Genomic DNA, 50,989 nt, shown 5'->3' on the forward strand with positions numbered 1-50,989 from the left:
GGGGTACATCCTGCAGTATAGACAGGCGAGGGTACATCCTGCAGTATATAGACAGGCGGGGGTACATCCTGCAGTATATAGACAGGCGGGGGGTACATCCTGCAGTATATAGACAGGCGGGGTTCCTTGCAGTATATAGACAGGCGGGGTACATCCTGCAGTATATAGACAGGCGGGGTACATCCTGCAGTATATAGACAGGCGGGGGTACATCCTGCAGTATATAGACAGGTGGGGGTACATCCTGCAGTATATAGACAGGCGGAGTACATCCTGCATATATAGGCAGGCGGAGTACATCCTGCAGTATATAGACAGGCGGGGTACATCCTGCAGCATATAGACAGGCGGGGTACATCCTGCAGCATATAGACAGGCGGGGTACATCCTGCAGTATATAGACAGGCGGGGGTACATCCTGCAGTATATAGGCAGGCGGGGGTACATCCTGCAGTATATAGACAGGCGGGGTACATCCTGCAGTATATAGACAGGCGGGGGTACATCCTGCAGTATATAGACAGGCGGGGGTACATCCTGCAGTATATAGACAGGCGGGTACATCCTGCAGTATATAGACAGGCGGAGTACATCCTGCAGTATATAGACAGGCGGGGTACATCCTGCAGTATATAGACAGGCGGGGTTCCTTGCAGTATATAAACAGGCGGGGTACATCCTGCAGTATATAGGCAGGCGGGGGTACATCCTGCAGTATATAGACAGGCGGGGTACATCCTGCAGTATATAGACAGGCGGGGTACATCCTGCAGTATATAGACAGGCGGGTACATCCTGCAGTATATAGACAGGCGGAGTACATCCTGCAGTATATAGGCAGGCGGGGGTACATCCTGCAGTATATAGACAGGCGGGGGTACATCCTGCAGTATATAGACAGGCGGGGTTCCTTGCAGTATATAGACAGGCGGAGTACATCCTGCAGTATATAGACAGGCGGAGTACATCCTGCAGTATATAGACAGGCGGGGTTCCTTGCAGTATATAGACAGGCGGAGTACATCCTGCAGTATATAGACAGGGGGGGTACATCCTGCAGTATATAGGCAGGCGGAGTACATCCTGCAGTATATAGGCAGGCGGAGTACATCCTGCAGTATATAGACAGGCGGAGTACATCCTGCAGTATATAGACAGGCGGAGTACATCCTGCAGTATATAGACAGGCGGGGTACATCCTGCAGGATATAGGCAGGCGGAGTACATCCTGCAGTATATAGACAGGCGGGGTACATCCTGCAGTATATAGACAGGCGGGGTACATCCTGCAGTATATAGACAGGCGGGGTACATCCTGCAGTATATAGACAGGCGGGTACATCCTGCAGTATATAGACAGGACGGGGGTACATCCTGCAGTATATAGGCAGGCGGGGTACATCCTGCAGTATATAGACAGGCGGGGTACATCCTGCAGTAAATAGGCAGGCGGAGTACATCCTGCAGTATATAGACAGGCGGGGTACATCCTGCAGTATATAGACAGGCGGGGTACATCCTGCAGTAAATAGGCAGGCGGAGTACATCCTGCAGTATATAGACAGGCGGAGTACATCCTGCAGTATATAGACAGGCGGAGTACATCCTGCAGTATATAGACAGGCGGGGTTCCTTGCAGTAAATAGGCAGGCGGAGTACATCCTGCAGTATATAGACAGGCGGGGTACATCCTGCAGTATATAGACAGGCGGGGTACATCCTGCAGTATATAGACAGGCGGGGGTACATCCTGCAGTATATAGACAGGCGGGGGTACATCCTGCAGTATATAGACAGGCGGGGTACATCCTGCAGTATATAGACAGGCGGGGTACATCCTGCAGTATATAGACAGGCGGAGTACATCCTGCAGTATATAGGCAGGCGGAGTACATCCTGCAGTATATAGGCAGGCGGAGTACATCCTGCAGTATATAGACAGGCGGGGTTCCTTGCAGTATATAGACAGGCGGAGTACATCCTGCAGTATATAGACAGGGGGGTTCCTTGCAGTATAGACAGGCGGGGTACATCCTGCAGTATATAGACAGGCGGAGTACATCCTGCAGTATATAGACAGGCGGGGTTCCTTGCAGTATATAGACAGGCGGAGTACATCCTGCAGTATATAGACAGGCGGGGTACATCCTGCAGTATATAGACAGGCGGGTACATCCTGCAGTATATAGACAGGCGGGGTCCTTGCAGTATATAGACAGGCGGGGTACATCCTGCAGTATATAGACAGGCGGAGTACATCTGCAGTATATAGACAGGCGGGGTACATCCTGCAGTGTATAGGCAGGTGGGGGTACATCCTGCAGTATATAGACAGGCGGGGTTCCTTGCAGTATATAGGCAGGCGGAGTACATCCTGCAGTATATAGACAGGCGGAGTACATTCTGCAGTATATAGACAGGCGGGGCTCCTTGCAGTATATAGACAGGCGGGGTACATCTGCAGTATATAGACAGGGGGGTTCCCGGCTCCTTGCAATATATAGACAGGCGGGAGTACATCCTGCAGTATATAGACAGGCGGGGTACATCCTGCAGTATATAGACAGGCGGGGTACATTCTGCAGTATATAGACAGGCGGGGTTCCTGCAGTATATAGACAGGCGGGGTACATTCTGCAGTATATAGACAGGCGGGGTACATCCTGCACTATATAGGCAGGCGGAGTACATCCTGCAGTATATAGGCAGGCGGGGTACATCCTGCAGTATATAGGCAGGCGGGGTACATCCTGCAGTATATAGGCAGGCGGGGTACATCCTGCAGTATATAGACAGGCGGGGGTACATCCTGCAGTATATAGGCAGGCGGGGGTACATCCTGCAGTATATAGACAGGCGGGAGTACATTCTGCAGTATATAGACAGGCGGGGTACATCCTGCAGTATATAGACAGGCGGGGGGTACATCCTGCAGTATATAGGCAGGCGGAGTACATCCTGCAGTATATGACAGGCGAGGGTACATCCTGCAGTATATAGACAGGCGGAGTACATCCTGCAGTATATAGACAGGCGGGGGTACATCCTGCAGTATATAGACAGGCGGAGTACATCCTGCAGTATATAGATAGGCGAGGGTACATCCTGCAGTATATAGACAGGCGGAGTACATCCTGCAGTATATAGACAGGCGGGGTACATCCTGCAGTATATAGACAGGCGGGGTACATCCTGCAGTATATAGACAGGCGGGGTACATCCTGCAGTATATAGGCAGGTGGAGTACATCCTGCAGTATATAGACAGGCGGGGGTACATCCTGCAGTATATAGGCAGGCGGGGTACATCCTGCAGTATATAGACAGGCGGAGTACATCCTGCAGTATATAGACAGGCGGGGGTACATCCTGCAGTATATAGACAGGCGGGGTACATCCTGCAGTATATAGGCAGGCGGAGTACATCCTGCAGTATATAGGCAGGCAGGGTACATCCTGCAGTATATAGACAGGCGGAGTACATCCTGCAGTATATAGACAGGCGGAGTACATCCTGCAGTATATAGACAGGCGGGGTACATCCTGCAGTATATAGACAGGCGGGGTACATCCTGCAGTATATAGACAGGGGGGGTTCCCGGCTCCTTGCAGTATATAGGCAGGCGGAGTACATTCTGCAGTATATAGACAGGCGGAGTACATCCTGCAGTATATAGACAGGCGGGGTACATCCTGCAGTATATAGGCAGGCGGGGTTCCTTGCAGTATATAGGCAGGCGGAGTACATCCTGCAGTATATAGGCAGGCGGGGTACATCCTGCAGTATATAGACAGGCGGGGTACATCCTGCAGTATATAGACAGGCGGGGTACATCCTGCAGTATATAGACAGGCGGGGTACATCCTGCAGTATATAGGCAGGCGGAGTACATCCTGCAGTATATAGACAGGCGGGGGTACATCCTGCAGTATATAGACAGGCTGGGTTCCTTGCAGTATATAGACAGGCGGAGTACATCCTGCAGTATATAGACAGGCGGGGTACATTCTGCAGTATATAGACAGGCGAGGTTCCTTGCAGTATATAGACAGGCGGGGGTACATCCTGCAGTATATAGACAGGCGGGGTTCCTTGCAGTATATAGGCAGGCGGGGGTACATCCTGCAGTATATAGACAGGCGGGGTTCCTTGCAGTATATAGACAGGCGGAGTACATCCTGCAGTATATAGGCAGGCGGGGTACATCCTGCAGTGTATAGACAGGCGGGGGTACATCCTGCAGTATATAGGCAGGCGGGGTACATCCTGCAGTATATAGACAGGTGGGGGTACATCCTGCAGTATATAGACAGGCGGGGTACATCCTGCAGTATATAGACAGGCGGGGTACATCCTGCAGTATATAGACAGGCGGGGTACATCCTGCAGTATATAGACAGGCGGGTACATCCTGCAGTATATAGGCAGGTGGAGTACATCCTGCAGTATATAGGCAGGCGGGGTACATCCTGCAGTATATAGACAGGCGGGGTACATCCTGCAGTATATAGACAGGCGGGGTACATCCTGCAGTATATAGACAGGCGGGGTACATCCTGCAGTATATAGGCAGGTGGAGTACATCCTGCAGTATATAGGCAGGCGGGGTACATCCTGCAGTATATAGGCAGGCGGAGTACATCCTGCAGTATATAGACAGGTGGGGTTCCTTGCAGTATATAGACAGGCGGGGTACATCCTGCAGTATATAGACAGGCGGGGTACATCCTGCAGTATATAGGCAGGTGGAGTACATCCTGCAGTATATAGGCAGGCGGGGTACATCCTGCAGTATATAGACAGGCGGGGTACATCCTGCAGTATATAGACAGGCGGGGTACATCCTGCAGTATATAGACAGGCGGGGTACATCCTGCAGTATATAGGCAGGTGGAGTACATCCTGCAGTATATAGGCAGGCGGGGTACATCCTGCAGTATATAGGCAGGCGGAGTACATCCTGCAGTATATAGACAGGTGGGGTTCCTTGCAGTATATAGACAGGCGGGGTACATCCTGCAGTATATAGACAGGCGGGGTACATCCTGCAGTATATAGGCAGGCGGGGTTCCTTGCAGTATATAGACAGGCGGGGTTCCTTGCAGTATATAGACAGGCGGGGTACATCCTGCAGTATATAGACAGGCGGGTACATCCTGCAGTATATAGGCAGGCGGGGTTCCTTGCAGTATATAGACAGGCGGAGTACATCCTGCAGTATATAGGCAGGCGGGGTACATCCTGCAGTGTATAGACAGGCGGGGGTACATCCTGCAGTATATAGGCAGGCGGGGTACATCCTGCAGTATATAGACAGGTGGGGGTACATCCTGCAGTATATAGACAGGCGGGGTACATCCTGCAGTATATAGACAGGCGGGGTACATCCTGCAGTATATAGACAGGCGGGGTACATCCTGCAGTATATAGGCAGGCGGGGTTCCTTGCAGTATATAGACAGGCGGGTACATCCTGCAGTATATAGACAGGCGGGTACATCCTGCAGTATATAGGCAGGCGGGGTTCCTTGCAGTATATAGACAGGCGGAGTACATCCTGCAGTATATAGACAGGCGGGGTACATCCTGCAGTATATAGACAGGCGGGGTACATCCTGCAGTATATAGACAGGCGGGGTACATCCTGCAGTATATAGGCAGGCGGGGTTCCTTGCAGTATATAGACAGGAGGGGTACATCCTGCAGTATATAGGCAGGCGGGGTACATCCTGCAGTATATAGGCAGGCGGAGTACATCCTGCAGTATATAGACAGGCGGGGTACATCCTGCAGTATATAGACAGGCGGGTACATCCTGCAGTATATAGACAGGAGGGGTACATCCTGCAGTATATAGACAGGCGGGGTACATCCTGCAGTATATAGACAGGCGGGGTACATCCTGCAGTATATAGACAGGCGGGGTACATCCTGCAGTATATAGACAGGCGGGGTACATCCTGCAGTATATAGGCAGGCGGGGGTACATCCTGCAGTATATAGACAGGCGGGGTTCCTGCAGTATATAGACAGGGCGGGTACATCCTGCAGTATATAGACAGGCGGGGTACATCCTGCAGTATATAGACAGGCGGGGTTCCTTGCAGTATATAGACAGGCGGGTACATCCTGCAGTATATAGACAGGCGGGGTACATCCTGCAGTATATAGACAGGCGGGGGTACATCCTGCAGTATATAGACAGGCGGGGTACATCCTGCAGTATATAGACAGGCGGGGTACATCCTGCAGTATATAGACAGGCGGGGGTACATCCTGCAGTATATAGACAGGCGGGGGTACATCCTGCAGTATATAGACAGGCGGGGTACATCCTGCAGTATATAGACAGGCGGGTACATCCTGCAGTATATAGACAGGCGGGGTACATCCTGCAGTATATAGACAGGCGGGGGTACATCCTGCAGTATATAGACAGGCGGAGTACATCCTGCAGTATATAGACAGGCGGGGGTACATCCTGCAGTATATAGACAGGCGGGGTACATCCTGCAGTATATAGACAGGCGGGTACATCCTGCAGTATATAGACAGGCGGGGGTACATCCTGCAGTATATAGACAGGCGGGGTTTCCTTGCAGTATATAGACAGGCGGAGTACATCCTGCAGTATATAGACAGGCGGGGTACATCCTGCAGTATATAGCAGGCGGGGTACATCCTGCAGTATATAGACAGGCGGGTACATCCTGCAGTATATAGACAGGCGGGGTTCCTTGCAGTATATAGGCAGGCGGGGTACATCCTGCAGTATATAGACAGGCGGGGGTACATCCTGCAGTATATAGACAGGCGGGGTTCCTTGCAGTATATAGACAGGCGGAGTACATCCTGCAGTATATAGACAGGCGGGGTACATCCTGCAGTATATAGACAGGCGGGGTACATCCTGCAGTGTATAGGCAGGCGGGTACATCCTGCAGTATATAGACAGGCGGGTACATCCTGCAGTATATAGACAGGCGGGGTTCCTTGCAGTATATAGGCAGGCGGGGTACATCCTGCAGTATATAGACAGGCGGGGGTACATCCTGCAGTATATAGACAGGCGGGATTCCTTGCAGTATATAGACAGGCGGAGTACATCCTGCAGTATATAGACAGGCGGGGTACATTCTGCAGTATATAGACAGGCGGGGTTTCTTGCAGTATATAGGCAGGCGGGGTACATCCTGCAGTATATAGACAGGCGGGGGTACATCCTGCAGTATATAGACAGGCTGGGTTCCTTGCAGTATATAGACAGGCGGAGTACATCCTGCAGTATATAGGCAGGCGGAGTACATCCTGCAGGATATAGGCAGGCGGGGTACATCCTGCAGTATATAGACAGGCGGGGGTACATCCTGCAGTATATAGACAGGCAGGGTTCCTTGCAGTATATAGACAGGCGGGGTACATCCTGCAGTATATAGACAGGCGGAGTACATTCTGCAGTATATAGACAGGCGGGGGTACATCCTGCAGTATATAGACAGGCGGAGTACATTCTGCAGTATATAGACAGGCGGGGGTACATCCTGCAGTATATAGGCAGGCGAGGTTCCTTGCAGTATATAGACAGGCGGGCTACATCCTGCAGTATATAGACAGGCGGGGTTCCTTGCAGTATATAGACAGGCGGGGGTACATCCTGCAGTATATAGGCAGGCGAGGTTCCTTGCAGTATATAGACAGGCGGGCTACATCCTGCAGTATATAGACAGGCGAGGTTCCTTGCAGTATATAGACAGGCGGGCTACATCCTGCAGTATATAGACAGGCGGGGTTCCTTGCAGTATATAGACAGGCGGGCTACATCCTGCAGTATATAGACAGGCGGGGTTGCAGTATATAGACAGGCGGGGTCCTTCGTCTCTGGCCCCAATAGGGATCACAACCAAAATGACAAACTATCTTATCTGAATATTTAAAATAAAACACAAAACATGCGGAGAACCTCCTGTAACTGCTGCTGTAGGGGTCTGAACCTATAGCAAACCAGCACCTCCACGTACCTATAGTATATGATATAGCACACATGGATGTATATATAGCACACATGGATGTATATATAGCACACATGGATGTATATATAGCACATATGGATGTATATATAGCACACATGGATGTATATATAGCACACATGATGTATATATATCACACATGGATGTATATATAGCACACATGATGTATATATAGCACACATGGATGTATATATAGCACACATGGATGTATATAATCACACATGGATGTATATATAGCACATGGATGTATATATAGCACAATGGATGTATATATAGACATATGGATGTATATATGGCACATTGGATGTATATATAGACATATATATAGCACACATGGATGTATATATAGCACACATGGATGTATATATATATCAATGGATGTATATATAGCACACATGGATGTATATATAGCACACATGGATTATATATAGCACACATGGATGTATATATAGCACACATGGATGTATATATAGCACACATGGATGTATATATACATATGGATGTATATATAGACAATACACATTATGTATATAGCACATGGATGTATATATAGCACATATGGATGTATATATAGCACATATGATGTATATATAGCACATATGATGTATATATAGCACACATGGATGTATATATAGCACACATGGATGTATATATAGCACACATATGGATGTATATGTATATACACATATGGATGTATATATAGCACATTGGATGTATATAAAGCACATATGGATGTGATATATATAAGACATATGGATGTATATATGGCACATTTGGATGTATATATAGCACATATGGATATATAGCACACATGGATGTATATAGCACACATGGATGTATATAAGCACATATGGATGTATATATAGCTATGGATGTATATATAGCACATTGGATGTATATAAAGCACATATGGATGTATATAGCACACATGGATGTATATATAGCACATTTGGATGTATATAAGCACATATGGATGTGTATATATATATATAAGACATATGGATGTACTGTATCTATAGCACATATGGATGAATCATACTGTACACACCATATAGTACTGATATGTAGGGCCCTCAGGATCTCCTGTACATGCCATACACTCACCTGGGCACACTGTAGCGCTGCCTGCAGACAGGGGGATGGGGGGTGCTTTCTGGCGTCCACTAATATCATCAGTCCCAGGTCCCTTATATCCTTTCTGTAAGAAGAACAATTCCATATAATTGTATCATATGTATAGTGGTGCAAATGGGGGTGTATACAGTGTGAATGGTGCATGAATCTAGTGTGTGCTATATGTGCCCCCTGTATATATAGTGCATGTGCTATATGTGTCCCCTGTATATATAGTGCATGTTATATGTGCCCCCTGTATATATAGTGCATGTGCCCCCTGTATATATAGTATATGTGCCCCCTGTATATATAGTATATGTGCTCCCTGTATATATAGTATATGTGCCCCCTGTATATATAGTAAATGTGCTATATGTGCCCCCTGTATATATAGTGCATGTGCTATATGTGTCCCCTGTATATATAGTGCATGTTATATGTGTCCCCTGTATATATAGTGCATGTGCTATATGTGCCCCCTGTATATATACTGCATGTTATATGTGCCCCCTGTATATATAGTGCATGTGTTATATGTGTCCTCTGTATATATAGTACATGTGCTATGTTATATATGTCCCCTGTATATATAGTGCATGTGCTATATGTGTCCCCTGTATATATAGTGCATGTGCTATATGTGTCCCCTGTATATATAGTGCAGTGCTATATGTGTCCCCTGTATATATAGTGCATGTGCTATATGTGTCCCCTGTATATATAGTGCATGTGCTATATGTGCCCCCTGTATATATAGTGCATGTTATATATGTCCCCTGTATATATAGTGCATGTGTTATATGTGTCCCCTGTATATATAGTGCTGTGTTATATGTGCCCCCTGTATATATAGTGCATGTGCTATATGTGCCCCCTGTATATATAGTGCATGTGCTATATGTGCCCCCTGTATATATAGTGCATGTGCTATATGTGCCCCCTGTATATATAGTGCATGTGCTATATGTGCCCCCTGTATATATAGTGCAGTGCTATATGTGCCCCTGTATATATAGTGCATGTGCTATATGTGCTCCCTGTATATATAGTATATGTGCCCCTGTATATATAGTGCATGTGCTATATGTGCTCCCTGTATATATAGTGCATGTGCTACCTGTATATATAGTGCATGTGCTATATGTGCCCCCTGTATATATAGTGCATGTGCTATATGTGTCCCCTGTATATATAGTGCATGTGCTATATGTGTCCCCTGTATATATAGTGCATGTGCTATATGTGTCCCCTGTATATATAGTGCATGTGCTATATGTGTCCCCTGTATATATAGTGCATGTGCTATATGTGTCCCCTGTATATATAGTGCATGTGCTATATGTGCCCCCTGTATATATAGTGCATGTGCTATATGTGCCCTGTATATATAGTGCATGTGCTATATGTGCCCCTGTATATATAGTGCATGTGCTATATGTGCTCCCTGTATATATAGTATGTGCCCCCTGTATATATAGTGCATGTGCTATATTGCTCCCTGTATATATAGTATATGTGCCCCCTGTATATATAGTACATGTGCTATATGTGCCCCCTGTATATATAGTGCATGTGCTATATGTGCCCCCTGTATATATAGTGCATGTTATATGTGCCCCCTGTATATATAGTGCATGTGCTACCTGTATATATAGTGCATGTGCTATATGTAACCCCTGTATATATAGTATATGTGCCCCCTGTATATATAGTATATGTGCCCTGTATATATAGTGCATGTGCTATATGTGTCCTCTGTATATATAGTGCATGTTCTACCTGTATATATAGTGCATGTTATATATGTTCCCTGTATATATAGTATATGTGCCCCTGTATATATAGTGCATGAGCTATATGTGCCCCCTGTATATATAGTGCATGTGCTATATGTGCCCCCTGTATATATAGTATATGTGCCCCCTGTATATATAGTATATGTGCCCCCTGTATATATAGTATATGTGCCCCCTGTATATATAGTGCATGTGCTATATGTGCCCCCTGTATATATAGTGCATGTGCTATATGTGCCCCCTGTATATATAGTATATGTGCCCCCTGTATATATAGTATATGTGCCCCCTGTATATATAGTGCATGTGCTATATGTGCCCCCTGTATATATAGTGCATGTGCTATATGTGCCCCCTGTATATATAGTATATGTGCCCCCTGTATATATAGTATATGTGCCCCCTGTATATATATAGTGCATGTGCTATATGTGTCCTCTGTATATATAGTGCATGTTCTACCTGTATATATAGTGCATGTTATATGTGCCCCCTGTATATATAGTATATGTGCCCCCTGTATATATAGTATATGTGCCCCCTGTATATATAGTGCATGTGCTATATGTGTCCTCTGTATATATAGTGCATGTTCTACCTGTATATATAGTGCATGTTATATGTGCCCCCTGTATATATAGTATATGTGCCCCCTGTATATATAGTATATGTGCCCCTGTATATATAGTGCATGTGCTATGTGTGCCCCCTGTATATATAGTATATGTGCCCCCTGTATATATAGTATATGTGCCCCCTGTATATATAGTATATGTGCCCCCTGTATATATAGTATATGTGCCCCCTGTATATATAGTGCATGTGCTATATGTGCCCCCTGTATATATAGTGCATGTGCTATATGTGCCCCCTGTATATATAGTGCATGTTCTACCTGTATATATAGTGCATGTTATATGTGCCCCCTGTATATATAGTGCATGTTATATGTGCCCAATGTATATATAGTATATGTGCCCCCTGTATATATAGTGCATGTTATATGTGCCCCCTGTATATATAGTGCATGTTATATGTGCCCCCTGTATATATAGTATATGTGCCCCCTGTATATATAGTATATGTGCCCCCTGTATATATAGTGCATGTTATATGTGCCCCCTGTATATATAGTATATGTGCCCCCTGTATATATAGTGCATGTTATATGTGTCCTCTGTATATATAGTATATGTGCCCCCTGTATATATAGTACATGTGCTATATGTGCCCCCTGTATATATAGTATATGTGCCCCCTGTATATATAGTATATGTGCCCCCTGTATATATAGTGCATGTTATATGTGCCCCTGTATATATAGTATATGTGCCCCTGTATATATAGTGCATGTTATATGTGTCCTCTGTATATATAGTATATGTTATATGTGCTCCCTGTATATATAGTGCATGTTATATATGTCCCCTGTATATATAGTGCATGTGCTATATGTGCCCCCTGTATATATAGTGCATGTGCTATATGTGCTCCCTGTATATATAGTGCATGTGCTATATGTGTCCCCTGTATATATAGTGCATGTGCTATATGTGCCCCCTGTATATATACTGCATGTTATATGTGCCCCCTGTATATATAGTATGCTATATGTCCCCTGTATATATAGTGCATGTGCTATATGTGCTCCCTGTATATATAGTGCATGTGCTATATATGTCCCCTGTAATATATAGTATATGTGCCCCTGTATATATAGTGCATGTGCTATATGTGCCCCCTGTATATATAGTGCATGTTATATATGTCCCCTGTATATATAGTGCATGTGCTATATGTGTCCCTGTATATATACTACATGTGCTATATGTGTCCCCTGTATATATAGTGCATGTTATATGTGCCCCCTGTATATATAGTACATGTGCTATATGTGCCCCCTGTATATATAGTGCATGTGCTATATGTGCCCCCTGTATATATAGTGCATGTTATGTGTACCTGTATATATAGTGCATGTTATATGTGCCCCCTGTATATATATGTATATGTGCCCCCTGTATATATAGTGCATGTGTCCCCTGTATATATACTGCGTTATATGTGCCCCCTGTATATATAGTATATGTGTCCCCTGTATATATAGTGCATGTTATGTGTCCCCTGTATATATAGTTATATGTGCCCCCTGTATATATAGTATATGTGCCCCCTGTATATATAGTGCATGTTATGTGTCCCCTGTATATATAGTATATGTGCCCCCTGTATATATAGTATATGTGCCCCCTGTATATATAGTGCATGTTATGTGTCCTCTGTATTATATAGTATATGTGCCCCCTGTATATATAGTATATGTGCCCCTGTATATATAGTGCATGTGCTATATGTGTCCTCTGTATATATAGTGCATGTGCTATATGTGCTCCCTGTATATATAGTGCATGTGCTATATGTGCCCCCTGTATATATAGTGCATGTTATGTGTCCCCTGTATATATAGTATATGTGCCCCCTGTATATATAGTATATGTGCCCCCTGTATATATAGTGCATGTTATGTGCCCCCTGTATATATAGTGCATGTGCCCCCTGTATATATAGTATATGTGCCCCCTGTATATATAGTATATGTGCCCCCTGTATATATAGTGCATGTGCCCCCTGTATATATAGTATATGTGCCCCCTGTATATATAGTGCATGTGCTATATGTGCCCCCTGTATATATAGTATATGTGCCCCCTGTATATATAGTGCATGTGCTATATGTGCCCCCTGTATATATAGTATATGTGCCCCCTGTATATATAGTGCATGTGCTATATGTGCCCCCTGTATATATAGTATATGTGCCCCCTGTATATATAGTATATGTGCCCCCTGTATATATAGTATATGTGCCCCCTGTATATATAGTATATGTGCCCCCTGTATATATAGTGCATGTGCTATATGTGCCCCCTGTATATATAGTGCATGTGCTATATGTGCCCCCTGTATATATAGTGCATGTTATATGTGCCCCCTGTATATATAGTATATGTGCCCCCTGTATATATAGTGCATGTGCTATATGTGTCCTCTGTATATATAGTGCATGTTATATGTGCCCCCTGTATATATAGTATATGTGCCCCCTGTATATATAGTGCATGTGCCCCCTGTATATATAGTGCGTTATATGTGCCCCCTGTATATATAGTATATGTGTCCCCTGTATATATAGTGCATGTTATGTGTCCCCTGTATATATAGTATATGTGCCCCCTGTATATATAGTATATGTGCCCCCTGTATATATAGTATATGTGCCCCCTGTATATATAGTATATGTGCCCCCTGTATATATAGTATATGTGCCCCCTGTATATATAGTGCATGTGCCCCCTGTATATATAGTATATGTGCCCCCTGTATATATAGTGCATGTTATATGTGCCCCCTGTATATATAGTATATGTGCCCCCTGTATATATAGTATATGTGCCCCCTGTATATATAGTGCATGTTATATGTGCCCCCTGTATATATAGTATATGTGCCCCCTGTATATATAGTATATGTGTCCCCTGTATATATAGTGCATGTTATGTGTCCCCTGTATATATAGTATATGTGCCCCCTGTATATATAGTATATGTGCCCCCTGTATATATAGTATATGTGCCCCCCTGTATATATAGTGCATGTGCCCCCTGTATATATAGTATATGTGCCCCCTGTATATATAGTATATGTGCCCCCTGTATATATAGTATATGTGCCCCCTGTATATATAGTATATGTGCCCCCTGTATATATAGTATATGTGCCCCCTGTATATATAGTGCATGTTATATGTGCCCCCTGTATATATAGTATATGTGCCCCCCTGTATATATAGTATATGTGTCCCCTGTATATATAGTGCATGTGCTATATGTGCCCCCTGTATATAGTATATGTGCCCCCTGTATATATAGTATATGTGCCCCCTGTATATATAGTGCATGTTATGTGTCCCCTGTATATATAGTATATGTGCCCCCTGTATATATAGTATATGTGCCCCCTGTATATATAGTATATGTGCCCCTGTATATATAGTATATGTGCCCCTGTATATATAGTATATGTGCCCCCTGTATATATAGTATATGTGCCCCCTGTATATATAGTGCATGTTATGTGTCCCCTGTATATATAGTATATGTGCCCCCTGTATATATAGTATATGTGCCCCCTGTATATATAGTATATGTGCCCCCTGTATATATAGTGCATGTGCTATATGTGCCCCCTGTATATATAGTATATGTGCCCCCTGTATATATAGTGCATGTGCCCCCTGTATATATAGTATATGTGCCCCCTGTATATATAGTATATGTGCCCCCTGTATATATAGTATATGTGCCCCCTGTATATATAGTGCATGTGCCCCCTGTATATATAGTATATGTGCCCCCTGTATATATAGTATACGTGTCCCCTGTATATATAGTATATGTGCCCCTGTATATATAGTATATGTGCCCCCTGTATATATAGTGCATGTTATATGTGCCCCCTGTATATATAGTATATGTGCCCCCTGTATATATAGCATATGTGCCCCCTGTATATATAGTGCATGTTATATATATCCCCGTATTTGTAGATGTCATATCCCACCTGGCCACTGAGAAAAGATAGAGGAAGAGCCGCGCCACTTCTCTTACAGAACACCAGGCCGCCTCCCATGCTGTGCTGTCCGTGGTCACCTGGATTATGGCTCTGCCCAGCTTATCGCGGCTTCCTGAAATCATTATTTATTAGGTTACTATATAGGAGCTATACCAGCAGGAATGTAATAGTGGTCATACAGAGCGGAGAGACATACAGTAATAGTGGTCATACAGAGCGGAGAGACATACAGTAATAGTGGTCATACAGAGCGGAGAGACGTACAGTAATACTGGTCATACAGAGCGGAGAGACATACAGTAATACTGGTCATACAGAGCGGAGAGACATACAGTAATAGTGGTCATACAGAGCGGAGAGACGTACAGTAATAGTGGTCATACAGAGCGGAGAGACATACAGTAATACTGGTCATACAGAGCGGAGAGACATACAGTAATAGTGGTCATACACAGCAGAGAGACGTACAGTAATACTGGTCATACAGAGCGGAGAGACGTACAGTAATACTGGTCATACAGAGCGGAGAGACATACAGTAATAGTGGTCATACAGAGCGGAGAGACGTACAGTAATAGTGGTCATACAGAGCGGAGAGACATACAGTAATAGTGGTCATACAGAGTGGAGAGACGTACGGTAATAGTCGTCATACAGAGCGGAGAGACATACAGTAATAGTGGTCATACAGAGCAGAGAGACATACAGTAATAGTGGTCATACAGAGTGGAGAGACGTACGGTAATAGTGGTTATACAGAGAGGAGAGACATACAGTAATAGTGGTCATACAGAGCAGAGAGACATACAGTAATAGTGGTAATACAGAGCGGAGAGACATACAGTAATAGTGGTCATACAGAGAGGAGAGACGTACAGTAATAGTGGTCATACAGAGCGGAGAGACATACAGTAATAGTGGTCATACACAGCAGAGAGACATACAGTAATAGTGGTCATACAGAGCGGAGAGGCATACAGTAATAGTGGTCATACAGAGCGAAATGACATACAGTAATAGTGGTCATACAGAGAGGAGAGACATACAGTAATAGTGGTCATACAGAGTGGAGAGACATACAGTAATAGTGGTCATACAGAGCAGAGAGACATACAGTAATAGTGGTCATACAGAGCGGAGAGACATACAGTAATAGTGGTCATTCATAGCAGAGAGACATACAGTAATAGTGGTCATACATAGCAGAGAGACATACAGTAATAGTGGTCATACAGAGTGGAGGCATACAGTAATAGTGGTCATACAGAGCGGAGAGACATACTGTAATAATGGTCATACAGAGCGAAGAGACGTACGGTAATAGTGGTCAAACATAGTGAAGAAATGTAGGGTAATAATGGTCATACAGAGCAAAGAGACGTACGGTAATAATAGTCATACACAGCAGAGAAACATACAGTAATAGTAGTCATACACAGCAGAGAGACATACAGTAATAGTGGTCATACAGAGCGAAATGACATACAGTAATAGTGGTCATACAGAGAGGAGAGACATACAGTAATAGTGGTCATACAGAGTGGAGAGACATACAGTAATAGTGGTCATACAGAGCAGAGAGACATACAGTAATAGTGGTCATACAGAGCGGAGAGACATACAGTAATAGTGGTCATACATAGCAGAGAGACATACAGTAATAGTGGTCATACATAGCAGAGAGACATACAGTAATAGTGGTCATACAGAGTGGAGAGGCATACAGTAATAGTGGTCATACAGAGCGGAGAGACATACTGTAATAATGGTCATACAGAGCAAAGAGACGTACGGTAATAATGGTCATACACAGCAGAGAGACATACAGTAATAGTAGTCATACACAGCAGAGAGACATACAGTAATAGTGGTCATACAGAGCGGAGAGACGTACGGTAATAGTGGTCATACAGAGCGGAGAGACATACAGTAATAGTGGTCATACACAGCAGAGAGACATACAGTAATAGTGGTCATACAGAGCGGAGAGGCATACAGTAATAGTGGTCATACAGAGCGAAATGACATACAGTAATAGTGGTCATACAGAGAGGAGAGACATACAGTAATAGTGGTCATACAGAGTGGAGAGACATACAGTAATAGTGGTCATACAGAGCAGAGAGACATACAGTAATAGTGGTCATACAGAGCGGAGAGACATACAGTAATAGTGGTCATACATAGCAGAGAGACATACAGTAATAGTGGTCATACATAGCAGAGAGACATACAGTAATAGTGGTCATACAGAGTGGAGAGGCATACAGTAATAGTGGTCATACAGAGCGGAGAGACGTACAGTAATACTGGTCATACAGAGCGAAGAGACGTACGGTAATAGTGGTCAAACATAGTGAAGAAATGTAGGGTAATAATGGTCATACAGAGCAAAGAGACATACAGTAATAGTGGTCATACAGAGCAAAGAGACGTACGGTAATAATGGTCATACACAGCAGAGAGACATACAGTAATAGTAGTCATACACAGCAGAGAGACATACAGTAATAGTGGTCATACAGAGCGGAGAGACGTACGGTAATAGTGGTCATACAGAGCGGAGAGACATACAGTAATAGTGGTCATACACAGCAGAGAGACATACAGTAATAGTGGTCATACACAGCAGAGAGACATACAGTAATAGTGGTCATACAGAGCGGAGAGACGTACAGTAATAGTGGTCATACAGAGCGGAGAGACGTACAGTAATAGTGGTCATACAGAGCGGAGAGACATACAGTAATAGTGGTCATACAGAGCGGAGAGGTATGGGAATGGACAGGACAAACTCAACCCCAGTATATAGTATATAGTATATAGTAGAGGTATGGGAATGGACAGGACATGCTCACCCCCAGTATATAGTATATAGTATATAGTAGAGGTATGGGAATGGACAGGACATGCTCACCCCCAGTATATAGTATATAGTATATAATAGAGGTATGGGAATGGACAGGACATGCTCACCCCCAGTATATAGTATATAGTAGAGGTATGGGAATGGACAGGACATGCTCACCCCCAGTATATAGTATATAGTATATAGTAGAGGTATGGGAATGGACAGGACATGCTCACCCCCAGTATATAGTATATAGTAGAGGTATGGGAATGGACAGGACATGCTCACCCCCAGTATATAGTATATAGTATATAGTAGAGGTATGGGAATAGACAGGACATGCTCACCCCCAGTATATAGTATATAGTAGAGGTATGGGAATGGACAGGACATGCTCACCCCCAGTATATAGTATATAGTAGAGGTATGGGAATGGACAGGACATGCTCACCCCCAGTATATAGTATATAGTATATAGTAGAGGTATGGGAATAGACAGGACATGCTCACCCCCAGTATATAGTATATAGTAGAGGTATGGGAATGGACAGGACATGCTCACCCCCAGTATATAGTATATAGTAGAGGTATGGGAATGGACAGGACATGCTCACCCCCAGTATATAGTATATAGTATATAGTAGAGGTATGGGAATGGACAGGACAAGCTCACCCCCAGTATATAGTATATAGTATATAGTAGAGGTATGGGAATAGACAGGACATGCTCACCCCCAGTATATAGTATATAGTAGAGGTATGGGAATGGACAGGACATGCTCACCCCCAGTATATAGTATATAGTATAGGTATGGGAATATACAGGACATGCTCACCCCCAGTATATAGTATATAGTAGAGGTATGGGAATAGACAGGACATGCTCACCCCCAGTATATAGGTATATAGTATATAGTAGAGGTATGGGAATGGACAGGACATGCTCACCCCCAGTATATAGGTATATAGTATATAGTAGAGGTATGGGAATGGACAGGACATGCTCACCCCCAGTATATAGTATATAGTATATAGTAGAGGTATGGGAATAGACAGGACATGCTCACCCCCAGTATATAGTATATAGTATATAGTAGAGGTATGGGAATGGACAGGACATGCTCATCCCCAGTATATAGTATATAGTATATAGTAGAGGTATGGGAATGGACAGGACATGCTCACCCCCAGTATATAGTATATAGTATATAGTAGAGGTATGGGAATGGACAGGACATGCTCACCCCCAGTATATAGGTATATAGTATATAGTAGAGGTATGGGAATGGACAGGACATGCTCACCCCCAGTATATAGGTATATAGTATATAGTAGAGGTATGGGAATGGACAGGACATGCTCACCCCCAGTATATAGTATATAGTATATAGTAGAGGTATGGGAATGGACAGGACATGCTCACCCCCAGTATATAGTATATAGTATAGGTATGGGAATATACAGGACATGCTCACCCCCAGTATATAGTATATAGTAGAGGTATGGGAATAGACAGGACATGCTCACCCCCAGTATATAGGTATATAGTATATAGTAGAGGTATGGGAATGGACAGGACATGCTCACCCCCAGTATATAGTATATAGTATATAGTAGAGGTATGGGAATAGACAGGACATGCTCACCCCCAGTATATAGTATATAGTATATAGTAGAGGTATGGGAATGGACAGGACATGCTCACCCCCAGTATATAGTATATAGTATATAGTAGAGGTATGGGAATGGACAGGACATGCTCACCCCCAGTATATAGGTATATAGTATATAGTAGAGGTATGGGAATAGACAGGACATGCTCACCCCCAGTATATAGTATATAGTATATAGTAGAGGTATGGGAATGGACAGGACATGCTCACCCCCAGTATATAGTATATAGTATATAGTAGAGGTATGGGAATGGACAGGACATGCTCACCCCCAGTATATAGGTATATAGTATATAGTAGAGGTATGGGAATGGACAGGACATGCTCACCCCCAGTATATAGGTATATAGTATATAGTAGAGGTATGGGAATGGACAGGACATGCTCACCCCCAGTATATAGTATATAGTATATTGTAGAGGTATGGGAATGGACAGGACATGCTCACCCCCAGTATATAGTATATAGTATATAGTAGAGGTATGGGAATGGACAGGACATGCTCACCCCCAGTATACAGTATATAGTATATAGTAGAGGTATGGGAATATACAGGACATGCTCACCCCCAGTATATAGTATATAGTAGAGGTATGGGAATAGACAGGACATGCTCACCCCCAGTATATAGGTATATAGTATATAGTAGAGGTATGGGAATGGACAGGACATGCTCACCCCCAGTATATAGTATATAGTAGAGGTATGGGAATAGACAGGACATGCTCACCCGCAGTATATAGTATATAGTAGAGGTATGGGAATGGACAGGACATGCTCACCCCCAGTATATAGGTATATAGTATATAGTAGAGGTATGGGAATGGACAGGACATGCTCACCCCCAGTATATAGGTATATAGTATATAGTAGAGGTATGGGAATGGACAGGACATGCTCACCCCCAGTATATAGTATATAGTAGAGGTATGGGAATGGACAGGACATGCTCACCCCCAGTATATAGTATATAGTAGAGGTATGGGAATGGACAGGACATGCTCACCCCCAGTATATAGGGTATATAGTATATAGTAGAGGTATGGGAATGGACAGGAACATGCTCACACCCCAGTATATAGTATATAGTAGAGGTATGGAATGGACAGGACATGCTCACCCCCAGTATATAGTATATAGTATATAGTAGAGGTATGGGAATAGGACAGGACATGCTCACCTACCCCAGTATATAGTATATAGTATATAGTAGAGGTATGGATGGACAGGACATGCTCACCCCCAGTAGTATAGTATATAGTATAGTAGTAAGGTATGGGAATGGACAGGACATGCTCACACCCAGTATATAGGTATATAGTATACAGTAGAAGGTATGGGAAATGACAGGGACATGCTCAGCCCCCAGTATATAGGTATATAGTATATAGTAGAGGTATGGGAATGGACAGGACATGCTCACACCCCAGTATATAGTATATAGTATATAGTAGAGGTATGGGAATGGACAGGACATGCTCACCCCCAGTATATAGGTATATAGTATATAGTAGAGGTATGGGAATGGACCAGGACATGCTCACCCCCAGTATATAGGTATATAGTATATTAGTAAGAGATTGGAATGGACAGGACATGCTCAACCCCAGTATATAGTATTAGTAGAGGTATGGGAATGGACAGGACATGCTCACCCCCAGTATAATATAGGTATATAGTAGAGGTATGGGAATAGACAGGGACATGCTCACCCCCAGTATATAGTATATAGTATATAGTAGAGGTATGGGAATGGACAGGACATGCTCATCCCCAGTATATAGTATTAGTATATAGTAGAGGTATGGGAATGGACAGGACATGCTCACACCCCAGTATATTATAGTAATAGTAGAGGTAATGGGAAGAACAGGACTGCTCACACCCCAGTATATAGTATATAGTATATAGTAGAGGTATGGGAATATGACAGGACATGCTCACCCGCAGTATATAGTATATAGTATATAGTAGAGGTATGGGAATGGACAGGACATGCTCACCCCCAGTATATAGTATATAGTATATAGTAGAGGTATGGGAATGGACAGGACATGCTCACCCCCAGTATATAGTATATAGTAGAGGTATGGGAATGGACAGGACATGCTCACCCCCAGTATATAGGTATATAGTATATAGTAGAGGTATGGGAATAGACAGGACATGCTCACCCCCAGTATATAGTATATAGTATATAGTAGAGGTATGGGAATAGACAGGACATGCTCACCCCCAGTATATAGGTATATAGTATATAGTAGAGGTATGGGAATGGACAGGACATGCTCACCCCCAGTATATAGTATATAGTATATAGTAGAGGTATGGGAATGGACAGGACATGCTCACCCCCAGTATATAGGTATATAGTATATAGTAGAGGTATGGGAATGGACAGGACATGCTCACCCCCAGTATATAGGTATATAGTAGAGGTATGGGAATGGACAGGACATGCTCACCCCCAGTATATAGTATATAGTAGAGGTATGGGAATAGACAGGACATGCTCACCCGCAGTATATAGTATATAGTAGAGGTATGGGAATGGACAGGACATGCTCACCCCCAGTATATAGGTATATAGTATATAGTAGAGGTATGGGAATGGACAGGACATGCTCACCCCCAGTATATAGTATATAGTATATAGTAGAGATATGGGAATGGACAGGACATGCTCACCCCCAGTATATAGTATATAGTAGAGGTATGGGAATGGACAGGACATGCTCACCCCCAGTATATAGTATATAGTATATAGTAGAGATATGGGAATGGACAGGACATGCTCACCCCCAGTATATAGTATATAGTAGAGGTATGGGAATGGACAGGACATGCTCACCCCCAGTATATAGTATATAGTATATAGTAGAGGTATGGGAATGGACAGGACATGCTCACCCCCAGTATATAGGTATATAGTATATAGTAGAGGTATGGGAATGGACAGGACATGCTCACCCCCAGTATATAGTATATAGTATATAGTAGAGGTATGGGAATAGACAGGACATGCTCACCCCCAGTATATAGGTATATAGTATATAGTAGAGGTATGGGAATGGACAGGACATGCTCACCCCCAGTATATAGTATATAGTATATAGTAGAGGTATGGGAATGGACAGGACATGCTCACCCCCAGTATATAGGTATATAGTATATAGTAGAGGTATGGGAATGGACAGGACATGCTCACCCCCAGTATATAGGTATATAGGTATATAGTAGAGGTATGGGAATGGACAGGACATGCTCACCCCCAGTATATAGGTATATAGTATATAGTAGAGGTATGGGAATGGACAGGACATGCTCACCCCCAGTATATAGGTATATAGTATATAGTAGAGGTATGGGAATGGACAGGACATGCTCACCCCCAGTATATAGTATATAGTATATAGTAGAGGTATGGGAATAGACAGGACATGCTCACCCCAGGTATAGTATATAGTATATAGTAGAGGTATGGGAATGGACAGGACATGCTCACCCCAGTATATAGGTATTAGTATAATAGATAGAGGTATGGGAATGGACAGGACATGCTCACCCCCAGTATATAGGTATATAGTATATAGTAGAGGTATGGAATGGACAGGACATGCTCCACCCCAGTATATAGTATATAGTATATAGTAGAGGTATGGAAATGGACAGGACATGCTCACCCCAGTATATAGTATATAGTATAGGTATGGGAATAGACAGGACATGCTCAACCCCCAGTATATAGTATTATTAGTAGAGGTATGGGAATAGACAGGACATGCTCACCCCCAGTATATAGGTATATAGTATATAGTAGAGGTATGGGAATGGACAGGACATGCTCACCCCCAGTATATAGTATATAGTATATAGTAGAGGTACGGGAATGAGACAGGACATGCTCACACCCCAGTATATAGGTATATAGTATATAGTAGAGGTATGGGAATGGACAGGACATGCTCACCCCCAGTATATAGTATATAGTATATAGTAGAGGTATGGGAATAGACAGGACATGCTCACCCCCAGTATATAGGTATATAGTATATAGTAGAGGTATGGGAATGGACAGGACATGCTCACCCCCAGTATATAGGTATATAGTATATAGTAGAGGTATGGGAATGGACAGGACATGCTCACCCCCAGTATATAGGTATATAGTATATAGTAGAGGTATGGGAATGGACAGGACATGCTCACCCCCAGTATATAGGTATATAGTATATAGTAGAGGTATGGGAATGGACAGGACATGCTCACCCCCAGTATATAGTATATAGTATATAGTAGAGATATGGGAATGGACAGGACATGCTCACCCCCAGTATATAGTATATAGTAGAGGTATGGGAATGGACAGGACATGCTCATCCCCAGTATATAGTATATAGTAGAGGTATGGGAATGGACAGGACATGCTCACCCCCAGTATATAGTATATAGTAGAGGTATGGGAATAGACAGGACATGCTCACCCCCAGTATATAGTATATAGTATATAGTAGAGGTATGGGAATGGACAGGACATGCTCACCCCCAGTATATAGTATATAGTATATAGTAGAGGTATGGGAATGGACAGGACATGCTCACCCCCAGTATATAGTATATAGTATATAGTAGAGGTATGGGAATGGACAGGACATGCTCACCCCCAGTATATAGTATATAGTATATAGTAGAGGTATGGGAATGGACAGGACATGCTCACCCCCAGTATATAGTATATAGTAGAGGTATGGGAATGGACAGGACATGCTCACCCCCAGTATATAGGTATATAGTATATAGTAGAGGTATGGGAATGGACAGGACATGCTCACCCCCAGTATATAGTATATAGTATATAGTAGAGGTATGGGAATAGACAGGACATGCTCACCCCCAGTATATAGGTATATAGTATATAGTAGAGGTATGGGAATGGACAGGACATGCTCACCCCCAGTATATAGGTATATAGTATATAGTAGAGGTATGGGAATGGACAGGACATGCTCACCCCCAGTATATAGGTATATAGTATATAGTAGAGGGTATGGGAATGGACAGGACATGCTCACACCCCAGTATATAGTATATAGTATATAGTAGAGGTATGGGAATGGACAGGACATGCTCACCCCAGTATATAGTATATAGTATATAGTAGAGGTATGGGAATGGACAGGACATGCTCACCCCCAGTATATAGTATATAGTATATAGTAGGTATGGGAATGGACAGGACATGCTCACCCCAGTATATAGTATATAGTAGATATTAGAGGTATGGGATAGACAGGACATGCTCACCCCCAGTATAGTATATAGTATATAGTAGAGGTATGGGAATGGACAGGACATGCTCACCCCAGTATATATGTATATAGTAGAGGTATGGGAATGGACAGGACATGCTCATCCCCAGTATATAGTATATAGTATATAGTATGGAATGGACAGACATGCTCACCCCCAGTATATAGTATATAGTATATAGTAGAGGTATGGGAATGGACAGGACATGCTCACCCCCAGTATATAGGTATATAGTATACAGTAGAGGTATGGGAATGGACAGGACATGCTCACCCCCAGTATATAGTATATAGTATATAGTAGAGGTATGGGAATGGACAGGACATGCTCACCCCCAGTATATAGTATATAGTATATAGTAGAGGTATGGGAATGGACAGGACATGCTCACCCCCAGTATATAGTATATAGTATATAGTAGAGGTATGGGAATGGACAGGACATGCTCACCCCCAGTATATAGGTATATAGTATATAGTAGAGGTATGGGAATGGACAGGACATGCTCACCCCCAGTATATAGTATATAGTATATAGTAGAGATATGGGAATGGACAGGACATGCTCACCCCCAGTATATAGTATATAGTAGAGGTATGGGAATGGACAGGACATGCTCACCCCCAGTATATAGTATATAGTAGAGGTATGGGAATAGACAGGACATGCTCACCCCCAGTATATAGTATATAGTATATAGTAGAGGTATGGGAATGGACAGGACATGCTCACCCCCAGTATATAGTATATAGTATATAGTAGAGGTATGGGAATGGACAGGACATGCTCACCCCCAGTATATAGTATATAGTATATAGTAGAGGTATGGGAATGGACAGGACATGCTCACCCCCAGTATATAGTATATAGTATATAGTAGAGGTATGGGAATGGACAGGACATGCTCACCCCCAGTATATAGTATATAGTAGAGGTATGGGAATGGACAGGACATGCTCACCCCCAGTATATAGGTATATAGTATATAGTAGAGGTATGGGAATGGACAGGACATGCTCACCCCCAGTATATAGTATATAGTATATAGTAGAGGTATGGGAATAGACAGGACATGCTCACCCCCAGTATATAGGTATATAGTATATAGTAGAGGTATGGGAATGGACAGGACATGCTCACCCCCAGTATATAGGTATATAGTATATAGTAGAGGTATGGGAATGGACAGGACATGCTCACCCCCAGTATATAGGTATATAGTATATAGTAGAGGTATGGGAATAGACAGGACATGCTCACCCCCAGTATATAGTATATAGTATATAGTAGAGGTATGGGAATGGACAGGACATGCTCACCCCCAGTATATAGGTATATAGTATATAGTAGAGGTATGGGAATGGACAGGACATGCTCACCCCCAGTATATAGTATATAGTATATAGTAGAGGTATGGGAATGGACAGGACATGCTCACCCCCAGTATATAGTATATAGTATATAGTAGAGGTATGGGAATAGACAGGACATGCTCACCCCCAGTATATAGTATATAGTAGAGGTATGGGAATGGACAGGACATGCTCACCCCCAGTATATAGGTATATAGTAGAGGTATGGGAATGGACAGGACATGCTCATCCCCAGTATATAGTATATAGTAGAGGTATGGGAATGGACAGGACATGCTCACCCCCAGTATATAGTATATAGTATATAGTAGAGGTATGGGAATGGACAGGACATGCTCACCCCCAGTATATAGGTATATAGTATACAGTAGAGGTATGGGAATGGACAGGACATGCTCACACCCGCATATATAGTATATAGTATATAGTAGAGGTATGGGAATGGACATGACATGCTCACCCCCAGTATATAGTATAGTAGTATCTAGTCGAGGTATGGGAATGGACAGGACATGCTCACCCCCAGTATATAGTATATAGTATATAGTAGAGGTATGGGAATGGGACAGGACATGCTCACCCCCAGTATATAGTATATAGTATATAATAGAGGTATGGGAATGGACAGGACATGCTCACCCCGCAGTATATAGTATATAGTATATAGTAGAGGTATGGGAATTGGACAGGACATGCTGCACCACCCAGTATATAGTATATAGTAGATAGTAGAGAGGTATGGAATGGACAGGACATGCTCACCCCCAGTATATAGTATATAGTATATAGTAGAGGTATGGGAATTGACAGGACATGCTCACCCCCAGTATATAGTATATAGTATATAGTAGAGGTATGGGAATGGACAGGACATGCTCACCCCCAGTATATAGGTATATAGTATATAGTAGAGGTATGGGAATGGACAGGACAAGCTCACCCCCAGTATATAGTATATAGTATATAGTAGAGGTATGGGAATGGACAGGACATGCTCACCCCCAGTATATAGTATATAGTATATAGTAGAGGTATGGGAATGGACAGGACATGCTCACCCCCAGTATATAGTATATAGTATATAGTAGAGGTATGGGAATGGACAGGACATGCTCACCCCCAGTATATAGTATATAGTAGAGGTATGGGAATAGACAGAACATGCTCACCCCCAGTATATAGTATATAGTATATAGTAGAGGTATGGGAATGGACAGGACATGCTCACCCCCAGTATATAGTATATAGTATATAGTAGAGGTATGGGAATGGACAGGACACTACCTGGAAGACAAGCGATCCCAGAATACAGTAACTTGGCGCTGAGATCCTGGCACTGGATGGGGAGATCTGTAATGGCTTCCCAAGGGACGGCTCCCCGTGATGGAGATCCCACAATGGACACCCACAGTCCGCTCTTGGACGCCACTTTTTGGACAGACGTCACCTCAATACTTGGATTGGTATTTGCGATCGCTCCTGCTGTAGAGACAGACAAGATTTTCTTAAGGGACATCCAAGAATAGATGGCGATGCAGTAACGTTTGAAACAGCTGCGACCATTGCGGCTAATAAGTCACATGACCTGTAGGATGCGCAGTGTCCCGACACAGGTGCCACCTTATACACCTGATTGTATTGTGTGTTTTTCCCCACTAGGTGTCACTGTTGTGTTTGCTGTATGTATTGTATTATGCACGGCTGACGGTATAAGGGTCACATGTTATGTTTTCCCCAAAATATGGGGGGGGGGGGGGGGGGGGGGGGGGGGGGGGCGATTCCTAAAACCAAATTGAGAAATTCATCCCGAACACTCGTCATGTCATGAAGAGCAGGAAATCAATTCATCAATTCCGAGAATACCGATCCAAAGTCAGACCTGCGGGGACACGTATGACAAGGTGTAAATGGTAGGCAAATGGTATTTTTGAGAATATTTTTTTTCGCATCAGCCACCACCTCCTCCTTATCCAGCCCCCCCCCCCCCTTATCCAGACCACCACCCCCTCCCTATCTAGACCACCACCTCCCCTTATCCAGCCCCCCCCCCGCTCCCTATCTAGACCACCACCTCCTCCTGATCCAGCCCCCCACCCGCTCCCTATCTAGACCACCACCTCCTCCTTATCCAGCCCCCCCCCCCCCTTATCCAGACCACCACCCCCTCCCTATCTAGACCACCACCCCCCCCTTATCCAGGCCCCCCCCTCCCTATTTAGACCACCACCTCCTCCTTATCCAGCCCCCCCCCTTATCCAGCACCCCCCCTTATCCAGACCACCACCCCTCCCTATCTAGACCACCCCCCCCCCCTTATCCAGGCCCCCCCCCTCCCTATTTAGACCACCACCTCCTCCTTATCCACCCCCCCCCTTATCCAGCCCCCCCCCCCCCTTATTCCAGACCACCACCCCCTCCCTATCTAGACCACCACCTCTCCTTATCCAGCCCCCCCCCTTATCCAGACCACCACCCCCTCCCTATCTAGACCACCACCTCCTCCTTATCCAGCCCCCCCCTTATCCAGACCACCACCCGCTCCCTATCTAGACCACACCCTCCTCCTTATCCAGCCCCCCCCCCCTTATCCAGACCACCACCCCCTCCCTATTTAGACCACCACCTCCTCCTTATCCAGCCCCCCCCTTATCCAGACCACCACCCCCTCCCTATCTAGACCACCACCTCCTCCTTATCCAGCCCCCCCCCTTATCCAGACCACCACCCGCTCCCTATCTAGACCACCACCTCCTCCTTATCCAGCCCCCCCCCCTTATCCAGACACCACCCCTCCCTATTTAGACCACCACCTCCTCCTTATCCAGCCCCCCCCTTATCCAGACCACACCCCCTCCCTATCTAGACCACCACCTCCTCCTTATCCAGCCCCCCCCCTTATCCAGACCCCCCCCCTTATCCAGACCACCACCCCCTCCCTATCTAGACCACCACCTCCCCTTATCCAGACCACCACCCCCCTCCCTATCTAGACCACCACCTCCCCTTATCCAGGCCACCTTCAAAAGCCTCATGGTGGATCTCAGAGTGGAGAATTGCTTGTCACACATTGTGCCCATCTGTTTTGGGTTCGCAAGATCAGAAAACCACGGAGATAGTTTGGACGTTGTATCGGCCCTGTAATATACATCATGTAATACTCCAGTCATCTCTGCCCTTCTCGGCCATGTTTCTTCGGTAACGTCTATAGTCACTATAAATCTCTGTCATTGTATGTTATTCTTCACAGACCGTATATTACCCGATAACCGGGAAAATGTCAGCCTGTAAATCCGTATACTGCAACCTCTGCCCCTCGGAACGATACCGCTACAATCCCGCCATTAGCTGCTGGAATCACCGCGCACACCGACATGGTCACTGGCTTCTGAATGACTGATTTACCGCTGCGGAGTGATGGTGTATAATGAGGGGATCTACCGCTGCGGAGTGATGGCGTATAATGAGAGGGATCTACCGCTGCGGAGTGATGGTGTATAATGAGGGGATCTACCACTGCGGAGTGATGGTGTATAATGAGGGGATCTACTGCTGCGGAGTGATGGTGTATAATGAGAGGGATCTACTGCTGCGGAGTGATGGTGTATAATGAGGGGATCTACCGCTGCGGAGTGATGGTGTATAATGAGGGGATCTACCACTGCGGAGTGATGGTGTATAATGAGGGGATCTACTGCTGCGGAGTGATGGCGTATAATAAGAGGGATCTACTGCTGTGGAGTGATGGCGTATAATGAGAGGGATCTACTGCTGCGGAGTGATGGTGTATAATGAGAGGGATCTACTGCTGCGGAGTGATGGTGTATAATGAGGGGATCTACCGCTGCGGAGTGATGGTGTATAATGAGAGGGATCTACCGCTGCGGAGTGATGGCGTATAATGAGGGGATCTACCGCTGCGGAGTGATGGTGTATAATGAGGGGATCTACTGCTGCGGAGTGATGGCGTATAATAAGAGGGATCTACCGCTGCGGAGTAATGGTGTATAATGAGAGGGATCTACCGCTGCGGAGTGATGGCGTATAATGAGAGGGATCTACCGCTGCGGAGTGATGGCGTATAATGAGAGGGATCTACCGCTGCGGAGTGATGGCGTATAATGAGGGGATCTACCGCTGCGGAGTGATGGCGTATAATGAGGGGATCTACTGCTGCGGAGTGATGGTGTATAATGAGGGGATCTACTGCTGCGGAGTGATGGTGTATAATGAGGGGATCTACCGCTGCGGAGTGATGGCGTATAATGAGGGGATCTACCACTGCGGAGTGATGGTGTATAATGAGGGGATCTACCGCTGCGGAGTGATGGCGTATAATGAGGGGATCTACTGCTGCGGAGTGATGGCGTATAATGAGGGGATCTACTGCTGCGGAGTGATGGTGTATAATGAGGGGATCTACCGCTGCCGAGTGATGGCGTATAATGAGGGGATCTACTGCTGCGGAGTGATGGCGTATAATGAGGGGATCTACCGCTGCCGAGTGATGGCGTATAATGAGGGGATCTACTGCTGCGGAGTGATGGCGTATAATGAGAGTGATGGCGTATAATGAGGGGATCTACTGCTGCGGAGTGATGGGTATAATGAGGGGATCTACCGCTGCGGAGTGATGGCGTATAATGAGGGGATCTACCGCTGCGGAGTGATGGTGTATAATGAGGGGATCTACTGCTGCGGAGTGATGGCGTATAATGAGGGGATCTAACCGCTGCCGAGTGATGGCGTATAATGAGGGGATCTACTGCTGCGGAGTGATGGCGTATAATGAGAGGATCTACTGCTGCGGAGTGATGGCGTATATGAGGGGATCTACTGCTGCGGAGTGATGGTGTATAATGAGGGGATCTACTGCTGCGGAGTGATGGTGTATAATGAGAGGGATCTACTGCTGCGGAGTGATGGTGTATAATCAGAGGGATCTACTGCTGCGGAGTGATGGTGTATAATGAGGGGATCTACTGCTGCGGAGTGATGGTGTATAATCAGAGGGATCTACCGCTGTGGAGTGATGGCGTATAATGAGGGGATCTACTGCTGCGGAGTGATGGCGTATAATGAGGGGGACCTACCGCTGCGGAGTGATGGCGTATAATGAGGGGATCTACTGCTGCGGAGTGATGGTGTATAATCAGAGGGATCCTACCGCTGCGGAGTGATGGCGTATAATTAGGGGATCTACTGCTGTGGAGTGATGGTGTATAATGAGGGGATCTACCGCTGCGGAGTGATGGTGTATAATGAGGGGATCTACTGCTGCGGAGTGATGGCGTATAATAAGAGGGATCTACTGCTGTGGAGTGATGGCGTATAAATGAGGGGATCTACTGCTGCGGAGTGATGGTGTATAATGAGGGGATCTACTGCTGCGGAGTGATGGTGTATAATCAGAGGGATCTACCGCTGTGGAGTGATGGCGTATAATGAGAGGGATCTACTGCTGCCGGAGTGATGGTTGTATAATGAGAGGGATCTACTGCTGCGGAGTGAATGGTGTATAATCAGAGGGATCTATGCTGCGGAGTGATGGCGTATATGAGGGGATCTACTGCTGCGGAGTGAGGCTATGTTCACAATACGTAAAACTACAGCTGTTTTTGCCAATGGCAACAAAGGCCGTACTTTTAACCCGCGGTAGAACAATGCTATTTTCAATGGGATCCCGGCCGGGGCGTACACACATCGTACACCGCTCCATCTGGGATCCCATACGCCCGCCGAAACACCTGACATGTCAGTTTTCTGCGGCCGGAATTCAGTGAATTGCGGCCGCAGAAAGACCTGTCAGTTCACACAGTGAAGCGAGCGGCTCCGGCTCACTGTGGGCTATAGGAAGAAGAGCTCTGCGGCCGAAAGATCATCCGGCTGGTACTTAAGTTGATGATCCGGCCAGAGACCGGCCGTTCCGTGACCCGGCTGGATCACGGAACGGCCGGTCTCTAACGGAGTGTGAACACAGCCTGAAGGCGTATAATGGGAAGGATCTACTGCTGCGGAGTGATGGCGTATAATGAGAGGGATCTCCTATGGGTATACGTAACCTGTATCTCCTATGAATATATGTAACTCTTATCACCCCCCATTGGCGTATAACACGGTGTGACCCCGGTATTGTCCATACATCCCTATGCGTCATGGCTGCCTGTGTGTACGGTGGGGAAGACCCTTTGAGCTGTCACAGATATGTGCTGAACACATTAGTCACTGACTATTTGAGTCCTGTACGAGCGATCAGCAGCTGTTGTAGCCGTGATCTGTGTGAACCACAAACACAAGGTTGTCAGAGGGATCACAACTTAAAAGCAACGTAACTATCCCCGAAGTATCAGGTTCTCCCTATATTATCTGCGTACTACAGTATATACAACGTCCACAAAGACCGTGAGCACCACGGGTGTACAGATCACAGGGACAGACCATGGGTGTACAGATCATACAGACCATGGGTGTACAGATCATACAGACCATGGGTGTACAGATCATACAGACCATGGGTGTACAGATCATACAGACCATGGGTGTACAGATCACAGGGACAGACCACGGGTGTACAGATCATACAGACCATGGGTGTACAGATCATACAGACCACGGGTGTACACATCATACAGACCACGGGTGTACACATCATACAGACCATGGGTGTACAGATCATATAAACAGACCATGGGTGTACAGATCATACAGACAGACCATGGGTGTACAGATCATACAGACAGACCACGGGTGTACAGATCATACAGACCATGGGTGTACAGATCATACAGACCACGGGTGTACACATCATACAGACCACGGGTGTACAGATCATACAGACCATGGGTGTACAGATCATATAGACAGACCATGGGTGTACAGATCATACAGACCACGGGTGTACAGATCACAGGGACAGACCACGGGTGTACAGATCATACAGACCATGGGTGTACAGATCATACAGACCATGGGTGTACAGATCATACAGACTATGGGTGTACAGATCATACAGACAGACCATGGGTGTACAGATCATACAGACCATGGGTGTACAGATCATACAGACAGACCATGGGTGTACAGATCAGACAGACCATGGGTGTACAGATCAGACAGACCATGGGTGTACAGATCAGACAGACCATGGGTGTACAGATCATACAGACAGACCATGGGTGTACAGATCATACAGACCATGGGTGTACAGATCATACAGACAGACCATGGGTGTACAGATCATACAGACCACGGGTGTACAGATCATACAGACAGACCATGGGTGTACAGATCACAGGGACAGACCACGGGTGTACAGATCACAGGGACAGACCATGGGTGTACAGATCACAGGGACAGACCACGGGTGTACAGATCACAGGGACAGACCATGGGTGTACACATCATACAGACCATGGGTGTACAGATCAGACAGACCACGGGTGTACAGATCATACAGACAGACCACGGGTGTACAGATCACAGGGACAGACCATGGGTGTACAGATCATACAGACCATGGGTGTACAGATCATACAGACCATGGGTGTACAGATCATACAGACCATGGGTGTACAGATCATACAGACCATGGGTGTACAGATCACAGGGACAGACCATGGGTGTACAGATCATACAGACAGACCATGGGTGTACAGATCATACAGACCATGGGTGTACAGATCATACAGACCATGGGTGTACAGATCATACAGACAGACCATGGGTGTACAGATCATACAGACCATGGGTGTACAGATCATACAGACAGACCATGGGTGTACAGATCATACAGACAGACCATGGGTTCACACTACGTATATTTCAGTCAGTATTGTGGTCCTCATATTGCAATCAAAACCAGGAGTGGATTAAAAACACAGAAAGGATCCGTTCACACAATGTTGAAACTGAGTGGATGGCCGCCATATAACAGTAAATAACTGCCATTATTTCAATATAACAGCCGTTTTTTAAATAACAGCAAATATTTGCCATTAAATGGCGGCCATCCACTCAATTTTAACATTGTGTGATCAGAGCCTTTCTGTGTTTTTAATCCACTCCTGGTTTTGGTTGCAATATGAGGACCACAATACTGACTGAAATTACGTAGTGTGAACCCAGCTATGGGTGTACAGATCATACAGACCATGGGTGTACAGATCATACAGACCATGGGTGTACACATCATACAGACCACGGGTGTACAGATCATACAGACAGACCATGGGTGTACAGATCATACAGACAGACCATGGGTGTACAGATCATACAGACCATGGGTGTACAGATCATACAGACAGACCATGGGTGTACAGATCATACAGACAGACCATGGGTGTACAGATCATACAGACAGACCATGGGTGTACAGATCATACAGACAGACCATGGGTGTACAGATCATACAGACAGACCATGGGTGTACAGATCATACAGACAGACTATGGGTGTACAGATCATACAGACCATGGGTGTACAGATCATACAGACAGACCACGGGTGTACAGATCATACAGACCATGGGTGTACAGATCATACAGACAGACCATGGGTGTACAGATCATACAGACAGACTATGGGTGTACAGATCATACAGACCACGGGTGTACAGATCATACAGACAGACCATGGGTGTACAGATCAGACAGACCATGGGTGTACAGATCATACAGACCATGGGTGTACAGATCATACAGACCATGGGTGTACAGATCAGATAGACCATGGGTGTACAGATCAGATAGACCATGGGTGTACAGATCATACAGACCATGGGTGTACAGATCATACAGACCATGGGTGTACAGATCATACAGACCATGGGTGTACAGATCAGACAGACCATGGGTGTACAGATCATACAGACCATGGGTGTACAGATCATACAGACAGACTATGGGTGTACAGATCACAGGGACAGACCATGGGTGTACAGATCATACATACAGACCATGGGTGTACAGATCAGACAGACCATGGGTGTACAGATCATACAGACAGACCATGGGTGTACAGATCATACAGACAGACCATGGGTGTACAGATCAGACAGACAGACCATGGGTGTACAGATCATATAGACAGACCATGGGTGTACAGATCATACAAACCATGGGTATACAGATCATACAGACAGACCACGGGTGTACAGATCATACAGACAGACCATGAGTGTACAGATCATACAGACAGACCATGGGTGTACAGATCAAACAGACCATGGGTGTACAGATCATACAGACCATGGGTGTACAGATCATACAGACCACGGGTGTACAGATCAGACAGACCATGGGTGTACAGATCATACAGACAGACCATGGGTGTACAGATCATACAGACCATGGGTGTACAGATCAGACAGACCATGGGTGTACAGATCATACAGACCATGGGTGTACAGATCATACAGACAGACCATGAGTGTACAGATCATACAGACAGACCATGGGTGTACAGATCAGACAGACCATGGGTGTACAGATCATACAGACCATGGGTGTACAGATCATACAGACCATGGGTGTACAGATCATACAGACCACGGGTGTACAGATCAGACAGACCATGGGTGTACAGATCATACAGACAGACCATGGGTGTACAGATCATACAGACCATGGGTGTACAGATCAGACAGACCATGGGTGTACAGATCATACAGACCATGGGTTGTACAGATCAGACAGACCATGGGTGTACAGATCAGACAGACCATGGGTGTACAGATCAGACAGACAGACCATGGGTGTACATATCGTACAGACCATGAGTGTACAGATCATACAGACCATGAGTGTACAGATCATACAGTTGCATATACCCCCCAGTTGCATATACCCCCTGTGTGCTCCCCCACTAGTATATAGACCCCCTGTGTGCTCCCTCACTTGTATATAGCTCCCCTGTGTGCTCCTTTAGTGTATAACCCCCCCTGTGTGCTCCCCCACTTGGATATAGACCTCCTGTGTGCTTCCCCACTTGGATATAGAACCCTGTGTGCTGCCCCCAGTTATATATAGACCCCCTGTGTGCTCCTCCAGTAGTATATAAACCCCTTGTGTGCTGCCCTAGTTATATATAGACCCCCTGTAAGCTCCCCGTTATATATAGAACCCCTGTGTGCTTCCCCCAGTAGTATATAGACCCCCTGTTTTGCACCACCAGTAGTATATAGACCCTCTGTGTGTTCCCCCAGTGTAGTATATAGACCCCCTGTGTGGCCCGCCAGTAGTATATAGACCTCCTGTGTGCCCCGCCAGTAGTATATAGACCCTCTGTGTGCTCCTCCAGTAGTATATAGACCCCCTGTGTGCTGCCCCAGTAGTATATAGACCCCTGTGTGCCCCCCAGTTATATATAGACCCCCTGTGTGCTGCCTCAGCAGTATATAGACCCCCTGTGTGCCCCACCAGTAGTATATAGACCCCTGTGTGTTCCCCCAGTAGTATATAGACCCCCTGTGTGCCCCACCAGTAGTATATAGACCCTGTGTGTTCCCCCAGTAGTATATAGACCCCCTGTGTGCCCCACCAGTAGTATATAGACCCCTGTGTGTTCCCCCAGTAGTATATAGACCCCTGTGTACCCCACAGTAGTATATAGACCCCTGTGAGCTACCCCAGTAGTATATAGACGCCCTGTGTGCTACCCCAGTAGTATATAGACGCCCTGTGTGCTACCCCAGTAGTATATAGCCCCCCTGTGTGCTCCCCCACTTGGATATAGACCTCCTGTGTGCTCCCCCAGTTGTACATAGACCCCATTCTGCTGCCCCAAGTAGTATATAGACCCCCTATGTGCTGACCCAAGTAGTATATAGACCCCTCTGTGAAGCCCCAGTAGTCTATAGCCCCCCTGTGTGCTCCCCCAGTTATATATAGCCCTCCTGTGTCTTCCCCGTTATATAGCCCCACTGTGTGCTCCCCTTATTTATATAGACCGCCGCTGTGCGCTCCCCCAGTTACACAGGCCCCTGTGTGCTCCCCCCTCCCATATAGTACACAATAAAACAAACACTTATACTCACCTGGGTCCGGGCGTCTCCTCTTCACTCTTGTGGCCGTGCTCCCCTTGTCCTGGCGCCGATGCTCCAGTGATGTCACTGGAGCACCGACACCACAAGGACAGAGCGGCCACTTGTGACCGCAGGGAAAACCCTTCCTGCGGCCCCAAGAGTGACTGACAGGAAGGGAGCCAATAGCTCCCGCCCTGTCAGTGCTGCTGCTGCATGTAACTGTGAGCGCTCATTACGAGTGCTCATAGTTACAGTTCAGATCACAGCAGCGAGCGGGGCAGCAGCCCTTTCTAGCGGTCTTGAGCACAAGAGAAGAGCGGAGCGTGGGGGCCCCCCTGGATGTTGGGGGCCCCAAGCGATTGCTTGGGGTGCTTGGTGCCAAAGACCGCTACTGTACAGACCATGGGTGTACAGATCAGACAGACCATGGGTGTACAGATCATACAGACCATGGGTGTACAGATCATACAGACCATGGGTGTACAGATCGTACAGACCATGGGTGTACAGATCATACAGACAGGACCATGGGTGTACAGATCATACAGACAGACCATGGGTGTACAGATCATACAGACAGACCATGGGTGTACAGATCATACAGACAGACCATGGGTGTAACAGATCATACAGACCATGGGTGTACAGATCATACAGACAGACCATGGGTGTACAGATCATACAGACCACGGGTGTACAGATCATACAGACCATGGGTGTACAGATCATACAGACCATGGGTGTACAGATCATACAGACCATGGGTGTACAGATCATACAGACTATGGGTGTACAGATCAGACAGACTATGGGTGTACAGATCAGACAGACCATGGGTGTACAGATCATACAGACAGACCATGGGTGTACAGTATCATACAGACCATGGGTGTACAGATCATACAGGACAGACCATGGTGTACAGATCATACAGACCATGGGTGTACAGATCATACAGACAGACCATGGGTGTACAGATCATACAGACCATGGGTGTACAGATCATACAGACTATGGGTGTACAGATCAGACAGACCATGGGTGTACAGATCATACAGACCATGGGTGTACAGATCATACAGACCATGGGTGTACACATCATACAGACCATGGGTGTACACATCATACAGACCATGGGTGTACACATCATACAGACCATGGGTGTACAGATCATACAGACCATGGGTGTACAGATCATACAGACAGACCATGGGTGTACAGATCAAACAGACAGACCATGGGTGTACAGATCAGACAGACCATGGGTGTACAGATCAGACAGACCATGGGTGTACAGATCAGACAGACCATGGGTGTACAGATCAGACAGACCATGGGTGTACAGATCAGACAGACCATGGGTGTACAGATCATACAGACAGACCATGGGTGTACAGATCAGACAGACCATGGGTGTACAGATCAGACAGACCATGGGTGTACAGATCATACAGACAGACCATGGGTGTACAGATCATACAGACAGACCATGGGTGTACAGATCAGACAGACCATGGGTGTACAGATCATACAGACCATGGGTGTACAGATCAGACAGACCATGGGTGTACAGATCATACAGACCATGGGTGTACAGATCATACAGACCATGGGTGTACAGATCATACAGACCATGGGTGTACAGATCATACAGACAGACCATGGGTGTACAGATCATACAGACAGACCATGGGTGTACAGATCATACAGACAGACCATGGGTGTACAGATCATACAGACAGACCATGGGTGTACAGATCATACAGACCATGGGTGTACAGATCATACAGACAGACCATGGGTGTACAGATCATACAGACCATGGGTGTACAGATCATACAGACTATGGGTGTACAGATCAGACAGACTATGGGTGTACAGATCAGACAGACCATGGGTGTACAGATCATACAGACCATGGGTGTACAGATCATACAGACAGACCACGGGTGTACAGATCATACAGACCATGGGTGTACAGATCATACAGACAGACCATGGGTGTACAGATCATACAGACCATGGGTGTACAGATCATACAGACCATGGGTGTACAGATCATACAGACCATGGGTGTACACATCATACAGACCATGGGTGTACAGATCATACAGACAGACCATGGGTGTACAGATCATACAGACAGACCATGGGTGTACAGATCATACAGACAGACCATGGGTGTAACAGATCAGACAGACCATGGGTGTACAGATCATACAGACCATGGGTGTACAGATCATACAGACCATGGGTGTACAGATCATACAGACAGACCATGGGTGTACAGATCAGACAGACCATGGGTGTACAGATCATACAGACCATGGGTGTACAGATCATACAGACCATGGGTGTACACATCATACAGACAGACCATGGGTGTACAGATCGTACAGACCATGGGTGTACAGATCATACAGACCATGGGTGTACAGATCATACAGACAGACCATGGGTGTACACATCATATAGACCATGGGTGTACAGATCATACAGACAGACCATGGGTGTACAGATCATACAGACCATGGGTGTACAGATCGTACAGACCATGGGTGTACAGATCATACAGACCATGGGTGTACAGATCATACAGACCATGGGTGTACAGATCATACAGACAGACCATGGGTGTACAGATCAGACAGACCATGGGTGTACAGATCAGACAGACCATGGGTGTACAGATCATACAGACAGACCATGGGTGTACAGATCAGACAGACCATGGGTGTACAGATCATACAGACAGACCATGGGTGTACAGATCAGACAGACCATGGGTGTACAGATCATACAGACAGACCATGGGTGTACAGATCAGACAGACCATGGGTGTACAGATCATACAGACAGACCATGGGTGTACAGATCAGACAGACCATGGGTGTACAGATCAGACAGACCATGGGTGTACAGATCATACAGACCATGGGTGTACAGATCATACAGACAGACTATGGGTGTACAGATCATACAGACAGACTATGGGTGTACAGATCATACAGACCATGGGTGTACAGATCATACAGACAGACAATGGGTGTACAGATCAGACAGACCATGGGTGTACAGATCACACAGACCACGGGTGTACAGATCATACAGACCATGGGTGTACAGATCATACAGACCATGGGTGTACAGATCATACAGACCACGGGTGTACAGATCAGACAGACCATGGGTGTACAGATCATACAGACCATGGGTGTACAGATCAGACAGACAGACCATGGGTGTACAGATCATACAGACCATGGGTGTACAGATCAGACAGACTATGGGTGTACAGATCATATATACAGACCATGGGTGTACAGATCAGACAGACCATGGGTGTACAGATCAGACAGACAGACCATGGGTGTACATATCGTACAGACCATGAGTGTACAGATCATACAGACCATGAGTGTACAGATCATACAGTTGCATATACCCCCCAGTTGCATATACCCCCTGTGTGCTCCCCCACTAGTATATAGACCCCCTGTGTGCTCCCTCACTTGTATATAGCTCCCCTGTGTGCTCCTTTAGTGGTATAACCCCCCCTGTGTGCTCCCCCACTTGGATATAGACCTCCTGTGTGCTTCCCCACTTGGATATAGAACCCTGTGTGCTGCCCCCAGTTATATATAGACCCCCTGTGTGCTCCTCCAGTAGTATATAAACCCCTTGTGTGCTGCCCTAGTTATATATAGACCCCCTGTAAGCTCCCCGTTATATATAGACCCCCTGTGTGCTTCCCCCAGTAGTATATAGACCCCCTGTTTGCACCACCAGTAGTATATAGACCCTCTGTGTGTTCCCCCAGTGTAGTATATAGACCCCCTGTGTGGCCCGCCAGTAGTATATAGACCTCCTGTGTGCCCCGCCAGTAGTATATAGACCCTCTGTGTGCTCCTCCAGTAGTATATAGACCCCCTGTGTGCTGCCCCAGTAGTATATAGACCCCTGTGTGCCCCCCAGTTATATATAGACCCCCTGTGTGCTGCCTCAGCAGTATATAGACCCCCTGTGTGCCCCACCAGTAGTATATAGACCCCTGTGTGTTCCCCCAGTAGTATATAGACCCCCTGTGTGCCCCACCAGTAGTATATAGACCCCTGTGTGTTCCCCCAGTAGTATATAGACCCCCTGTGTGCCCCACCAGTAGTATATAGACCCCTGTGTGTTCCCCCAGTAGTATATAGACCCCCTGTGTACCCCACCAGTAGTATATAGACCCCTGTGAGCTACCCCAGTAGTATATAGACGCCCTGTGTGCTACCCCAGTAGTATATAGACGCCCTGTGTGCTACCCCAGTAGTATATAGCCCCCCTGTGTGCTCCCCCACTTGGATATAGACCTCCTGTGTGCTCCCCCAGTTGTACATAGACCCCTTCTGCTGCCCCAAGTAGTATATAGACCCCCTATGTGCTGACCCAAGTAGTATATAGACCCCTCTGTGAAGCCCCAGTAGTCTATAGCCCCCCTGTGTGCTCCCCCAGTTATATATAGCCCTCCTGTGTCTTCCCCGTTATATAGCCCCACTGTGTGCTCCCTTATTTATATAGACCGCCGCTGTGCGCTCCCCCAGTTACACAGGCCCCTGTGTGCTCCCCCTCCCATATAGTACACAATAAAACAAACACTTATACTCACCTGGGTCCGGGCGTCTCCTCTTCACTCTTGTGGCCGTGCTCCCCTTGTCCTGGCGCCGATGCTCCAGTGATGTCACTGGAGCACCGACACCACAAGGACAGAGCGGCCACTTGTGACCGCAGGGAAAACCCTTCCTGCGGCCCCAAGAGTGACTGACAGGAAGGGAGCCAATAGCTCCCGCCCTGTCAGTGCTGCTGCTGCATGTAACTGTGAGCGCTCATTACGAGTGCTCATAGTTACAGTTCAGATCACAGCAGCGAGCGGGGCAGCAGCCCTTTCTAGCGGTCTTGAGCACAAGAGAAGAGCGGAGCGTGGGGGCCCCCCTGGATGTTGGGGGCCCCAAGCGATTGCTTGGGGTGCTTGGTGCCAAAGACCGCTACTGTACAGACCATGGGTGTACAGATCAGACAGACCATGGGTGTACAGATCATACAGACCATGGGTGTACAGATCATACAGACCATGGGTGTACAGATCGTACAGACCATGGGTGTACAGATCATACAGACAGACCATGGGTGTACAGATCATACAGACCATGGGTGTACAGATCATACAGACAGACCATGGGTGTACAGATCATACAGACAGACCATGGGTGTACAGATCATACAGACCATGGGTGTACAGATCATACAGACAGACCATGGGTGTACAGATCATACAGACCACGGGTGTACAGATCATACAGACCATGGGTGTACAGATCAGACAGACCATGGGTGTACAGATCAGACAGACCATGGGTGTACAGATCATACAGACCATGGGTGTACAGATCATACAGACCATGGGTGTACAGATCGTACAGACCATGGGTGTACAGATCATACAGACAGACCATGGGTGTACAGATCATACAGACAGACCATGGGTGTACAGATCATACAGACAGACCATGGGTGTACAGATCATACAGACCATGGGTGTACAGATCATACAGACAGACCATGGGTGTACAGATCATACAGACCATGGGTGTACAGATCATACAGACCATGGGTGTACAGATCATACAGACTATGGGTGTACAGATCAGACAGACTATGGGTGTACAGATCAGACAGACCATGGGTGTACAGATCATACAGACAGACCATGGGTGTACAGATCATACAGACCATGGGTGTACAGATCATACAGACTATGGGTGTACAGATCAGACAGACCATGGGTGTACAGATCATACAGACCATGGGTGTACAGATCATACAGACCATGGGTGTACACATCATACAGACCATGGGTGTACACATCATACAGACCATGGGTGTACAGATCATACAGACCATGGGTGTACAGATCATACAGACCATGGGTGTACAGATCATACAGACAGACCATGGGTGTACAGATCAAACAGACAGACCATGGGTGTACACATCATACAGACCAGACAATGGGTGTACAGATCAGACAGACCATGGGTGTACAGATACAGACAGACCTGGGTGTACAGATCATACAGACAGACCATGGGTGTACAGATACATACAGACAGACCATGGGTGTACAGATCAGACAGACCATGGGTGTACAGAATCATACAGACCATGGGTGTACAGATCTAGACAGACCATGGGTGTACAGATCATACAGACCATGGGTGTACAGATCATACAGACCATGGGTGTACACATCATACAGACAGACCATGGGTGTACAGATCATACAGACAGACCATGGGTGTACAGATCATACAGACAGACCATGGGTGTACAGATCATACAGACAGACCATGGGTGTACAGATCATACAGACAGACCATGGGTGTACAGATCATACAGACAGACCATGGGTGTACAGATCATACAGACCATGGGTGTACAGATCATACAGACAGACCATGGGTGTACAGATCATACAGACTATGGGTGTACAGATCAGACAGACTATGGGTGTACAGATCAGACAGACCATGGGTGTACAGATCATACAGACCATGGGTGTACAGATCATACAGACAGACCACGGGTGTACAGATCATACAGACCATGGGTGTACAGATCATACAGACAGACCATGGGTGTACAGATCATACAGACCATGGGTGTACAGATCATACAGACCATGGGTGTACAGATCATACAGACCATGGGTGTACACATCATACAGACCATGGGTGTACAGATCATACAGACAGACCATGGGTGTACAGATCATACAGACAGACCATGGGTGTACAGATCATACAGACAGACCATGGGTGTACAGATCAGACAGACCATGGGTGTACAGATCATACAGACCATGGGTGTACAGATCATACAGACCATGGGTGTACAGATCATACAGACAGACCATGGGTGTACAGATCAGACAGACCATGGGTGTACAGATCATACAGACCATGGGTGTACAGATCATACAGACCATGGGTGTACACATCATACAGACAGACCATGGGTGTACAGATCGTACAGACCATGGGTGTACAGATCACACAGACCATGGGTGTACAGATCATACAGACCATGGGTGTACAGATCATACAGACAGACCATGGGTGTACACATCATATAGACCATGGGTGTACAGATCATACAGACAGACCATGGGTGTACAGATCATACAGACCATGGGTGTACAGATCATACAGACAGACCATGGGTGTACAGATCAGACAGACCATGGGTGTACAGATCATACAGACCATGGGTGTACAGATCATACAGACCATGGGTGTACACATCATACAGACAGACCATGGGTGTACAGATCGTACAGACCATGGGTGTACAGATCACACAGACCATGGGTGTACAGATCATACAGACCATGGGTGTACAGATCATACAGACAGACCATGGGTGTACACATCATATAGACCATGGGTGTACAGATCATACAGACAGACCATGGGTGTACAGATCATACAGACCATGGGTGTACAGATCGTACAGACCATGGGTGTACAGATCATACAGACCATGGGTGTACAGATCATACAGACCATGGGTGTACAGATCATACAGACAGACCATGGGTGTACAGATCAGACAGACCATGGGTGTACAGATCATACAGACAGACCATGGGTGTACAGATCAGACAGACCATGGGTGTACAGATCAGACAGACCATGGGTGTACAGATCATACAGACCAATGGGTGTACAGATCATACAGACAGACTATGGGTGTACAGATCATACAGACAGACTATGGGTGTACAGATCATACAGACCATGGGTGTACAGATCATACAGACCATGGGTGTACACATCATACAGACCACGGGTGTACAGATCATACAGACAGACCATGGGTGTACAGATCATACAGACCATGGGTGTACAGATCATACAGACCATGGGTGTACACATCATACAGGACAGACCATGGGTGTACAGATCAGACAGACCATGGGTGTACAGATCACACAGACCATGGTTGTACAGATCATACAGACAGACCATGGTGTAGCAGATCATACAGACCATGGGTGTACAGATCATACAGACCATGGGTGTACACATCATACAGACCATGGGTGTACAGATCATACAGACAGACCATGGGTGTACAGATCATACAGACAGACCATGGGTGTACAGATCATACAGACCATGGGTGTACAGATCATACAGACCATGTAGAGAAGGGCCCACGGGCCTGGTTGGTCCCATTTCATTGTTAGTGATAGAAAACTGCAGCGGAGTCCTTCCCAAGGACCATAGTTACCAAGAAATAACGGGACTGAGTTATTAGTCAAAGGGGGAATAAAGAGGTGGTATAAGAGGAGGCCGCTGTATGGGCCCCTCCCCGTGTCTGTACTGATCTGTGCCCTATATGCCACAAGAAGACCTCATACACATAGGAAACATGGCTACAAGTCTGCTAAAACAACGGCCATCCTGTAACCCTGCCTGTATATAAGGACTATTATACACTACTAGCCATATACACTGCACTCCCTTCATAGGCTCAATGTGATCGGTGTGAGTGCAGATGGCCCTGTGCTCGGACGGTAGATACTACGGTATCTCCAGGATTTATTCTAATGACGTCTGTACAACTATCACATCCACAACAACTGGATCAAGCATTGCCCAAGAAGGGTTAGACAGACGTCCTGCTTTATATGGCGGTGTATAGTATTGTTATAGCAGGTACAGGCCAGGGTCTAGAAGAAAGACTGCCAACCAAAGAGACACCATCGGGGAGATTATACACATAGAGTGACATCTCTTTATAGAAGTATACATGTGGATGCCATTGCAGCTCTTTAGGGAGACTCTCCTCCCACGGTTACCTTTTCCAGAGAACTTAGCCCGGCTAAGTCTTGGAGAGCAGACGGCAGAGACCCTCCTCCAGGTGCCGCCATACTGATTCGAGCTGCTCTCCATGGAGAGGCCGTCTCCCGATGAGGATGAGGACTACGCTGTCCTTTTAGGAAGGAGAATCTATGTACAAGGGAAGGAGAAGACGACTCGGAGCCGGGGGAAAAGAGTCATCTTTGGGTTCCTTGAAGTCCCCGCTATTTGTATGTCTCCAGATTTAGAGTCAGATTTTCCAGGAAAAAGCCAAGAAGAAGAAGAAGTTTGGTTTTGAGGTCTTCGACGTGAACAGATGGGGCTTTCCAAGCGGCAAACGTGCTGGACCTGCTCATGGTTTCCTCCAGTATCTCGGCCATTGGCGCTGATAGAACTTCACAGGATTTTTAAGGGCTGCGAGGTACGACTGACGGAAGCGACACTTTGATTCCTTGACGTTTATGTCTTTTGTTGAGTTTTCTCCGGAGGCATGGGGTGCACACCCCTTCCTCGCTGCTCGGACTTCTCCCGCACACCCACTTATTATTAGCAACACTTGTAACAGGATCTCCGTTGACTTTTGGGACCCTGGTCGAATCCCCCATTTCCTGGGGACGAGGAATGGACGGCCTTTTTTCTGCTACCACAGCAGTTTCTAAGAGGTCCCATAGTCTCCTTCCAGATCTTTGTCTGCTGTATCGTCCAGGTGAGGTGTCATCAGACCGCTGGGGAGGCCTTCCCGGATGGACAAGACTTTAGAGGAATAGGAGGAGTGTTCGCATGGGGTGACATCGGGCCTCTAATGCCACCCCGTATTCCCACCGTCCTATGACATGAGCGGTGTGATACTTATCCAGCGATTGGGTACACATGTACTGAGAAGTCCCCCCGTAGCTGTTTCGCTTCTACACACTGACCGCTGTCCCCAGGAACGTGTCCACACCAGCCGGGTCGCACATTCAATTACACGAGGTTTCTGTGTCCTGCAGTAATGAAGGGCCCGATCCCGTCACGGCCTCTTAACGTCCTCCAGCAGGTCCCCAGACCATGGGGCAGAGTCAGCATTCCGGTGCCTGTCCTCCTCTTCTGTATGGGGACCGGCCGTACCGCGGCCACCAAGAACTCAGCATGGAGGCGGCAATTATACAGAACATTAAGCCGCCTGCTAATCGCTCTGTAATGAAGCGTCCCCGCCGCTACCACCGCCACACAGGGACCCTGCCGGGAGAACAGAAACCAAATTAAAAGTCTGCGTTATGGACGTGGAGTGTGAGCAAACACCAAGATGGCGCAAAAGCCTGCGATAAATAACAGCAGCCGCAGCCGCCATGTTTGCACTTTTCCTGTCTGCCTTGTCCCGTCCTTTATAGGTTTGTTTGGCTGAAGTTCATTGGCTCTTGTGGCCCTGCTGGGATACAGTCATCCGTCCTACCGATGTTATCCTATATACCGACGTATCCTATATACTGATCTGTCCTACCGATGTATCCTATATACCGATGTATCCTATAATACCGACGTATCCTATATACTGATCTGTCCTACAGATGTATCCTATATACCGATGTATCCTATATACTGATCTGTCCTACCGATGTACCTATATACCGACGTATCCTATATACTGATCTGTCCTACCGATGTATCCTATATACCGAGTGTATCCTATATACTGATCTGTCCTACCGATGTATCCTATATACAATGTATCCTATATACCGACGTATCCTATATAGTGATCTGTCCTACCGATTATCCTATATACTGATCTGTCCTACCGATGTATCCTTATACCAATGTATCCTATATACCGACGTATCCTATATAGTGATCTGTCCTACCGATGTATCCTATATACCGATGTATCCTATATACCGACGTATCCTATATACTGATATTCTGTCCTACTGATGTATCCTATATACCGATGTATCCTATATACTGATCTGTCCCTACGATGTATCCTATATACCGATGTATCCTATATACTGATCCGTCCTACCGATGTATCCTATATACCAATGTATCCTATATACCGACGTATCCTATATACTGATCTGTCCTACCTATGTATCCTATATACCGATGTATCCTATATAGTGATCTGTCCTACGATGTATCCTATATACCGATGTATCCCTATATAGTGATCTGTCCTACCGATGTTCCCTATATAGTGATCTGTCCTACCGATGTATCCTATATACCGATATATCCTAGATACCGATTATACTATATAACGACGTATCCTATATAGTGATCTGTCCTACCGATGTATCCTATATACCGATATATCCTTATATACCGATGTATCCCTATATACCGACGTATCCTATATACTGATCTGTCCTACCGATGTATCCTATATACCATGTATTCTATATACCGATGTATCCTATAATACGATCTGTCCTACCGATGTATCCTATATACCGATGTATCCTATATACCGATGTATCCTATATACTAATCTGTCCTACTGATGTATCCTATATACAGATGTATCCTATATACCAATCTATCTTATACTCCAATGCATCATATACAGTGATGTATCCTAGAGACATCATGTCCCCCCTTTCCTCTTCCTCCTGTAACATAAAGTTTTTCCATCATGTCCCCCCCTTTCCCTTCTTCCCCCTGTAACATATATAAAGGTTCCATCATGTCCCCCCTTTCCCTTCTTCCTCCGTACATATTAAAGGTTTCCATCATGTCTCCCCTTTCCTTCTTCCCTCCTGTAACATATATAAAGGTTTCCATCATGTCCTCCTTTCCCTTCTTCCTCCCTGTAACATATATAAGGTTTCCATCATGTCCCCCCTTACCTTCTTCCTCCTGTAACATATATAAGTTTTCCATCATGTCCTCCCTTTCCTTCTACCCTCCTGTAAAATATATAAAGTTTCCATCATGTCCTCCCTTTCCCTTCTTCCTCCTGTAACATATATAAAGGTTTCCATCATGTCCTCCTTTTACCTTCTTCCTCCTGTACATATATAAAGGTTTCCATCATGTCCCCTTTCCCTTCTTCCTCCTGTAACATATATAAAGGTTTCCATCATGTCCCCCTTTCCTTCTCTTCTTCCTCCTGTAACAATATACAAGTTTCCATCATGTTCTCCCTTTCCTTTCTTCCTCCTGTAAACATATTAAAGGTTTCCATCATGTCCTCCTTTCCCTTCTTCCTCCTGTACATATATAAAGGTTTCCATCATGTCCCCTTTCCCCTTCTTCCCCCTGTAACAATATATAAAGGTTTCCATCATGTCCCTCCTTTCCCTTCTTCCCTCCTGTAACATATATAAGGTTTCCATCATGTCCTCCCTTTCCCTTCCTCCTCCTGTAAACATATATAAAGGTTTCCATCATGTCCCCCTTTTCCTTCTTCCTCCTGTAACATATATAAAGGTTTCCATCATGTCCCCCCTTTCCCTTCTTCCTCCTGTAACATATATAAAGTTTTCCATCATGTCTCACCCTTTCCCTCTTCTCCTGTAACATATATAAATGTTTTCCATCATGTCCTCCCTTTCCCTTCTTCCTCCTGTAACATATATAAAGTTTCCATCATGTCCTCCTTTCCCTTCTTCCCTCCTGTAACATATATAAAGGGTTTCCATCATGTCCCCCCTTTCCCTTCTTCCTCTGTAACATATATAAAGGTTTCCATCATGTCCTCACTTTCCCTTCTTCCCTCCTGTAACATATATAAAGGTTTCCATCATGTCCTCCCTTTCTCTTCTTCCCCCTGTAACATATATAAAGGTTTCCATCCTCATGTCCCCCCTTTCCCTTCTTTCCTCCTGTAACATATATACAGGTTTCCACCATGTCCTCCCTTTCCCTTCTTCTCCCTGTAACATATATACAGGTTTCCATCATGTCCTCCCTTTCCCTTCTTCCTCCTGTAACATATATAAAGGTTTCCATCATGTCCTCCCTTTCCCTTCTTCCTCCTGTAAACATTATAAATGTTTACCATCATGTCCTCCCTTTCCCTTCTTCCCCCTGTAACATATATAAAGGTTTCCATCATGTCCCTCCTACTTTCCCTTCTTCCCTACGTGTATTATATATACAGGTTTCCATCATGCCTCCTTTCCATCGGTACTGCAGAAAGTATTGCACAAGGCCCCACCGTCATCCCAAAGCTTATTGTGACTATTAGTATATTCTGCATTGTCAGAGGAACACACAGAAGATACAGACTGCATAGAGGTGATGGTCCAGTCAGATCCGTCCCAGAGCCCCGAACAGATACCAAACCAACCAGCTGAGCCCAGAGG

The 50,989-nt window shown here is 45.7% G+C and overlaps 1 protein-coding gene across 1 annotated transcript; it reads right to left on the bottom strand.

The window, feature by feature from the left end:
• Window positions 1-9,130: 9,130 nt before the first annotated feature.
• Window positions 9,131-46,793, bottom strand: LOC138775001 (uncharacterized protein KIAA1755-like; the record flags this gene model as incomplete). The annotated part of the gene is made up of 4 exons (XM_069955762.1): window positions 46,700-46,793; window positions 28,062-28,259; window positions 15,559-15,682; window positions 9,131-9,224 (listed from the first exon to the last, which is right to left on the bottom strand). Coding segments are annotated over exons 1-4 (510 nt in total), but the record flags the coding sequence as incomplete, so codon positions are not given.
• Between the last annotated feature and the right edge of the window lie 4,196 nt (window positions 46,794-50,989).

Source organism: Dendropsophus ebraccatus, unplaced genomic scaffold, assembly GCF_027789765.1.
Source record: "Dendropsophus ebraccatus isolate aDenEbr1 unplaced genomic scaffold, aDenEbr1.pat pat_scaffold_1230_ctg1, whole genome shotgun sequence".
Taxonomy (NCBI): domain Eukaryota; kingdom Metazoa; phylum Chordata; class Amphibia; order Anura; family Hylidae; genus Dendropsophus; species Dendropsophus ebraccatus.